At 44.2% G+C, this 72,089-nt stretch overlaps 1 protein-coding gene across 4 annotated transcripts; it reads right to left on the reverse strand.

Annotated features, from left to right (window-relative positions):
• Positions 1–12,227: 12,227 nt before the first annotated feature.
• Positions 12,228–58,399, reverse strand: LOC120986443 (TLC domain-containing protein 4-A-like). Of its 4 annotated transcripts, XM_040415022.1 has the most exons (8): positions 58,261–58,355; positions 37,664–37,722; positions 31,504–31,957; positions 30,171–30,260; positions 18,369–18,427; positions 15,317–15,411; positions 14,693–14,766; positions 12,228–13,467 (listed from the first exon to the last, which is right to left on the reverse strand). In XM_040415022.1, exons 3-8 carry the CDS (start codon positions 31,674–31,676, stop codon positions 13,161–13,163), a joined length of 798 nt encoding a protein of 265 aa, XP_040270956.1. In that variant the 5' UTR covers positions 31,677–31,957; positions 37,664–37,722; positions 58,261–58,355; the 3' UTR covers positions 12,228–13,160. The 4 variants fall into 4 exon arrangements, with proteins under 4 accessions (XP_040270956.1, XP_040270953.1, XP_040270957.1 ...); XM_040415019.1 differs by lacking the exon at positions 37,664–37,722 and having other exon boundaries at positions 58,261–58,399; XM_040415023.1 differs by lacking the exons at positions 37,664–37,722; positions 58,261–58,355 and adding an exon at positions 57,774–57,891.
• Positions 58,400–72,089: the final 13,690 nt, after the last annotated feature.

The raw sequence follows: 72,089 nt of genomic DNA on the forward strand, positions 1-72,089 counted from the left end.
CATTAAATTGAATGCTCAATTTTTTTTTGATTCACTCCCATTTCTTCTTGTTGCATGTTTAAGCTCTACTTGGAACCTTGTTAAGATCCAGCCATGCTAAATATGATTTTTTGCCATTTTTCAAGTGGTCTTAAACTTTTGATCAGGACTGTATGTAAAAAGGTCAGAAACCTATGGTTGTGACCTATGATCTCTACACTTGAGGTTGGCGCAGTGACTCACACAGAGACAGCAAAGTTTCTCTTGAATGGAAGTTTCTAAAATTGAGGCACCGAATATATGATTACAATATTCCAGAGAGTGCTCAAACTTGATGGTTACATACAGTAGAGGCACAGAGCTTGGCAGTTACACACACAGCATTGTGAGGCATGGGGTTTGTTGGTTACTAATAGCAATCAAACAGGCTCTTGGTGCAGTATACTAGTAACTTACTGCCATTTGCCACCAGTAGCAGAGAAGTCTCCATACTCCTCAAATGGATGGCACTGGACCGTGTTTAGATGCCACAAGTAGTAGGACATATCCCACAGGCAGCTGCTGTTCAGCAGGACACTTGCACTAGACTTCTCAGGTGGGCCTCCCCTACTAGCCGAAGGACATTTGTTTTTTTAGGCCACAGCACGTCTCAAGGTGCGCATGTTGTACCTCAACTTAAAGTTTTTGATACGGCAGTAGGGCGCAATGGCTGGCAGAGTGGCAATATTAGGTCCTTCTCCCTCCATAGTCTCTGGCTCGGGTCTACCATATTGTAGTCTCTATCCAGAAGTAGACCACAACCACATGCGTTACTCAAGGCAGTTTCTTCACCAGGGTGAGCACTCACATAAGCAACCCAGTGAGTGGTAGCAGTCCACAGCAGGTCCATGGTGTGGACAGCAGTCCTTTACCACACCATTGGATGTCAGTATTTCTACCACTCTCAGCAGACCCATCTCCAATTACAAGAGCTGGGCACTAAATACCAGCTAGTGTACCAAGACTCAGCAGCATGCTGCCATACACACTAGGTGACTGACCATAACATGCTCTGGCATCTTCTTTTATAACCTAACACCACCTAGGACACTCCAGTGTTGGGACATGTGAACCGTGAACTCCCCAAACTGGGAGCACACCGCTACAGTCTTAAAGGTACAATGCAATATAGTCACAGCTCTCGCTAATAAACACGTTAGGCTTCAATTTCCCTGCCTAGAAGACATTCTGGCCAACATAACAATGGGTCAGTCACCAGTTACCTCACTGAAGGATACGGTTCAAGGATACGGTTGTGCTGGAGGGTTTGGTGAGTGCTCCGACAGCTCACATTAGGGCACCCCCTTACACACATACTCATGATACACATATATCAATAGCATACATAGTTATTACATAGTTGGTTGAAAAAAGACCTATGTCATCAAGTTCAACTGTCTAAACCTCTGATCGGTTTTATATGGATCGATGACCAAAACTTGACTCAAGATGGGGTTACAACAGTACTCTATAAGGGGGTAGAATAATATTTTATTTTCTAGAGGCCATTCCTTTCCTGATACACGACAATATCTTGGTGCCTTTTGGTGCCCCTGACTGGCATTAAGGACTACAATTTATTTTATCAACAACTACACCCAAATCCATTCAGAATATAAATAGCAGTTATTTTTGCCCGCAATATGTACACATTTACCAACGTTGCTGCCCATTTGGACAGTTTATCCAGGTCACCCTGTAGGGAATGGACCTTCCGTGCTGTATCAACAACAGTACAGATCTTTGTGTCATGAAATCCAACTTCTGCATCATTTATAAACAGGCTAAACAGTAAAGGTCCCAGTACAGACACTTGGGGGACACTGCTTACAGGGGTGGACTGGCCATAGACCCTACCAAAAACATTCCCAGTGGGCCGAGTTCCAGGGAGCTGCCTGAGCCCTTCTAAAACCGGCTACCCTAGTACATAACAACCTGACGATGCTCCCAATATTAATTTAACATCACATACTTATGTATCTGGCTGGGGGCCTTGTGAATTCAACTGTATAGCTATCCTTAGGACAGTGATACAGTTGAATACTGTGGCAGGGAAGAGAAGCCATTGCTACTGTGGACATGGGTGAGCACAGTGGGCACAGTACTGGAAGTGGCAGCACGATGACACTGTCGGGTCACCAGGGTAGGGAGTTTGTGTTGAGAAGGGGAGGATGGTGAAAAAGTGAGGAATGTCTCTGATTGTAAACTGTACAAAGATGTGGCTGAAAGTGATAGTCCGATCCAATTGAAGATGAGGAAAGAGAACATGTACACCAGAGGAGATGTCACCAGATGGAATAGGTATTTAGCACTGTAGTGCTCCTCTGAATCTTCATTGCAGAAAACTGGAGGAGGAGGAGGAGAAGGACAGTATGTGACCATCACAGAGGGCAGCTTCTGGGAGGTATTTCGTGCTGCACTGTGGTACTGTGGTATTTGGTTCTGCTGGGGTGGTATTTTGTGCTGCACTATTGTATTGCTGGCCTCAACTACTTGTGTTGGCCCTGCTTTCTGTCAATTTAAACCCATTTCTGACACTGACAGAAAAAATAAGAAGTTGTGCAAATGGGATGAAGCTTTCTATGTATAACTGTAATGATGATATATGTAAGTGATTTACAATATCAGAGCGAAAGGAGAAGTTTATGGTGGAAACATGGTGTCTTAGTGGTTAGTACTGGTGCCTAGCAGATCTGGGGACCTGGGTTTGAATCTGAACAAGGCCAACATCTGAAGTTCTTATGTTCTCCCTGTATTTGCACAATTAGTGTCCCTCATATTACTGCTAGGGGTAACCAACTATCATATGCAATGGCTCCCCAGATCATCACACCAACAGCTGGGTCAGTGTGTGTCGCTCTACAGCAAAGGCAGGATTGAAGCTCTCTCCATGAGGCCTTCAAACCCAACCTGAACTGGGACTCATCACTAAAGCCGATACGGTTCCAGTCCATAGCAGTCTAGGTTTCTCGTTTATGACACTACTGCAAATGAAGGGGACAGTGGCAGGCTGTCAATGGCAGGAGACATATCGGGCACTGTGACACCAAATTTCCTTCTACTAAGCACTTGGAAATGGCCCGGTAAGAGACAAGGGTGTTTAATGAAGGTGCAACCTGTGTCTGGATGGTGGACAGTGAAACTGTGGGAGCTGCTAGTGCTTGTTATTGGATCAAACAATCCTGTCTACTGGTGGTCTGTCTGGGCCATCAGGAACCTGTTGAGCATGTGTGTGTACTCACATGACTACTGCTCCCAACATCTCCTAACAACTAGGTCAGAACGACTTAGATGTCAGGCAGTTAATAAAAACAACCATCCTGCTTCTCTCAGTCTAGAGATACGCCCCCTCTCAAAATCTGTCAACTGGGCAAAATGTCTTCAAGTGTGTCATACAGGCATGTTTAGAAGTCAATAATCTCTCACCAAGAGGTACACTACCCAAAAGTAACCTCTTAGAGCCTTTTTATAGAGCAGCGGGGGAAGCATCCTTACGCCTTTCTGTGGCAAGACCCAGTGACTACACCTGTAATCATTTACTTATCTGCCCGAGACCTAACTGCATGACGTGTTTTGCAGCAATCCGACATTGCTATCTGGATGCATTTTTTTTGTCAATCAGTGTATTAGACCAGGTTGAATCTAAGCCATTTTTTTACTACTCTTTGAAGATGGTATTTTAGTCAATTTTTAGCCAAAGTTGTACTATGTAAACCAAAGGACCTTAATACCGCAATAAGGGCATGTGAGGGACATTATGAAATGCTTTAGAAAAATTCAAGTATATTACATCCACTGGAAAGAAAAATAAGCAAAATAGTTTGATAAAGCCACGCTGATTACGGGTAAGTATAGCAAACTTTGCCATAGCAAAAGTACAGCATACAGTATATGCATATAATACTAGGCATACAGTAGACAACTACTATATACACTCACCTAAAGAATTATTAGGAACACCTGTTCTATTTCTCATTAATGCAATTATCTAGTCAACCAATCACATGGCAGTTTCTTCATTTAGGGGGGTGGTCCTGGTCAAGACAATCTCCTGAACCGCAAACTGAATGTCAGAATGGGAAAGAAAGGTGATTTAAGCAATTTTGAGCGTGGCATGGTTGTTGGTGCCAGATGGGCCGGTCTGAGTATTTCACAATCTGCTCAGTTACTGGGATTTTCACGCACAACCATTTCTAGGGTTTACAAAGAATGGTGTGAAAAGGGAAAAACATCCAGTATGCGGCAGTCCTGTGGGCAACAATGCCTTGTGGATGCTAGAGGTCAGAGGAGAATGGGCCGACTGATTCAAGCTGATAGAAGAGCAACGTTGACTGAAATAACCACTCGTTACAACCGAGGTATGCAGCAAAGCATTTGTGAAGCCACAACACTCACAACCTTGAGGCGGATAGGCTACAACAGCAGAAGACCCCACCGGGTACCACTCATCTCCACTACAAATGGGAAAAAGAGGCTACAATTTGCACGAGCTCACCAAAATTGGACTGTTGAAGACTGGAAAAATGTTGCCTGGTCTGATGAGTCTCCATTTCTGTTGAGACATTCAAATGGTAGAGTCCGAATTTGGCGGAAACAGAATGAGAACATGTATCCATCCTCTGATGGCTACTTCCAGCAGGATAATGCACCATGTCACAAAGCTCGAATCATTTCAAATTGGTTTCTTGAACATCACAATGAGTTCACTGTATTAAAATGGCCCCCACAGTCACCAGATCTCAACCCAATAGAGCATCTTTGGGATGTGGTGGAACGGGAGCTTCGTGCCCTGGATGTGCATCCCTCAAATCTCCATCAACTGCAAGATGCTATCCTATCAATATGGGCCAACATTTCTAAAGAATGCTATCAGCACCTTGTGGAATCAATGCCACGTAGAATTAAGGCAGTTCTGAAGGCAAAAGGGGGTCCAACACCGTATTAGTATGGTGTTCCTAATAATTCTTTAGGTGAGTGTAGAGTTATCACATCACCCTAATAATTAGGTATACCCATACGGTATGGCAGTAAAGGTGTTAGTGTCAGTATCCCTGGTGATCTAGGGCAGTGAAAGGCTTAAGGTTAGGCTCCCTACTAGTTTATGGCAGTTAAATAGTAAACTTTAAGATCCCTGATGGAGGGCAGTGGAAGAGTTAATTGTGTATACCTAGGGTCCAGCGGTTACTCACCTCTCCAGGCTTCAGTGTTGGTGTTACTGATCATGGAGATGAGTCCAGGGATGTGTTAGAGAGGACAATAACTGCATCTGCACAGTTCTCTCTATGATCAGGCAGAGAAATTCAGCAGCACTCTGCCCGCTAATTAAGGGAAAATTGAGCATGTGATGAGAGTGGCCTGGGGGCAGCCGAAACGCCAAAATCCATGTCTCTGATCATATGATCCCGGACTACATCACCTTGGAATACACGATTTTTGATAACATTCTACTTGACTACATAACCCCTGACTACACGACCTCTGTTTGACTTCTGACTACATGATACCTGACCTCTAACTGTATGACCTCTGACTACATAACTTCTAACTGTATGACCTCTGACTACATAACTTCTAACTGTATGACCTCTGACTACATGACTTAACTGTATGATCTCTGACTACATGACCTCTAACTGTATGATCTCTGACTACATGACCTCTAACTGTATGACCTCTGACTACATAACTTCTAACTGTGTGACCTCTGACTACATGACATCTAACTATATGATCTCTCTGACTACATAATCGCAGATCACATGATCACTGGCTACATGACCCCTGACGACATGACTTCTGACTATATGATACATGACTACTTGACCTCTGACTACATGATCTTAGCCCTTCCTTTTAGCTAGGGCAGACCTATATCTCTACTTTAAGAATACTTATTTGTTTTTGTACTAAATAAATTGCCCTTTCAGACTGTGTTCACATCTCCATTCACCAGATGGAGGCCTAAAGAGTGTCCTTTTTGCCACCATCGAGCTTGAATGCCTTTTATTTATTGTAGACTGTGCTTTTTATGCACTGGGCCATGGCAATAAAAAAAAAAAAGAAAAAAAAAGAAGAGTAGGCAAGTTTTGTTTTTTGGGGGGTCTACTGGTGATATACCGTAAGCCTCTGTATGCCTACACATGACTTATATCTCCTAGGATGAGACATGATGGCCTAAAGCCTTAAAAGGGTTTTCCAAGATGGGATAGGTCTGTGATGGCTAACCTCCGGCACTCCAGCTTTGGTAAACTACAACTCCCAAGAAATACAATTGCTTGGCTGTTCTCAGAACTCCATGGAAATGAATGGAGCATGCCGAGAGTTGTAGTTTCACCACAGTTCGAGTGTTGGAGGTTAGAAATCACTGGGATAGGTCATCAGTATCTAATCGGTGGGGGCTGACACCTGGCAACCCCACCGATCAGCTGTTTGAGAAGGCACTGATGCTCCCAGTAGCTCCACAACCTTCGCTCAGCTCACCAAGCACAGCGCCATACATTGTATAGTGGCTGTGTTTGGTATCGCACTCTGTCCCATTCACTTCTATGAGGCAGAGCTGTGCCTAGACCACGTGACGTCACATGGCCTAGGAGAAGCTGTGAGAAGGTCACGGTGCTAGTGTGAGCGCCAGTGCCTTCTCAAACAGCTGATCGGTGGGGGTCCCACTGTCGGATCCCCCACGGATCCAGAAGATAGGTCATCAGTAAAAATATCTCATGACTTATATCTCCTAGGATGAGACATGATGGCCATTTCAAGGCTTAAAATGTTTTTTTGAGATAGGATAAGTCATCAGTATCTAATCACCATTAAGTAGCTGACCGACTCTAAACACCAATTGATGTTATGCAGTATATGGGAAAGCTCATAAGCTTTGGTGCCTCTATTTAGACTGCGACATCTTACTTATGGTCTCCTAGAGGGGGTAGAATAGGTAGAAACGTGAGAAAATTCTGCCATTCATCAATGGCTCATATTTCAGTATTCCCTTGTCTGGGCAATTTCCTTGATGCTGACATTTCTTATGTTAAGAGGAGCAGGGTTCTCCATGTTCGAGATCAGGTCTTGGGGTTGATCTAATAGAGATGTAGTTTATACTATAAGGCCCCTTTCACACGGGCGAGATTTCCGCGCGGGTGCAATGCATAAGGTGAACACATTGCACCCGCACTGAATCTGGACCCATTCATTTCTATGGGGCTGTGCACATGAACGGTGATTTTCACGCATCACTTGTGCGTTTGCGTGAAAATCACAGCATGCTCCTCTTTGTGCGTATTCCACGCAACGCAGGCCCCATAGAAGTGAATAGCGCTGCGTGAAAATCACAAGCATCCGCAAGCAAGTGCGGATGCGGTGCGATTTTCATGCACGGTTGCTAGGAGACAATCGGTATGGGGACACGATCATTATTATTTTCCATTATAACATGGTTATAAGGGAAAATAATAGCATTCGTAATACAGAATGCTTACTACAATAGGGCTGGATGGGTTAAAAAATAAATAAATAATAATTTAACTCACCTTAATCCACTTGATCGCGCAGCCTGGCTTCTCTTCTGTCTTCATCTTTGCTGTGCACAGGAAAAGGACCTGTGGGGACATCACTATGGTCATCACATGGTCCATCACCATGGTGATGGATCATGTGATGGACCATGTGATTAGCGCAGTGACGTCATCAAAGGTCCTATTCCTCAAAGAAGACAGAAGAGAAGCCGGGCTGCGCGATCAAGTGGATTAAGGCGAGTTAATTTTTATTTTATATTTTTTTTAACCCCTCCAGCCCTATTGTACTATGCATTCTGTATTAAGAATGCTATTATTTTCCCTTATAACCATGTTATAAGGGAAAATAATAAAATCTACACAACACCCAACCCAAACTCAAACTTCTGTGAAGAAGTCCGGGTTCGGGTCTGGGTACCAAACATGCCGATTTTTCACACGCGCGTGAAAAACGCATTACAATGTTTTGCACTCACGTGGAAAAATCTAGCATTTTCTCGCAACGCACCTGCATCTTATCCGGGGCAAAAACATGACGCCTGTGTGAAAGAGGCCTAAGAGTTCTAGGAAAGGTTTTGTTGCACCTGATTAGGGCCTATAGACCTCATAAAAGGTGGGTTACACAGTTGAGACCCCCTTTATTTACGTAGCGTAGATCTTTTGCAAAGAGTGTCTCCTGCTGTCGTAACCTTGGTATGACTGTGTATCGCTCGATGTGCGTCCGCCTACCATCTTAATCAGAGATGACACTTAGATGAGATCTGAGCAGTCATTTTCCATGTGCGGTAGAGAGCACCTCTGCTTGGTTGAGGAGGAGGCGACCCCTACAGTCTGGAATGTGCCTCTACTATTAAGAACCTCAAAAACATTCCTTCTCAGCGTTGTCTTCTTCTATAAAACTGAGGAAATAAAATCTTTATGAGCAGGAACGCTCTGAACAATGTCATAGCGGTCATGAAGGACATAAAACACTTTGTCCAGCCCAGCCTGCTGCCTACCGCAGAATGATCCTATGGATTCCTTAATAATCATGCCGGTTAGGAGTCGGACTGGGGCCGAACAGGATTTGTAGTTTTACATTCCACCTTTCAATCACACTGCAGCCCCAATTATACCAAGCTGCTCAGCAGTGTAAACAATGGGAGCAGTACAAAAGTATACACAAGTATAATGTGCTTACTATTCTGCACTCCAGCGTCTTCTGAGAGGCCTTACAGCACCACCGCAATAAATCTCGCAGCCATGCATGTACAGAGCACGTGGATGGCCAGCTAATATGAGCACAAGGCACCATATGTAAATGGGATTTATAGGTGTTTATCTCTTCTTTATCTTTACGCTTTTTGTTTTCTTGCTGTTGCTATTTGTATGCTGAACCTTTCATACTTATTTAGCTTTTTGACTCCTATTTACTATGCTGCATAGCCAGCTCTGTTTGACCTTGGTTTCCAAATACTCAGCTCATTTGGCTACTCCTCTGTATTTCCCCTGCTTAGGCCTGTTTCACACTTGTGTTGTGGCCTTCCGGTTTTGAGATCCAACAGAGGATTTCAAAACTGGAATTAAATGGATCTGTGCCATGTAATACATCTGGATGCATCTGTTTCATCCGGATCCGTTTGTATTAAATCTAAACGTAACAAACCGCTAGCAAAAAACTGGATCCGGCACCATTGAATTACATTGATTTTCATGCCAGATCCGGTTTTTTCATAGCTTGCAGCTGTTTTGTGTCCGGTCAAAAAAATAAATAAAAAAAAGCAACAAAACAGAATCAATTGCATCCTGATCAGTTTGGTCCCCATTGACAATGAATGGGGACAAAACTGATCAGTTTTGGTCCGGTCTTGAGATCCCCTGCCAGATCTCAAAACCGGAAAGCCACAACGCAAGTGTGAAACAGGCCTTACCACATATACTTCTCTACTCATCTTCTGTTACCAGTCCTTTGGCTTGTTGGACTACATTTACTTTTTGCCTAGGTACCACATACAGTCAGGTCCATAAATATTGGGACATGGACACAATTCTAACATTTCTGGCTCTATACACCACCACAATGGATTTGAAATGAAACGAACAAGATGTGCTTTACCTGCAGACTGTCAACTTTAATTTGAGGGTATTTACATCCAAATCAGGTGAACGGTGTAGGAATTACAACAGTTTGCATATGTGCCTCCCACTTGTTAAGGGACCAAAAGTAATGGGACAGAATAATAATCATAAATCAAACTTTCACTTTTTAATACTTGGTTGCAAATCCTTTGCAGTCAATTACAGCCTGAAGTCTGGAACGCATAGACCTCACCAGACGCTGGGTTTCATCCCTGGTGATGCTCTGCCAGGCCTCTACTGCAACTGTCTTCAGTTCCTGCTTGTTCTTGGGGCATTTTCCCTTCAGTTTTGTCTTCAGTAAGTGAAATGCATGCTCAATCGGATTCAGGTCAGGCGATTGACTTGGCCATTGCAGAACATTCCACTTCTTTCCCTTAAAAAACTCTGTGGTTGCTTTTGCAGTATGCTTTGGGTCATTGTCCATCTGCACTGTGAAGCGCCGTCCAATGAGTTCTGAAGCATTTGGCTGAATATGAGCAGATAATATTGCCCGAAACACTTCAGAATTCATCCTGCTGCTTTTGTCAGCAGTCACATCATCAATAAATACAAGAGAACCAGTTCCACTGGCAGCCATACATGCCCACGCCATGACAGTACCACCACCATGCTACACTGATGAGGTGGTATGCTTAGGATCATGAGCAGTTCCTTTCCTTCTCCATACTCTTCTCTTCCCATCACTCTGGTACAAGCTGATCTTGGTCTCATCTGTCCATAGGATGTTGTTCCAGAACTGTGAAGGCTTTTTTAGATGTCGTTTGGCAAACTCTAACCTGGCCTTCCTGTTTTTGAGGCTCACCAATGGTTTACATCTTGTGGTGAACCCTCTGTATTCACTCTGGTGAAGTCTTCTCTTGATTGTTGACTTTGACACACATACACCTACCTCCTGGAGAGTGTTCTTGATCTGACCAACTGTTGTGAAGGGTGTTTTCTTCACCAGGGAAAGAATTCTTCGCTCATCCACCACAGTTGTTTTCCGTGGTCTTCTGGTGTTGCTGAGCTCACTGGTGCGTTCCTTCTTTTTAAGAATGTTCCAAACAGTTGTTTTGGCCACGCCGAATGGTTTTGCTATCTCTCTGATGGGTTTGTTGTGTTTTTTCAGCCTAATGATGGCTTGCTTCACTGATGGTGACAGCTCTTTGGATCTCATCTTGAGAGTTGACAGCAACAGATTCCAAATGCAAATAGCAGACTGGAAATGAACTCTGGACCTTTCATCTGCTCATTGTAATTGGGATAATGAGGGAATAACACACACCTGGCCATGGAACAGCTGAGAAGCCAATTGTCCCATTACTTTTGGTTCCTTAACAAGTGGGAGGCACATATGCAAACTGTTGTAATTCCTGCACCGTTCACCTGATTTGGATGTAAATACCCTCAAATTAAAGCTGACCGTCTGCAGGTAAAGCACATCTTGTTCGTTTCGTTTCAAATCCATTGTGGTGGTGTATAGAGCCAACAATGTTAGAACTGTGTCCATGTCCCAATATTTATGGACCTAACTGTATCCGTACCTCCCTGATTTTCTTCCCAGACCTCTGGACTTTCCACCATGCTTCTCCTCTCCATGCCTTCATTATAAACGTCACAGTAATTCATGAGACTTTTAACTTTTAATGTTGTCATTGCACTTCTTGTATTTAATATTTTATTTTTTACTTCACTCCATTCCCAGCCATTCACCAATTACGGAGATAATAAATCTTCCTTTTCAAACCCTGTAGGCCAAGACGTAGGGCGGTGAGACGTCCTGTTCGCGTTATACTAATGCTTGTGCAGCCTTCTGCAGGGTTAGAAACAGGCAGCGAAACAAGCTGAACCTCCCACATGCTGAGAAAAGCAGCTGCAACGTCCAACATGGTCAGAACTAGCAGAATCCATTGTGAGAGTTACTGAGGACATCAGGCAGAAGAATAATGTAGGTGGACTGGGTTAATTTTTAAAAAAAGTACCTTTCATATTTCACATTTCAAAGATTGGAAATCAACTATTAACTGGATAAAATTAATAGAATTGTGAGTTTTTCTCTACAATCCTAGACTTGATTTCTGTAACATTAGTTATAGGGTGGCTACAGTCCTGTGGATGTTATTCCCTACCCCAGTAATAAATACAATACATACTAATTTGCAAATATTCATTAGACGACATGGTCAATTACAGACTAAAGCCTCATTCACACGTCCGTGTTCGTGCTCAAATCCGTGAGAAGGTGGTCAGTGATGCATCCGTGAAGCTGTCCGTGTGTCCGTTTTTTGCTGTCCATGTTGCACCGACACTGAACAGCTGCAAAATAATTTTCAAAGCATCTCTTCCTAATGATCCGTGAAACACGGATGAAAAACTGATGGCATCTGTAGTTTTCACGGACCCATAGACTATAATGGATGTGATGGATCCGTGAACTCAAAATAGAGCATGCATCCGTGCTAAAAAAAAACGGACCGTACTAAAACACTGATGTGTGATTACACACATTAAAAATTTTTTAATTTTTTTTTTATTCCTGTAGAAATGCTATATCCTTCTCCACAAAAAGGACAAGAATAGGACTTGTTCTATTTTTCTTTGCAGGCCAGTGGAACGGACATACGATGTGCTGCCCGCATCTTTTGCAGCCCCATTGAAATGAAAGCCGCAAAAAATGTGTACCAAAAATACGGTTGTGGCTCGGGGCTTAAACCATTGCAACCTCTTGTGCATAGAGGTTGCAGGCATACCCTAGTCCTGAGTTCTGATTTGGCAAAAAGACTCTAGATGAGGGCCCTTGGAATGGATTCTCAGGGTATCAGAATGGACTTTTTGTGGAATAGAGGGCTCATTTGGAATTCATCAATACGGTTTTGGAAAGGGGTCCTCTAATCAAAGAGCATCTCTCCTCTGGAGGACCCTCTAGGTCCATGCATTACACTGATTTCATTGGGCTCTATGTAATGCTTTACTTCTCCTGTGGTGGCGCTGCAGGGGAAATCAACACTTGCAGTCGAGTTCCCTCAAAGATCACGGCTGATCGCTGAGGGATTGAGCAGCGGGAGAACCTGTGATTAGCTTATCTTGCAAAAACTCTACTAGCAAAAATAAAAGTAGACAATCCCTTTAAAAGCTAAAGAATTATTGGGATGAGCTTCTATAAATGGCAGTGTTTTCTTCTCTTGGCATAACACCTATTTAAAAATGTTTTGGAATCTACATACTCCCCCAGTTGTAGATATTATAGCATTATTTACCCAAATAGTAATGTTTCACAATCATAGAGACATAGGGTTGGCTTATATAGATCTCGTGTCCTAGTTTTTCCAGGAAATTTACTAGAAAGTAAAATATCCTCCTCTCGATAATAAGACTTTTAGAAGGACAATAATAGGTTACATCAACAACCGTCTTTGTGTGTTATGGTCCACGTTTGGTATGGTCCACTGTGAGGTGCTACCATACATCAGTTTTCTTCTTGGATGTGGCCACCCCATCGTATGTGGATCGAACAATATGGTAGTTCCCATGGATTCAATCAGCATGGTTCCTTGTAGGTTTTCCTCCACGTCTGGATTTTACAACCCGATAAAATCCACATAAAATTTTATACATCCAGAACACATTGAGGATGTCCAAGATCACGCAGGACACAATCCATGCTACCTGTGGCCCAATGCCTAGACGGATATAACCCTCTGTGCCAAATGTGGCAAAGACTTGAGAGTAGTAGCTTGGTATCACAGCAATTCGTACAATGAAGAAGACAACAGCCATAGCTAACCCATTCAGCAAGACAGGTGTAGAGGATCGTGGTATGTTAACTGCATCAAAAAACCACCTGGAGAGGACAAGAAAGTAAAGAATATAATAAATTCTAAGAAACCAGTGAATATGGTTTAAGGAATACTCCCCCCCCCCTTCCCCCGCTGAATAATCAGAGTGTAATCAGTAATAACAACTGTAGTTGTCATTTATTAAACTGGTGTAAAGGAGAACTAGCTTAGTTGCCCATAGCAACCAATCGAATTCCTCCTTTCATTTTGGACAGCTCCTCTGGAAAATGAAAGGAGGAATCTGATTGGTTGCTATGGGCACCTAAGCAAGTTCTACTTTACACCAGTTTTATAAATGACCCCCTAGGTCTACCAAAATACTGCCACTTTGTACAAGAATATAACTACTATAATACCGCCTCCTATGTACAATAATATAACTACTATAATACTGCCTCCTATGTACAAGAATATAACTACTATAATACTGCTCCTATGTACAAGAATATAACTACTATAATACTGCCTCCTATGTACAAGGATATAACTACTATAATACTGCCTCCTATGTACAAGAATATAACTACTATAATACTGCCTCCTATGTACAAGTATATAACTACTATAATACTGCTCCTATGTACAAGAATATAACTACTATGGTACTGCTCCTATGTACAAGTATATAACTACTATAATACTGCTCCTATGTACAAGAATATAACTACTATAATACTGCTCCTATGTACAAGAATATAACTACTATAATACTGCCTCCTATGTATAAGAATATAACTACTATAATACTGCTCCTATGTACAAGAATATAACTACTATAATACTGCTCCTATGTACAAGACTATAACTGCTATAATACTGCTCCTATGTACAAGACTATAACTACTATAATACTGCCTCCTATGTACAAGAATATAACTACTATAATACTGCTCCTATGTACAAGAATATAACTACTATAATACTGCCTCCTATGTACAGGAATATAACTACTATAATACTGCTCCTATGTACAAGAATATAACTACTATAATACTGCTCCTATGTACAAGAATATAACTACTATAATACTGCTCCTATGTACAAGAATATAACTACTATAATACTGCCTCCTATGTACAAGGATATAACTACTATAATACTGCCTCCTATGTACAAGAATATAACTACTATAATACTGCTCCTATGTACAAGAATATAACTACTATAATACTGCTCCTATGTACGGTAACCTATGTGAGTGGAGTGAGTATGTAGCAGGGTTCCGCTTACCTCTGATTCACGAATGGTGTTGACAGTTCGGATATCAACCGAAAATTAGCAAAATATGGCAGCACGCCGCGATTCTGTGTAGAAATATTGAAATTAGGGAATGCATCAGATATATGGTAGACAGTGATAAGAGTAGACAAATGTGCTGTATTCATCATGGCCACAATAAGTATCATTTATCACAGTGTCCGATCCACCACCGAGGCCAAAATCCGGCCTATCTAGGAGAGTTCTGCAAAATACCTAGACTACAGAAACCATGTATAGTAATGTCACAGCGCCCTCTAGTGTGTATGTCCACCAATGCACTTAGTAGTTTGTTTTTTGGTTGAAATAGCTACCTATTTTTTTATTTATTTCTTTTTACGTCAAAAAAATGTACCTAAAGGAAGCTTAGACGCAAGGACCATTGGGTTATTATAGGAAAAGTGAGGTGGGTGTCCAAACGATGTCACCATACGAGGTCCACATATTTCAAATGGCATCAATAACGTGAATGGGGACAGGATCCCTACTGGTGAGATTTTTATGACCCTGATGTTCAATGTCGAAAGACATTGTCGGGACAAGTCCTTTAAGGCCTATGGTGCGGTATAAGGGGAAAGATTGCCAGTCGGTACATACCAGCACGTATCCATACGCGTAGATCACTGCAAAATGGTGGCAGACCATATAAGGGTCTCTCATTTCCTTCCAGAAACGGGCAAAAAGCAGCAGGTCTGCAAAAAGCATACAAAGCATTATACAAAATATTTTTCTTGGGTACACAAACTTATACAACAAAGTTGTGCCATCTTCTGTGCGTTCTCTTATAGTATGCATGGTTGGCCACCCAAACACCAATGCAGAATACTGGAGGCTGCCACATACCCCACTGTTTTCTGTATAAAGTTTTCTGCATATACAGTCAGGTCCATAAATATTGGGACATGGACACAATTCTAACATTGTTGGCTCTATACACCACCACAATGGATTTGAAATGAAACGAACTAGATGTGCTTTACCTGCAGACTGCCAGCTTTAATTTGAGGGTATTTACATCCAAATCAGGTGAACGGTGCAGGAATTACAACAGTTTGCATATGTGCCTCCTACTTGTTAAGGGACCAAAAGTAACGGGACAATTGGCTTCTCAGCTGTTCCATGGCCAGGTGTGTGTTATTCCCTCATTATCCCAATTACAATGAGCAGATAAAAGGTCCAGAGGTCATTTCCAGTCTGCTATTTGCATTTGGAATCTGTTGCTGTCAACTCTCAAGATGAGATCCAAAGAGCTGTCACTATCAGTGAAGCAAGCCATCATTAGGCTGAAAAAACACCACAAACCCATCAGAGAGATAGCAAAAACATTAGGCCTGGCCAAAACAACAGTTTGAAACATTCTTAAAAAGAAGGAACGCACAGGTGAGCTCAGCAACACCAAAAGACCTGGAAGACCACAGAAAACAACTGTGGTGGATGACCAAAGAATTCTTTCCCTAGTGAAGAAAACACCCTTCACATCAGTTGGCCAGATCAAGAACACTCTCCAGGAGGTAGGTGTATGTGTGTCAAAGTCAACAATCAGGAGAAGACTTCACCAGAGTGAATACAGAGGGTTCACCACAAGATGTAAACCATTGGTGAGCCTCAAAAACAGGAAGGCCAGATTAGAGTTTGCCAAACGACATCTAAAAAAGCCTTCACAGTTCTGGAACAACATCCTATGGACAGATGAGACCAAGATCAACTTGTACCAGAGTGATGGGAAGAGAAGAGTATGAAGAAGGAAAGGAACTGCTCATGATCCTAAGCATACCACCTCATCAGTGAAGCATGGTGGTGGTAGTGTCATGGCGTGGGCATGTATGGCTGCCAATGGAACTGGTTCTCTTGTATTTATTGATGATGTGACTGCTGACAAAAGCAGCAGGATGAATTCTGAAGTGTTTCGGGCAATATTATCTGCTCATATTCAGCCAAATGCTTCAGAACTCATTGGACGGCGCTTCACAGTGCAGATGGACAATGACCCAAAGCATACTGCAAAAGCAACCAAAGAGTTTATTAAGGGAAAGAAGTGGAATGTTCTGCAATGGCCGAGTCAATCACCTGACCTGAATTGAGCATGCATTTCACTTGCTGAAGACAAAACTGAAGGGAAAATGCCCCAAGAACAAGCAGGAACTGAAGACAGTTGCAGTAGAGGCCTGGCAGAGCATCACCAGGGATGAAACCCAGCGTCTGGTGATGTCTATGCGTTCCAGACTTCAGGCTGTAATTGACTGCAAAGGATTTGCAACCAAGTATTAAAAAGTGAAAGTTTGATTTATGATTATTATTCTGTCCCATTACTTTTGGTCCCTTAACAAGTGGGAGGCACATATGCAAACTGTTGTAATTCCTACACCGTTCACCTGATTTGGATGTAAATACCCCCAAATTAAAGCTGACAGTCTGCAGGTAAAGCACATCTTGTTCGTTTTATTTCAAATCCATTGTGGTGGTGTATAGAGCCAAAAATTGTGTCCATGTCCCAATATTTATGGACCTGACTGTAGCTACTACAGAAACATGTGTCTCCATGGTTACAGACTACAGACAAACCCTGTGTAGTCAGATGCTGCTGTCATGTGTTACTCCTCTCCTTCTTCTTCTTCTTCTAGAGTAAATTACTTATCAACTATACTGGACATGTGTGAAATCAATAACCAATATGGCCACCACTAAAAAAGGAGTCTTTTGAGTGGTAAATATTATCTAAATCATATGGTGGTTTTAGAAAGTTCTGAAAAGCCAGAGGTCCACTTTAAAGTGAATGTCCACCTTTTTACACTTTAAGATCTTAAATTCTGTGCTTATAGGGGCCTGGGCGCCATTGTTTTCTAACACAGAGCGAATCCCTGCAAAGACCCAGTGGTAAATGATAAAATCCTGGATAACAGTATGCGGTTAGCTCCTCAGCTCCCTCTAGTGGTGACTGTAGACAAACAGAACTTTATCATCTATCCCTTTACCTGTGCAGGGCTTGGAGCTCTGCCAACTAGAAAGATACATTAGGAAATTAACAAGCGCAGAGTGTTAGACCTAAACAGGGCATGATAACAAAAAGTGGCGATCCCCTTTAACCCCTTCCTGCCACAACCATTTTTTTTCAGTTTCCCGTATTCATCCATACCTTCTAAGAGCCATACATTTTTTTATATTTCCATCAACTTAGCATGTACTGAAAATGCAAAAAACTGTAAGCCCTGTCCCTTTGACCACCCAAGAAAAGGAGAATGCTCATTTTGGAGTGGGGCTTGTACAAACCACACCCCTTAGTGACAGATTTGCGGTATTGACGCACCAAAATCGTGATTGTTGACAATTATTTATGTCAATTATTTTTGGAAGTCCCATTGAAATGAATGGGAAGTGCACCGTGCAAGCGCAGGCACCGCTTCATTCACTTCTATGGGGATCAGCTACTTTCGCCACATGCCCTCCTGCACTTTGAGGGCTCCGTTCTAAGGATAGGTGCAGATCACAGAGGTGGAACCTGCACCTAGCAGACATTGGGGACATATCCCAGCGATATGCCCCAATGTCCAAGATGGGATATCCCCTTTGATGTCAATTCTCAAAATGGCTACCTCCCCTGTGTGTATGGTATTTGGGAGATAAGTGACATATTACATCTGTATGACTTTACCATAGACGAGGTAACCACAGGTGATGGCAACATTCATTTTCACCTGAAATGGGTCGCCCCTAGAATAAGAACATGAATATTAGAGTTTTTTCATAATGATTTCAGTCATGTTCACACTTTGCTGCTGCAAAACTAAATTCTATGTTAAATACATAGTTCTAGAAAATGCCCCCAAAATTGAAATTTTTTACTGCTGTATCCTTGGTGACAGAACGCAATGTAATGCATCGGATTGGGCAGCAAACCCTAGAAAATTCATAGAGGCAACATGACGTAAAGTGTGAACATGGCATGGCCTTAGACAATAATTTTTAGGAGTTTTTGGAAAAATCATACAGGAAGTGAGAACGGAGGTTGAATGAATCATATGGATAGATGAGCATCGTGAACAATATGGAGGATGCGTATAGACACAGGGAGCGGCGTCAATTCTATATGACAGTTTCTATCAGGGGTGGACATACCGCCTGTGCAGCTGGTGCGGCTGCACAGGGGCCCAGAGCAGGAGGGGGCCCATTCTTACCGGCAGCAGGGGAAGATGAGCGCTTCCATTGTGGAAGCGCTCATCTCTATTCATCTGTATCGCTGTCCTTAGGACAGCGATACAGATGGATGCTGCGGCGGGGCAGGGGAAAGGCGTCTCCCGTCTCCAGTCCTCTCATAGGTGGCAGGCCTAGTGCCTGTAGCCTATCAGAGGGCGGCACTCATGGGGGCATCTACTGGGGGCCCTATCATGTACTGGCACACATGGGGGGCCACTATGGAGGAGGAGGAGCACTATGGGGGCCCTATTTTAAATACTGACACACATGGGGGGCACTATGGGAGGGGGGGGGGGGAGTACTATTGGGGCCCTATTTTATATACTGGCACACATGGGGGGCACTATGGAGAAGGGGGGAGGAGCACTATGGGGTCATCTTCTGGGGCTCTATCTTATATACTGGCACACATGGGGGGCACTATGGAGAAGGGGGGAGGAGCACTATGGGGTCATCTTCTGGGGCTCTATCTTATATACTGGCACACATGGGGGGCACTATGGAGGGGGAGGAGAACTATGGGGGGCCCTATTTCAAATACTGACACACATGGGGGGCACTATGGAGGGGGGGGGGGGGGAGTACTATTGGGGCCCGTCTTTTATATACTGGCACACATGGGGGGCACTATGGAGTGGGAGGAGCACTATGGGGGCCCCTATTTTAAATACTGACACACATGGGGCACTATGGACGGGGGAGTACTATTGGGGGGCCCTATCTTAGTTACTGGCACACATGGGGGGGGGTACTATGGAGGGGGAGGAGCACTATGGGGACCTAATCTTATATATTGGCAGACATGGGGGGCACTATGGAGGGGGAGTAGCACTATGGGGGCCCTATCGTATATGCTAGCACACATTGGGGGCACTATGGAGAAGGGGGGAGCACTATGGGGGCATCTACTGGTGACCCTATCTTATATACTGGCACACATTATGGGGGCATTTTATACTGGCACATTGTTAGGCACCATGGGGACAAGGGGAGGCGCATGATATAGGAGTATTTTATACTGGCACAAATTATAGGGCACTATGGGGACCTTGGCTCAACTGGGGGAACTAAGAGGGTTTTTTGGGCACACAGTAGGGGGCATTGGCACACATTATGAGGCTACTATGGGGACATTGGCTCTACAGGGGGCACTTAGAGGAGGTGTTTTTTATACTGCCACACAACAGGGCACTTTTATGTACTGGCGCACATTATAAGGGGGCATTTTTCTACTGTTACACATTATAAACAGAATTATTACTACTGGGGGCATTATGGTGGGCTTTATTATAGTTGAGGGACTATGAGGAACGTGAATACTAGTATGAGCACTATGGGAGCATTATTACTTCTGGGACACAGTGGGGTCATTATTACTGTAGGGGCAATATTACTACTACATGTTGTCTGGTAGATAGTTATTTTTATTGGTGGGATTTTGGGGAGCACTGTTACTGTGGAGGGGGGGGGGGCACCCTGGCACGGTATCAGCTTAGCACAATTATTTTTGGGGAACATTATATTTACACTATTAGTGTCAGGGACTCTGTTTCCTGGGCACAGTTATTTTTTAGGACACTGTGTGCCAGTAATTATTTAAGGGGAACTATCTGTGTGTAACTTGTATAGGGAGCACAGCGGGCAGAGTATTAGAAGTATTAGAGGGGTGCTGATTAGGTGGGAGGATGATGGAAAACTAGGAAACTAAGATGTCTGTCTGTCAAACCCTGCAGAGAGAAGAGATGACTGAAAGAAATCATCATGGCGGTCTGGTCTGAAAGGAGAAGATGAGGACAGAGAACATCTACATCAGGGATCAGCAACCTTCGGCACTCCAGCTGTTGTGAAACTACAATTCCCAGCATGCTCCATTCATTTCTATGAGAGTTCTGAGAAGAGCAGAGCAAGTATGCATGCTGGGAGTTGTAGTTTCACAACACCTGGAGTGCCGGAGGTTGCCTACCCCTGATCTACATCAACGAAGACGTCCCTGGATGTAAGAGGTATGTGGACCTGTATTAGGCCACCTTCACATATGCGTTAGTGATTCTGGCAGAGAACAGCACTGCTGGATGCAGACAGAATGTCCGCCGGCCACATTAACTATAATGGGGTACGGCAGAGATCGGCCAGAATCTGGCAAAAATGCAGAGAATATGCGGGACACAAACCGCTGCATTCCTGAGTTTGTGTCCGGCCAATTCCATGCATTCTCTGCCAGATCAGGTGGCCGGAGCGTAGTGCCGCAGGTGTGAAAGTAGCCTTACCCTGTATGTTTTGTATTGCTATAAGTAATGTTCTTTGCACAGGGTCCCTCTGCTGTCTGTGTCCGCGCCTAGTTTCTATTACCCTCCTGAGCTATCCTCGTATTCTTCTTCATCTCACACACGTATGACATATTCACAGGACATGCCATGAATGCAGAGGTGTAACGTGAAGATCCTGGGCTCCAGTATGTAACAGGGCTCCCCACCCACCATGTCCTTTCTATAATACCAATGTTTTCTAACGTAGCAGAGGGGTTTTGGAGAACCCTTCAGCCTCCTCGCTAGCAAATGCTACCTCTCCACCCCCTATAGCTACACCTATAAATAAATGTCTGAATTGTGGTGAACATCTAGGATTCTGGGAACAATACCCAGACTGGGGACCTAACCAAGTGTGGCATGGAGCATGCATCCAGGCAGCAGCACTAGCACTGCAGTGTGAGGCCGGAAAAGGAGGGTGCAGTCACAGCAAGGAATCATTGACGTCTGGGTTCTCAGTTCCCTTGTCATGTAAAGTCTGAGGTCTGATTCCATTTTGAGGTATGTTGAAGGGGTTATGTGCTTCAATGGCATTATGTTGGGGCATGGTCTAAAGAAAAGAGTGGGGCGTAAAAACTTTTGGCTAAGGTGACCATATGTCCTCTGTTTTTCCAGGACAAGTCCTCTTTCTGCAATCTAAAAAAAATGTTCAGGCCTGGATTTATAAGTTACCAAAAATGTCCGGGTGGATGGACACTATATCAAAAGAGCACTTCCTGCCCCAAGTATCCTCCTTTTTGAAAACCAAAATATGGTCACCCTATACAGGGGTGCCACCTAGCTTTTCTGCTGCCCGAGACGAAAACTGGAACGGCATCCCCTCCTCCATGCCAATTTCTTAACCTAACCCCTTTGCCACAATGAAACGCTCATTGACCATGGCCCTTCCACTGTCCCCCCTCTTGCCCCTACCTGGCGCTGCCTTTTGCGATCGCCTCACCTGGCCTCATTGGTGGTGCACCCCTGACCCTATATTTGGACACCTGAACCTAAGAATCACAAAGAGGAGGTTGGCAACCTGGATTTACTCTTACCACTTTCGGCACTTTCTTAGAACCGGAAAGAGATTCTCGAAACACTTTAAGGAAGAAAATAATATGACGGCTTCTCTTAACAGGTCATTTTTTGGGTCCTAGGAGGAAACGCCCTTTAAATATACTTGGCCACTTTTGTTCTTTCCACTTTGGGAAAAAAGTTTGTCAGGTGCCCCTTTTGTGAGACATGCCCACATTACAGTGATGACACCCCCCTATTCTCATGCCACCATGACCTTTCACATTACACCACACCACACCCCCTCAATGGTTGGTTGCTGAGGCTGTGCAGTGGTCCACGCGGTGCGCAGTCCTGGTGGTCTCCCCTTTTTCCAGAAGCCGCCTGTACCTTTAAATCCTAGTAGGCAGCCATTTTATCTTGATCTCCGCTGCACAGGCTCCATGCGATAAACAGCAGACAAGCGGAGCTAATAGCGCTCTATGGAGTGTTTGTCATCAGATAACACTTCCTGTCACATGGAGCTCGGCAACGTCCCAGACTGTGAAACCAGTGTGTGAAGGAGAGGGAAGGGGGAAGAAGGGATGGATGTGGAGTGATAGAAAATAATATGCAGGATTACAGATGAAAAATCTACGCATTTTGGAGAAGACCGCTATTTTCCTGCGGCGGTCACACATCCCGGCCATGTATCTGAAGTTATTACATGTTGGTGGCAAGGGGCGGATGAGCCATAGACCTTACAGGAAAATTTCCCGGAGGGCCGATGCCCAAGGGACAACCTGAGCCCTCCTCACCACCGGCCAATGGAGGTTTTTGGGCATGTATTTTATGATGAACTGTGGTATTTTGCGCCGTTGGGGCGGTATAATTTGGACCCGACTACAAAACGAGGCCACTTTTAGTACTTTTTCCAGGGCCACTTTAGGTTCCCAGTCCGCCCCTGTCGGTGGCTGGTCACACTGGCTTATAGGCATGTTTGTGCCCTAAGGTCACAGCAGAGACTGGTGATTTATCGTTTTGTTTTCCACGATGATGACCTCCAGGGCACTGAAGGGGCACCATGATGCATTGGGGGACACTTGATGGTCCCCAATGCATGGGCAAAATCAGTGCGGCTGCCGCGACGGATCCAGACCCATTCAACTTGATCCGTCCACACCGTGAAAAAAATAGAACATGTAGTGCTTCCGTAGGGTTCTGTGCCTCCGTTCCGCACCGATCTTCCGGATTGTGGACCCATTCAAGTAAATAGGTCCGCATCCGCGTCGAGGGGTGCACGCGGCTGGTGCCCGTATATTGCAGACCCGCAATACAGGCCACGGCCGGCTGTGTGCACGAGCTCTTAGGCTGTGATTGTACCGCACCCATTAAACCGCTAAACTGCTTACAGGTCACTGAGGGGGCATCGTGCTGGGTGGGGTGGGGGGACACTTAGGCTAACTTTACGGCAGGCTGTTCCGGCAGAGAAGAGCCTGCCAGTGTTCTCCAGAACCGGCATTGCCCGCAGGACCCCATTGACTATAATTGGACTTGGTCACATGAAAATCACTGTCCGTTAGCGTGCTGCCCTTTAATGCCTCCAAATGTAATACTGACTGATAGTCAATGGGGTCCGGCGGGCACTCGGCACTGTCTGGTCATGCCGGATCCGGAGCCTGCCAGATAATTTAGCTGCAGGTGTGAAGTTAGCCTAAGGGGGTATCATAATATGTATCATCATGCTGCACAATGCTTCATGGGGTTACTAAGGTGGCATAATACAGCGTGGGCAGCCTCTAAGGGAGCATTATAATGTATGGGGCGTATTACAGCATGAGGAGACACTAAGGGGGCATCACGCTGTATAAGGGACACAAGGGGGGCAGTAAGGGGCACAATATTTCATGGGCATCATATTGTGTGTAGGGACTAAAAGGGCATCATCACCATCAAAGGGGCACTAACAGAGCGTTGTTAGTGTCTGCAGGCACCTTTACTGTGTGGTGGACTCTAGGAGGCGCCATTACTGTGTTGGAATACAGAGGGGACTGGATGTGATTGGGTGTTTTTGGATAGGAGTTGGGCAGGGTTAGACATCTATTGTGATGCGCTGCTGCTGCCCTTATTTGTATTTTTATTAAAGTTAGCATTTGCTGTACCTCCCAACTATAGACAAGCCCAAGGAGGGACAACTGCAGCTGCAAATGTATTTTTACACTGTCATGCCCAATCCTGCACAGTCCCCTTACTGCCCCACACAGTAGTTATGCCCCCTTACTGCCCCCACACAGTAGTTATGCCCCCTCAGTGCCTTGACAGTAGTTATGCGTCCTTACTGCCCCCACACAGTAGTTATGCCCCCTTAGTGCCCCCACACAGTAGTTATGCCCCCTTAGTGCCCCCATACAGTAATTATGCCCTTTAAGTGCCCCCAACGCAGTTGTTATGCCCCCACACAGTAAATATGCCCCCTTAGTGCCCCCACACATTAGTTATTCCCTTCTTAGTGCCCCCACACAGTAGTTATGCCCCCTTACTGCCCCCACACAGTAGTTATGCCCCCTCAGTGCCTTCACAGTAGTTATGCGTCCTTACTGCCCCCACACAGTAGTTATGCCCCCTTAGTGCCCCCACACAGTAGTTATGCCCCCTTAGTGCCCCCATACAGTAATTATGCCCTTTAAGTGCCCCCAAAGCAGTTGTTATGCCCCCACACAGTAAATATGCCCCCTTAGTGCCCCCACACAGTAGTTATTCCCTTCTTAGTGCCCCCACACCGTAGTTATGCCCCCTTAGTGCCCCTGCACAATAGTTATGCCCCCATAGTGCCCCACACAGTAATTATGCCTCCTTACTGCCCCCACACAGTAGAATGCCCCCTTAGTGCCCCTACACCGTAGTTATGCCCCCATAGTGCCCCACACGGTAATTATGCCTCCTTACTGCCCCCACACACAGTAGAATGCCCCCTTAGTGCCCCTGCACAATAGTTATGCACCCTTAGTGCCCCTACACAGTAGTTCTCCCCCCTTAGTATAATGTTACCCCCCTAGTGTTAATAAAATAAAAAAAGTAATATTTACCTAGCTTTGTTCCCCTGATGAACAGAGCACATCATCCTCTCCCCAGGAGCAGGCGCGATGCTGAGCTGACTAGGGGGGGCGCTCCTGTGTCCCTGGACGCTCTCCTGCACAATGACATCACTGCATCGCCACACAATAATAGAGCGCGGCAATTATTGCTTAGTCCATCTTCTTTAGCAAATAGTATAAAATTACAGAAATGATCGCACCTGTTGCAGGGGGGAGAGCACTGGACAGGGAATAGTGGAGGAGGGAGCTGACGTCTCCCCGCTCCACCATTGGATTACATCCGCATCCTCAGGATCTGGTTATATCCCAGCATCCCGGGACCATGGGACAGATCCCAGAAATCCAGGACTATCCTGCCGGATCCAGGACGGTTGGGAGGTATACCCATTGTTAGACTCACACTTCAATCAGAACAACTTGGGTGCCTGCTTGTTGATGGTTTCCAGGCAGCAACAAGAAGATTTATTACACAGATACTAAACTTTACATATACTGACTAAGGAAGCAATGCTAATTAAAGTGAAACTCCACGTTAGGAGCCACTTTAAAGATTATAAAAGCGAACCGCAAAAATAGCAACGCCCCAACTCAATGCTATATAATCCCTAATGCTAGATTCTCTCCTTCCCTGCTGTTATAGCAGCTTCCTGCCACCAGAGGGAGCCAACCTAATATACAGCTGCCACTGAATGCCATGCTAGCTGTATACATTACTATATACAGGCGGCTGATAATCAGAATTTGCATATATATATATATATATATATGAAGTATTCCTCTCCATTCACATCCAGAGCTGCTTTCAAAGTTCAGCTGGTGGCCTCTGAAAATATACCGTGATTAATCTCCACCCTACTGGACATGTGAGCCATCAGCTTAGTTCTAGTTGTTTCCAAAGAATGGGGTGACAGAATATTAAATGCATCTCTGGGTGCGATTGGAGTAGAAGAGCAGCAAACTCAGTAACAGAAAAGTAAAGCAAAGTTTTTGCAATATATATATGCTTCCAGAAGTTTATCAGAGGCTCTGGGACCCCAGGGTAAAATCTATACCAGGGGCCCCCTTCTGCTACAGGGGGAATGGAGTCCTCGAATGTGCCAGAAAAGCTCTTAGGCCCCTAAAGCATCAGGGGCCACTTGCAACTGCTACTCCTGCACCCACTATACCTGCACAATAGCGGCTGAGGAGTATGGTAAGTTAATGAAGTGTGCCAAGTCCGTTCTTCTCCATTCACATCCAGAGCTGCTTTCAAAATTCTGCTCTTGAAAGCAGACCTCAATTAAATTTTAAGACCACCTCTCGGTCACACTGTCTAGCAGCTTTAACGGTACCACTAAGCGTCTACCATACATTGCAATCTGGTAAATGGTATCTATGCAGCTTTGGATGGGAATGGAGTAGAAAGTGCAAGGCATTTGCTGTAGAATTATTGATAGGAAGTAGATGCAATTTCTTGTGAGTTGTAAAGCCATCAATGAATGTCCACTGAGCGTCTAAACTGGAGGGGATAATGGTAGATGTGAAGGGGTTAAGTGGTAGATCTGAGCGCCGTGACCACATCAGGCCAGATTAACCCACTTCACATGACAAAAGGCTGCATTATCTCCCACATAACAGAGGCTTTGTGCGCCATCCGATGGGGAACCGTGTTTGGGTTTAGCAGAGGAAAGGGGCTGCCAGAGAGTTTGCAAGGAGCAGCAGAGCTGTGTGTGTGGGAATAGTGCAGAAGAAGTGGTGGGCCACGGCCAGATGCAGAGTCCAGGAAGGAAGGGTCTCCAACCTGTGGCTCTAAGGGCAACCAGTATTACAACTCCCAGGTGTGCTCGGAGGGAGGAGTTGTAGTTTTGCAAGGGATTCAGATCCAAGAAAAAGTCATGCTGGAGGCAGTAGCACTGCAAGAGCTGGAGAGGAACCGTTTGGGGACCACTATTATATAGCAACTGACATGCTGGGAGTTGTAGTTCTGAAATGTCTGGAGAGCAACAGATTTATAGGATGGCTACAAAAGAGGAATTGGCATGCTGGGAGTTGTAGTTGTGCAATAGCTGGAGAGCAATAGATCGGTGGCCATTATTATAAAGGAACTGGCATGCTGGGAGTTGCAGTTAGGCTACGGCTGGAGCGCAGTAGATTGGGAATCACTGTTTTACAGTAACTGGCATGCTGGGAGTTGTAGTTTCGCAACAGGCCAGAGAGCGATGCCAAATGTTAATAAAAGTCATGTAATTCATTGTTTGAAGGGCATCTGTCACCACATTAATTGGCATTAACCCAATGTCATAGAAGATAGGGGGCAGAGCCTCTGGGTGCCGTGAGGTGCAATGGCACGCCCTCGTAGCACCAAGGCGCTCATTTACATATAAAACAGCAATTTTCTACAGATTGCAGCCACCTAAGGAGATAGGACCAACAGCAGTATCCACATCTCTCACATGCCGTCTGGATTAATGCTGATAAATCGGGTGACGGATCCATTTCAAAAGAATGTGCACATACGGAATCTATACAAGAAGATAAGCAGCTCCTTGGCTGTACTATTTTTGCACTGATTTGTAATTATCTCATGTGGTTTCCTCCATTGCCTTCAAAATTCCGCTGGTTGCTATGGGAAACTGACAGCAGCTTATCCCCGCCCCCACAGTCAGACATGTGACCCCACAGCTGAGCCCCCACAGTCAGACATGTGACCCCACAGTCAGACATGTGACCCAACAGCTGAGCCCCCACAGTCAGACATGTGACCCAACAGCTGAGCCCCCACAGTCAGACATGTGACCCAACAGCTGAGCCCCCACAGTCAGACATGTGACCCAACAGCTGAGCCCCCACAGTCAGACATGTGACCCAACAGCTGAGCCCCCACAGTCAGACATGTGACCCAACAGCTGAGCCCCCACAGTCAGACATGTGACCCAACAGCTGAGCCCCCACAGTCAGACATGTGACCCAACAGCTGAGCCCCCACAGTCAGACATGTGACCCAACAGCTGAGCCCCCACAGTCAGACATGTGACCCCACAGCTGAGCCCCCACAGTCAGACATGTGACCCCACAGTCAGACATGTGACCCAACAGCTGAGCCCCCACAGTCAGACATGTGACCCAACAGCTGAGCCCCCACAGTCAGACATGTGACCCAACAGCTGAGCCCCCACAGTCAGACATGTGACCCAACAGCTGAGCCCCCACAGTCAGACATGTGACCCAACAGCTGAGCCCCCACAGTCAGACATGTGACCCAACAGCTGAGCCCCCACAGTCAGACATGTGACCTATCAGCTGAGCCCCCACAGTCAGACATGTGACCTATCAGCTGAGCCCCCACAGTCAGACATGTGACCCAACAGCTGAGCCCCCACAGTCAGACATGTGACCTAACAGCTGAGCCCCCACAGTCAGACATGTGACCTATCAGCTGAGCCCCCACAGTCAGACATGTGACCCAACAGCTGAGCCCCCACAATTCACTGCTCTTTGACAACAGGATACCAGCAGAATTCTGAATTCTAGCTTTAGACTTGAATGGAGAAGATTGAAAGTGTCATAGTCCTGCCCCCAGAGTATTTATATACTTGTTTAAAGGGGTTATCCCATGATTAATGTAAGAATTTAAATCAGACATCATATAGAACATGACAGTCTCTTTCTAACAAAGCTAGAACCAGCCCCGTACCCCCCTCCCCCCATTTATTGCTCTAATTGAACTGCTAGATTCATTTTAAACTGGCAGCTCGGCAAGTGTGTCCTTTCTGCTGCAGCTCTTTCCCCATCACTGCTCAGGGTTGTGTCCTTTCTGCTACAGTTCTATTCCTATCAAACCTCAGGGGTACGTCTTTTCTGCTACAACTCTCCCCCTTGCAGAGCTCAGGGGGGTGTTCTTTCTGCTGAAGCTCTCTCACTATTACAACTCAGGGTGTGTGTCCTTTCCTGCTCTTTTCCTATTACAGCTCTGGGGGGGGGGGGGGGGTCCTTTCTGCTGCTGCAGCTCTCTCCCTATAACAGCTCAGAGGTCGAGTCCTTTTTGCTACAGCTCTCTCCCTATCACAGCTCAGGGTTGTGTCCTTTCTGCTACAACTCTCCCCATGTAATTATAACAGCTTCTACCAGCAGATATGGCTGGTGACAGGTGAAGGATGTAACTGAGCACGTGTGTCCACCTCAGTGATGTTACTGAGCTGCACAGAGCAATAAAGAAATGAACAAACAGCAGGTGGCGCTATACAGATACATTTTATCAAATAACTCAGTGGCTATACTAAATGTTTAATTACATGCAATTACAAAAGTATTCAGATCCAGGGGCTGGTTGGACAAATGTAAAAATAAATATTCTTGGGACAACCTGTTTAGGAAGAAACACTGCTTTAATTATTGATAATTCCAGTGTAATCCTTTAATTAGAGTCAACCTACATACGCTAGCTGTATAATCTACAGGCCATTATAATCTATATAATTGATAGTTTTCTAGACATAGTTTTAACTGCCTGACTGTAAGCTCTTAAGTGAAGGAATACAGACAAGAGCAAATCTTAGATTATGTTTCTTTATAGTGGTGGGGTCTTTACAAATCACATGCCGCCATATAAAATATAAATACAACACAATATAAAAAAGGATAATGGGGTTGATTGGAATTGCTGAGGCCAGTGATTGGCTGCAGCAGTCACATGTCAATGTGATATCAGTCCTGCAGTACACAGTGGTACAGGAACGCTAAAGGATCCAATAGATTAATAATGCTTTTTTACTAGTTTATAAAATTTCATTCCATTTACACACTTTTAATTGATCCAAGATTAGAATGTAACGAGCAAAGAAAAGAATAGAGACAGGATAAAGACGGAGCAGAGGAGTCAGCAGTGAAGATATAAGATCATATATTTACCATATGGGGTCTGCATTCACTGCATCATCATACACCAAAATATAGAGGCAGAAAGATCCTACAATCAGTGCGTGCACCGTTGAAACAATCCTACAAGAAAGAGAAAAAAACTGTTAGACTTTACTGATTACTACACAAATATAATAAGCATAATAATAAGAGGATCAGGAGCAGGGTTATTGTAATAAGATGTTACAGGGTAATAAGAGGATCAGGAGCCGGGTTACTGTAATAAGATGTTACAGGGTAATAAGAGGATAAGGAGCCGGGTTACTATAATAAGATGTTACAGGGTAATAAGAGGATCAGGAGCCGGGTTACTGTAATAAGATGTTACAGGGTAATAAGAGGGTCAGGATCCAGGTTACTGTAATAAGATGTTACAGGGTAATAAGAGGATAAGGAGCCGGGTTACTATAATAAGATGTTACAGGGTAATAAGAGGATCAGGAGCCAAGTTACTGTAATAAGATGTTACAGGGTAATAAGAGGATCAGGAGCCGGGTTACTGTAATAAGATATTACAGGGGTAATAAGAGGATCAGGAGCCGGGTTACTGTAATAAGATGTTACAGGGTAATAAGAGGATCAGGAGCCAGGTTATTGTAATAAGATGTTACAGGGTAATAAGAGGATCAGGAGCCGGGTTATTGTAATAAGATGTTACAGGGTAATAAGAGGATAAGGAGCCGGGTTACTGTAATAAGATGTTACAGGGTAATAAGAGGATCATGAGCCGGGTTACTGTAATAAGATGTTACAGGGTAATAAGAGGATCAGGAGCCGGGTTATTGTAATAAGATGTTACAGGGGTAATAAGAGGATCAGGAGCCGGTTACTGTAATAAGATGTTACAGGGTAATAAGAGGATCAGGAGCCGGGTTACTGTAATAAGATGTTACAGGGTAATAAGAGGATCAGGAGCCGGGTTATTGTAATAAGATGTTACAGGGTAATAAGAGGATAAGGAGCCGGGTTACTGTAATAAGATGTTACAGGGTAATAAGAGGATCAGGAGCCAGGTTACTGTAATAAGATGTTACAGGGTAATAAGAGGATCAGGAGCCGGGTTATTGTAATAAGATGTTACAGGGTAATAAGAGGATCAGGAGCCGGGTTATTGTAATAAGATGTTACAGGGTAATAAGAGGATAAGGAGCCGGGTTACTATAATAAGATGTTACAGGGTAATAAGAGGATCAGGAGCCGGGTTACTGTAATAAGATGTTACAGGGGTAATAAGAGGATCAGGAGCCGGGTTACTGTAAAACGAAGATGTTACAGGGGTAATAAGAGGGTCAGGAGCCGGGTTACTGTAAAACGAAGATGTTACCTGGAGTCCCATTCACATTGCTTTCCATGGCTGAGCTTTTTGTAGATGTTAGACACTTTTGCCGATATTCTAGGACTGACGACCGAAAAGAGAAGCTGGAAAAACAAGAAACTACCAGCAACTACACAGTAACACATGAGTACATTGTCCTCCATCTTTGCTCCAGTCACCATAAGGACAGAATAGTGGAGTCATCTGCACATAGTGAAGAAGGAATTGTTCTAGTTGTCAGTGGAGGTAAATTCAACAATTCTTCTGTGTAGTCCTATGGTAGGAAATTCCAGGAAATTATGATCTGGAGCTGGTAAGAAGTTGCTGGGTCTATGTAAGAAATGCCAGTGATTCTAGAAGGTGCTCCACAGGCCTGAAAGGCTAAAATGGATGACAATTCACATCTTTGAGGTTATCAGAATGTATATAGCTGCTGGTGTCAGAGCAGGCACATGCAGGAGGTCTGTGAGAGAGAAAATAAGGGTTAATTATTACCTAAATAAAAAAGGCAATGACAGATTATATCATCAACAAGACATAACAGTCTAATGAGACATCATATATAAAGAGGAGAACCTCTTATCAATACAAACCAAAGTAACAGAACAGTGATTGATGGATCTTTAGCTGCGACGTTAACCGACTGATCATGTACACGTGGCCGTGCTGTACTTTCAGCCGTAACTTCTACTATCTGATCCACCTCCAGCCTGACCTATGTACACTGATTGATCACAGCCAGAAAAAGCAAGGATTCAGTAAAACTCCACAGATACCTGTAACCTGGCTCCTGATCCTCTTATTTACCCTGTAACATCTTATTACAGTAACCCGGCTCCTGATCCTCTTATTACCCTGTAACATCTTATTACAGTAACCCGGCTCCTGATCCTCTTATTACAGTAACACGGCTCCTGATCCTCTTATTACAGTAACACGGCTCCTGATCCTCTTATTACCCCTGTAACATCTTATTACAGTAACCCGGCTCCTGATCCTCCTATTACCCTGTAACATCTTATTACAGTAACCCGGCTCCTGATCCTCTTATTACCCTGTAACATCTTATTACAGTAACCCGGCTCCTGATCCTCTTATTACCCCTGTAACATCTTATTACAGTAACCCGGCTCCTGATCCTCTTATTACCCTGTAACATCTTATTACAGTAACCCTGATCCTCTTATTACCCTGTAACATCTTATTACAGTAACCCGGCTCCTGATCCTCTTATTACCCCTGTAACATCTTATTACAGTAACCCGGCTCCTGATCCTCTTATTACCCCTGTAACATCTTATTACAGTAACCTGGATCCTGATCCTCTTATTACCCCTGTAACATCTTATTACAGTAACCTGGCTCCTGATCCTCTTATTACCCCTGTAATATCTTATTACAGTAACCCGGCTCCTGATCCTCTTATTACCCCTGTAATATCTTATTACAGTAACCCGGCTCCTGATCCTCTTATTACCCCTGTAACATCTTATTACAGTAACCTGGCTCCTGATCCTCTTATTACCCCTGTAACATCTTATTACAGTAACCCGGCTCCTGATCCTCTTATTACCCTGTAACATCTTATTACAGTAACCCGGCTCCTGATCCTCTTATTACCCCTGTAACATCTTATTACAGTAACACGGCTCCTGCTCCTCTTATTACCCCAGTAACATCTTATTACAGTAACCCGGCTCCTGATCCTCTTATTACCCTGTAACATCTTATTATAGTAACCCGGCTCCTGATCTTCTTATTACCCTGTAACATCTTATTACAGTAACCCGGCTCCTGATCCTCTTATTACCCCTGTAACATCTTATTACAGTAACCTGGCTCCTGATCCTCTTATTACCCTATAACATCTTATTACAGTAACCCGGCTCCTGATCCTCTTATTACAGTAACCCGGCTCCTGATCCTCTTATTACCCATGTAACATCTTATTACAGTAACCCGGCTCCTGATCCTCTTATTACCCTGTAACATCTTATTACAGTAACCCGGCTCCTGATCCTCTTATTACCCTGTAACATCTTATTACAGTAACCCGGCTCCTGATCCTCTTATTACCCCTGTAACATCTTATTACAGTAACCCGGCTCCTGATCCTCTTATTACCCCTGTAACATCTTATTACATTAACCTGGCTACTAATCAATCTTATTGAAGCATTACATGGTTCTAATTGAAATTAATGTTCTGTCCATAAATTAGTTGGACAGGCTAGGTCTTCCAGTGAGAGAGACCCTCTTCTTCATATCCACTCAATAGCCACACAACTGACATAAATACATTGATAAATTCTCCAGCTTTAGAAAGCTGTCTGCCTTCGACCACCACTAGAAGGAGCTCAGTGCATAGGGGTTCATACAGTGCAATGGAAGCTGTAATGCTTATGCACTGTCCTCCCCCTAGTGGCTGCTGCATGAAAATGTATTATTTTCATCCCTGAGCTGAAGAAGGAGGGGAACTCAGTGCCGGTCCCCTCTACCCCCAGGATTATAGCGCTCGTGCCTTTATTGAAGTTACGCCACTGCTGGTCATTGATGTCATTATAGACACGGACATGAATGAGGCCTAATACTTATGTATGGAGATTTTTACCAGGATCACATCATTCTGAATGGAGGACAGAGGGAGCTCCCAAACTATTTCTTAACACCTCAAAGGAGTTTTCTGAAATTTTTGAACTTTTAAACTATCCTATCCTATGGATAGATTATCGGTATCTAATCGGTGGGGGGCCGACACCTGGGACCTCCTTTGATCAGCTATAATAAAAACACACGTGCTGCTTTTGATTTGAATTATTGATGCCAATAACCGCCCTGGTTTGCTGGACTCACAGAAGTATTTCTGACCAGAGAAGAAGACTCGGTGTTGCGCCTTGTTAGTAAGATAGGCTCTATACTCCTTCTTAGCCATACATAACTGATGTTGGGTTTCCAGGTTATTATTCTTAATGATATCTGCCTCCAGTGCCCTCAAGTTGCTTCTCAGTATGTGCAAATATTGCTTTAGCTTTCTTTATTTTACTCTTCTATAATCCCTGGAGGAAAGCCTTTAAGGAATCCCAGACAAAGTGAATATGGGTCGACCCAACGTTTCGAATCCAATATTCTTTGATATCATCAGCAATTAAATCATGTTCTTTAACAAGTACAATCCAATGCGGATTCAATCAGAAATTACAGATTTTCCAAGCAGGTTCCCTCTCTTTAAATGCAAGAAAAATAGGTGAATGGTCAGATACACTATGAGCTTCGTACTTCATAGAAGATATAACGTCTACAAAGTCCGGGCTAGAAAGTGCCAGGTCTATTCTTGACATAGCCCCATAGGAACGGCTGTAACAGGAGAATGTAACTTTATCCCCATAAATATGACGCCAAATATCTATTAATGCCATCTCCTGACATACTCTATCAAGAAGAGTAGAGGAACCGCCTGTTACCTTCCGCTCCGATGAGGTAGAGAATCTATCCTTCTCCATATCCATAACGTTATTAAAATCGGACATTTGTCCTTACTATCCACGAACTCAGTGAGGCTAGACATCACATAAAGTGAAAAAGGAGGGGTGATATATATATATATATATATATACACACACACACACACACACACACACACAGTACAGACCAAAAGTTTGGACACACCTTCTCATTCAAAGAATTTCTTTATTTTCATGACTATGAAGGCATCAAAACTATGAATTAACACATGTGGAATTATATACATAACAAACAAGTGTGAAACAACTGAAAATATGTCATATTCTAGGTTCTTCAAAGTAGCCACCTTTTGCTTTGATTGCTGCTTTGCACACTCTTGGCATTCTCTTGATGAGCTTCAAGAGGTAGTCCCCTGAAATGGTCTTCCAACAGTCTTGAAGGAGTTCCCAGAGATGCTTAGCACTTGTTGGCCCTTTTGCCTTCACTCTGCGGTCCAGCTTACCCCAAACCATCTCGACTGGGTTCAGGTCCGGTGACTGTGGAGGCCAGGTCCTCTGGCGCAGCACCCCATCACTCTCCTTCATGGTCAAATAGCCCTTACTTTCAAAGTTTTCCCAATTTTTCGGGCTGACTGACTGACCTTCATTTCTTAAAGTAATGATGGCCACTCGTTTTTCTTTACTTAGCTGCTTTTTTCTTGCCATAATACAAATTCTAACAGTCTATTCAGTAGGACTATCAGCTGTGTATCCACCTGACTTCTCCTCAACGCAACTGATGGTCCCAACCCCATTTATAAGGCAAGAAATCCCACTTATTAAACCTGACAGGGCACACCTGTGAAGTGAAAACCATTTCAGGGGACTACCTCTTGAAGCTCATCAAGAGAATGCCAAGAGTGTGCAAAGCAGTAATCAAAGCAAAAGGTGGCTACTTTGAAGAACCTAGAATATGACATATTTTCAGTTGTTTCACACTTGTTTGTTATGTATATAATTCCACATGTGTTAATTCATAGTTTTGATGCCTTCAGCGTGAATCTACAATTTTCATAGTCATGAAAATAAAGAAAACTCTTTGAATGAGAAGGTGTGTCCAAACTTTTGGTCTGTACTGTGTGTATGTATATATATATATATATATATATATATATATATACACACACACACACACACACACACACACACATACATACATACATACACTCACCTAAAAGAATTATTAGGAACACCATACTAATACGGTATTGGATCCCCTTTTGCCTTCAGAACTGCCTTAATTCTACGTGGCATTGATTCAACAAGGTGCTGATGGCATTCTTTAGAAATGTTGGCCCATATTGATAGGATAGCATCTTGCAGTTGATGGAGATTTGAGGGATGCACATCCAGGGCACGAAGCTCCCGTTCCACCGAATCCCAAAGATGCTCTATTGGGTTGAGATCTGGTGACTGTGGGGGCCATTTTAGTACAGTAAACTCATTGTCATGTTCAAGAAACCAATTTGAAATGATTAGAGCTTTGTGACATGGTGCATTATCCTGCTGGAAGTAGCCATCAGAGGATGGGTACATGGTGGTCATGAAGGGGTGGACATGGTCAGAAACAATGCTCAGGTAGCCCGTGGCATTTAAACAATGCCCAATTGGCACTAAGGGGCCTAAAGAGTGCCCATAAAACATCCCCCACACCATTACACCACCACCAGCCTGCACAGTGCTAACAAGGCATGATGGATACATGTTCTCCTTCTGTTTACGCCAAATTCGGACTCTACCATTTGAATGTCTCAACAGAAATCGAGACTCATCAGACCAGGCAACATTTTTCCAGTCTTCAACAGTCCAATTTTGGTGAGCTCGTGCAAATTGTAGCCTCTTTTTCCTATTTGTAGTGGAGATGAGTGGTACCCGGTGGGGTCTTCTGCTGTTGTAGCCCATCCGCCTCAAGGTTGTGCGTGTTGTGGCTTCACAAATGCTTTGCTGCAGACCTCGGTTGTAACGAGTGGTTATTTCAGTCAACGTTGCTCTTCTATCAGCTTGAATCAGTCGGCCCATTCTCCTCTGACCTCTAGCATCCACAAGGCATTTTCGCCCACAGGACTGCCGCATACTGGATGTTTTTCCCTTTTCACACCATTCTTTGAAAACCCTAGAAATGGTTGTGCGTGAAAATCCCAGTAACTGAGCAGATTGTGAAATACTCAGACCGGCCCGTCTGGCACCAACAACCATGCCACGCTCAAAATTGCTTAAATCACCTTTCTTTCCCATTCTGACATTCAGTTTGGAGTTCAGGAGATTGTCTTGACCAGGACCACCCCCTAAATGCATTGAAGCAACTGCCATGTGATTGGTTGACTAGATAATTGCATTAATGAGAAATAGAACAGGTGTTCCTAATAATTCTTTGAGTATATATATATATATATATATATATATATATATATATATATATAGGCAAGAATGCAAGTCACCCCGTTCCAGCGGGCATATAGAAAAACGAATCTACTATTCCCGTCTCTCAACCGGCTCAGTGGTACAAAATCTACCTTGTTATGAATATATACACGTACTCCACGTGAGTAAGTTGAGAGACAGGAATGGTATCCATATTATGCCCATCTCTTTTTCACCATATCCAACCTCTCAGCTGTCAGATGAGTTTCAACAAGGCAAACGATCGCAGGAAGGTCAAAAATAATACACCTTTTTATTCTTTCGGCCAGCCCACGGACATTCCAGACTAAAACTCGGTGCATTTAGTCCTAAAGAAAAGAAATAGATAAGAATAAGGCCCTGTAACTACCGGTCTCCACACAACTTATAATTAGGGTTAGGGTAGGGTAAATCACTGCAAAAGGTGCACCACAATGATATGCAACTGACAACACTGGCCAAACCCTCAGGCTGATGTTAAGAACTGAGACTTTAGCCAATGTATTCCAGTCAGGAACACAACGGAGCCCTTTTGCACCACCGTCGTCAAGGTATCTCAGTGTGGCATAGGTCCTACCACCATAAAATCACTTGTATAAGAATGAGAAATGGCAAAATATCACACGACCCTAAGGACATTAAAAATTAGTTCTTAGCCTATTTTTTTAGTTTATAAATCTGAGGTGGTGGAGAATGAAGCGGATTTAGATTTATTTTTAAAGGACACTGCTATCCCCGCATTATCAGAGAGTGAAAGCGCTACGCTTAACGCTCCAATCCAAATGCGTGAGCTACAGGAGGCTTTAAAGGGGTTCTGCAGGTTTTTTCAAACTGATGATCTATCCTCTGGGTCAGACACCCCTGCCGATCAGCTGTTTGAGAAGGCAGCGGCGCTGGCAGTAGTGCTGCGGCCTCCTCACTGTTTGCCGCAGGCCCAGTGTAGTCACGACTAGTATCACGGGCCTGGGAGCGGCTAAGCTCCATTTGAGTGAACAGAGCTTATCCCCGCCCAGGCCATTGATACAGCGAGAAGGCCACGGCGCTACGGCCTTCTCAAACAGCTGATCGGCGGGGGTCCTGGGTGTCAGACCCCCGCCGGTCAGATGCTGATGGCCTATCCAAAGGATAGATCATCAGTTTGAAAAAACTGCAGAGCCCCTTTAAGATCAATCCAAGGGAACTCTGCCCCTGGCTCTGATGGGCTCCCATTTGAAATTTATAGGCGCTATGGGGATGAGTTACTCCCTTGTCTACTTCAAGTTTTTAATGAGTCATGCGTCTCGGAAAGTCTATCCCGGTCTCAGCTAGAGGCTGTTATTACACTAATATTAAAAAAGGGAAGAACGAAAGAGAGAGACAGGATCTTATCGACCAATATCATTATTTAATACAGATTTTAAAATATATGCGAAAATATTGGCAAATAGACCCAAAGGTATTATAGATAGGCTGATCCATCCCGATCAGACCGGGTTTATCCCCAAGCTGCAAGCCCAATTGAATATACGAAGAGTTATGGTCAATATCCATGTGGGGGAGGTGGAGGACCGCTCCATCCTGTCATTAGATGCCACTAAAGCATTTGACAGGGTGGAGTGGCCCTTCCTATGGAAGATAATGGCCAATTTGGGAGATAACTTCATTAAATGGGTGCAGCTATTATATACACTGCGTGCAGAATTATTAGGCAAATGAGTATTTTGACCACATCATCCTCTTTATGCATGTTGTCTTACTCCAAGCTGTATAGGCTCGAAAGCCTACTACCAATTAAGCATATTAGGTGATGTGCATCTCTGTAATGAGAAGGGGTGTGGTCTAATGACATCAACACCCTATATCAGGTGTGCATAATTATTAGGCAACTTCCTTTCCTTTGGCAAAATGGGTCAAAAGAAGGACTTGACAGGCTCAGAAAAGTCAAAAATAGTGAGATATCTTGCAGAGGGATGCAGCCAGGGCCGGTACAAGGCAGGGGCCGAAGGAGCGGGTGCCCTGGGCGCTACCATTTGCGGACAGGAGGGGGGCGCAGGTGAAGTGCCAGCCACGGCCCCCCCTACATCATGCTGTGCCCCCACATGTGCCCCCCCAACTAAAATGACCCCCCCCCCCCCAAGTGAGCAGCCGCCCCGGGCACAGGGAGATGAGCGCTTCCATTGCGCTCATCTCCATTGTAAACTGTCTGTGCCAGCGGAGGTGCAGGGGAGGGAGAGGCGTGTCCCTTCCCTTTCCTCTGATAGGCTGCAGGCAGGCACCGAAGTGGAGGAGAGGCCCCGCCCCCTAATTACTCCTGTTTACCTTTCTAAAGCTAAAGGACCTTTGATGATGTCATCACAGGTCCTGTAAGGGAACTGCACAGTGTAAAGTGTAGTTCCCAGGTTAGAACAGTGCATCTGCCAGGACCTGTGATGACATCATCTTCAACATCACAGGTCCTGCAGAATCTAGCAAAGGAACTGCACCAAAAATGGTGTAGTTCCTAGGTTTCAAAGGTACATCTGCCAGGACCTGTGATGACATCATCACAGGTCCTTCAACCCCTAACAGCAAGTATTAAAAGTTCACAAGCAGCTCTGTATTGATCCATACAGACTGGAATGGAGAGGTAAGAGGAGGTCCTCCACTTTTCATCATTTACCCCCCCCCCCCCCTCCATGCCCTGTTTTTACTCATTGCTCACTCATGTATACTACTTCAGACAGTTACCACTACCTCATGTACCTCACAGTGACTATAATGCATAACTGACCACATATTTCTATAAACACTGCATCTACAGTATTATACCTTCTATGTGTCACATCAATACACTGCTCTGTATATATATATATATATATATACATACATACACACACATACATGCACACACACTGCATATATTACACAGTATTATACATGCAATATGTACAGATATATAGTATATACCGCAGTGCACTGATATGTGAGGTATGAGGTATAATAGATGCTGTGTGTACAGATATCAGTACACTTCTGTATATACTATATATGTGAGGTACGAGGTATAATAGATGCAGTGTGTACAGATATATAGTATATACAGCAGTGTACTGATATGTGAGGTACGAGGTGTCAATACACTGCTGTATTTACTATATACCTGTACACACTGCATCTATTATACCTTGTACCTCACATATTACACTACTGTATATACTGTATACACTGCAGATATTATACCCCGTACCTCACATATCAGTACACTGCTGTATATACTATATACCTGTACACACTGCATCTATTATACCCTGTACCTCACATATCAGAACACTAGGGAATATACTATATACCTGTACACACTGCATCTATTATACCGCGTACCTCACATAACTGTACACTGCTGTATATAATATACATCTGCATCTATTATACCTCTTTTGTGTGCCAGGGCTGTTTTGTAATCCCATTCCGGCCCTGATGGCATAAATTATAAAACGCAGCAGCAAGAATAGTTCATGGAACAAAGGGAGGGGCTATAAAAGGGGAATGGGGGCCCAATTTAGATTCCTGCTATGGGGCCCAGTGATTTTTATGTACGCCCCTGGCTGCAGGCACTAGGCCGGCAGCCTATCAGAGGCCGGCGCAATGACGTCATCGTGCCGCCTGAGCCTTACATTACAGCGTGGGACACAGGAAGAGGCTGCATCGCATCGCTGACACTTAGGTAAGTATAAGTGGTTTTTTTTTGTTTTTTTTTACAATAGTGTTACTGGCACATTGGGGGGGCTTATTACAAAACTGGCACATGATGATGGGGGGGACTTTATACTGGCACATGATGATGGGGGGGAACTTTATAGTGTCTGTGACTTTCAAAGTCCCACAGTCCTTTGTTCTATTGCTTTAAGTATATTCTTGTTTTGAAACAACATTGATTCTTTCTTAAAAACGGGGGGGGGGGGGGGGGGGGGGGGGGGGGCGCAGTTTGCCATCTTCGCCCTGGGCACCAAATGGCCTTGTCCCAGCCCTGGATGCAGCACTCTTAAAATTGCAAAGCTTCTGAAGCGTGATCATCGAACAATCAAGCGTTTCATTCAAAATAGTCAACAGGGTCGCAAGAAGCGTGTGGAAAAACCAAGGCGCAAAATAACTGCCCATGAACTGAGAAAAGTCAAGCGTGCAGCTGCCAAGATGCCACTTGCCACCAGTTGGCCATATTTCAGAGCTGTAACATCACTGGAGTGCCCAAAAGCACAAGGTGTGCAATACTCAGAGACATGGCCAAGGTAAGAAAGGCTGAAAGACGACCACCACTGAACAAGACACACAAGCTGAAACGTCAAGACTGGGCCAAGAAATATCTCAAGACTGATTTTTCTAAGGTTTTATGGACTGATGAAATGAGAGTGAGTCTTGATGGGCCAGATGGATGGGCCCGTGGCTGGATTGGTAAAGGGCAGAGAGCTCCAGTCCGACTCAGACGCCAGCAAGGTGGAGGTGGAGTACTGGTTTGGGCTGGTATCATCAAAGATGAGCTTGTGGGGCCTTTTCGGGTTGAGGATGAAGTCAAGCTCAACTCCCAGTCCTACTGCCAGTTTCTGGAAGACACCTTCTTCAAGCAGTGGTACAGGAAGAAGTCTGCATCCTTCAAGAAAAACATGATTTTCATGCAGGACAATGCTCCATCACACGCGTCCAAGTACTCAACAGCGTGGCTGGCAAGAAAGGGTATAAAAGAAGAAAATCTAATGACATGGCCTCCTTGTTCACCTGATCTGAACCCCATTGAGAACCTGTGGTCCATCATCAAATGTGAGATTTACAAGGAGGGAAAACAGTACACCTCTCTGAACAGTGTCTGGGAGGCTGTGGTTGCTGCTGCACGCAATGTTGATGGTGAACAGATCAAAACACTGACAGAATCCATGGATGGCAGGCTTTTGAGTGTCCTTGCAAAGAAAGGTGGCTATATTGGTCACTGATTTGTTTTTGTTTTGTTTTTGAATGTCAGAAATGTATATTTGTGAATGTTGAGATGTTATATTGGTTTCACTGGTAAAAATAAATAATTGAAATGGGTATATATTTGTTTTTTGTTAAGTTGCCTAATAATTATGCACAGTAATAGTCACCTGCACACACAGATATCCCCCTAAAATAGCTAAAAATAAAAACAAACTAATAACTACTTCCAAAAATATTCAGCTTTGATATTAATGAGTTTTTTGGGTTCATTGAGAACATGGTTGTTGTTCAATAATAAAATTAATCCTCAAAAATACAACTTGCCTAATAATTCTGCACTCCCTGTAGCTCCCCGACAGCAAGAATCCGCATTAATGGAGCATGCTCGGAACCTCTTAGATTATCACGGGGTACTAGGCAGGGATGTCCCCTCTCTCCCTTACTGTTTGCAATTTTTCTGGAACCTCTAGATTGTATAATTAGGTCGAATGAGAGGATAGAGGGATTTGGGGGCAATGGGACCCACAATAAAATAATTACAAAAAACAAGATGGCTGCACACCGTTATATATACAAACAATAGAGCTAAGAAATGGGGGTCATTCTAGATAAAAGTGGTACAATACCGACTATAAATGAATAATGGAAGCTCTTAGCGCACATACGTGTCGGGCCTCAGGCTTCAAGGTGGCTTCCGCAATATACTGCCTCACTTTGGACTTACTTAAGCCTACAATATTCAGGGCAGTGTAGGAACCAGCTACAAACGTACGCTTATCTTTTTGAAGTCTGGAAACACAATCTTACCATATGTCATGAAGGTGATAAACGACTTTTGTCTGTTATCTAACTTTGAGGTTAATTGGGCAAAGTCGGTATTACTTCCTTTAAATCGCCCGGTTATTAATCTGGCCGTAAATGTTAATATACTGAATCCTACAGATCATTTTGAGTACTTGGGGATCCAGATTAGTTCTGTGCTGCTGGACTTTATAAAGTTAAATTTATCTCCATTGACCGATAGGATCAGGGATAGGATGAGAGTGTGGCAAAAACCTCAGATGGGACAGAAAAGAACTTGTGATGATGTGGCTGGAGGTACATTAGGCGGTCACTGGATAAAAATTTTACTGTAGGCCACTAGAGTAGAGGCCCCAAAAATTAGGCATTCACCTAAGGCCTCATGCACACGACCGTTGTTGTGTTCCGTTCCGCAAAATGGGGTTCCGTTGTTCCGTGATCCGTTTTTGTTTCCGTGTGTCTTCCTTGATTTTTGGAGGATCACCAGACATGAAGGAAAGTAAAAAAAGTCTAAGTCAAGTTTGCAATACAAATTATAGGACAAAAACAGACGCGGATGACAATCTTGTGTGCCTCCGCGTTTTTTCACGGTCCCATTGACTTGAATGGGTCCGCGAACCGTTTTCCGTGAAAAAAATAGGACAGGTTATATTTTTTTGACGGACTGGAACCACGGATCACGGACGACAAACGGTGCATTAGCCGAGTTTTCAACGGACCCATTGAAAGTCAATGGGTCCGCAGAAAATTCACGAAAAACGGAACAACGGACACGGAATAAAACAACGGTCGTGTGCATGAGGCCTTACAGAAAAGGCCTTTTATGCCGCTGTATATACATAAGACAAGGACCATTCTTTGTTCTTGTGGTGGCGGATATGTGTGGGCTGGCATGAGGAAATTTAATTACACATGGTCGTCACAGGTGTTGAATTCCGAGATCCATGTCTCATTAATTTTTAAAAATGTGAGGTAGTCCACACTGTCGTGAGCTAGGCGAGTGCGCTTGTCGGTCAAAATATCCCCTGCTGCGCTGAACGTCCTTTCGGACAGTACACTCGACGAGGGGCAAACCAAGAGTTCCATGGCAAATTGTGCCAGCTCTGGCCACAGGTCAAGGCTGCACACCCAGTATTCCAGGGGTTCCTCGCTTCTCAGAGCGTCCACATCAGCCGTTAACCCGATTTAGTCGGACACCTGTCGGTCTAGGCGTTCCCTGAAGCGGAATCTGGGAGGGCGGCTGTCGATGGGTTGGCTGCAAGAATGATCTCATATCTGAAGTGACCAACACATCTTCAAATCGCCCTCTTATTGCAGGCGCGGTAGAATTGTTACCCGCACCTGTTTCGCTGTGGGTGGAAATTCCTCTGCCAGTGCCCGCAACAGCAGAATGCAGCATTTCTCAAAGCAAGGCCTGGAAATGCTTCATTCTGACAGCCCTCTGTGATGCTGGTAACATCTCTGCTATTTTGTGTTTGTACCGGGGGTCTAAGTACGTTGCCACCCAGTACTGGTCCTTGCCCTTTATGCTTTTTATACGGAGGTCACTCTACAAAACACTGGAGCATGAAGGCCCTTATTTGCACTAAATTGGAAGCAGTGGAGCGGCCTGGCTCCTGCTCATTGCCCAGGAGAATGTTGTCCTCGGTCTCCTCCCCCCATCCACGGACAACACCAGGGATCCCTGAAAATTTTAAAGCCTGCTCTTCTTGCTCCTCCTCCCCCCAGGCACCATCCTCCTCTGAGTCCTCTTCAGACTTCTGTTGACTTGTCTCAGATGGAGTAGCCCCCCCCCTTGGAATTCATTCAGCATTGCGACTTCCTGATCTTCCCGCTCTTGCTCCTAGACGGCTTGAACAATGACACGATGCAAAGCACACTCCAGATAGAAGGCATAAGGTGCGATGTCACTGATGGTGCCCTGGCTGCGACTGACCAGTTTGGTGATCTCATCAAATGGCCGCAGAAGTCTGCATGCGTCGCGCATGAGCAGCCACTGGCGCGGTGAAAAGAAACCAAGCTCCCCAGAACCTGTCCTGCTGCAGAGTTGGTACAGGTAGTCGTTAATGGCACGTTGCTGCTGGAGCAGCCTATCAAGCATATACAAGGTGGAGTTCCAGCACGTCGGGCTGTCACAAATCAGATGTCTGACGGGCATGTGGTGTAGCCGCTGAACGTCAGCAAGGCGAGCCATGGCCATGTAAGATCTAAAATGGGCAGAGATTTTCCTGGCCTGCCGCAAGACGTCCTGGACCCCGGGGTATTTGGCAACGAATCGCTGTACGACTAAGTTCAGGACGTGTGCCATGCACGGCACGTGTGTCATTTTTCCCTGTTTCAGCGCGCTCAGCAGATTGGCACTGTTGTCGCACACCACTTTACCAAATTGAGCGGGGTTAGACACGGATCGGCCTGTGACCGCAGAGCTGAAAGCAGTGCAGGACAGGTGTGTCTCTTGGCTTCCAGGCACAACAGCCGCAGCATAGCATGGCAACGTCTCACCTGGCACGTCGAATAGGTTGAGCTTGGGGGGTGCAGCGGAAGAGGAGGTAGCAGTGGAAAAGGAGGAGTCAGCCGAGGAGGAGATGGAGGATGGAATAGGAGAAGAAGAGGCAGGCCTGCATGCAATCCATGGCGGTAATACCAAATCCACATGAGTGCCACGGGTTACATGCTTGACGGCCGTCAGAAGGTTCACCCAGTGGGCAGTAAAAGTTATGTACCTTCCCTGCCAGTGTTTGCTAGACCACGTGTCTGTGGTCAGATGTATCTTGGCACCGACACTGTGTGCCAGAGATATATTAAATTGCCGCTGAATGTGGCCATATAGCTCTGGGATGCCCTTCTGGGAGAAATATTTCCTTTCGGGGTCCTTCCATTGCAGTGTGCCAATGGCCACAAATTTTGTAAAGGCCTCCGGGTCCACAAGTTTATATGGCAGAAGTTGGCGGGCTAGCAGTTTCGACAAGCCAGAGGTCAGCCGTTGGGCAAGAGGGTTAACCGGCGTCATCAACTTTTTACGTTCGAACATTTAGGCCACGGAAGCCTGCCTTCTGCCAGATGAACGCGATGAGGCACGGTGGAAGGTGGAGTGGAGGACAAATGCGAGGAGAGAGGAGAAGAGGCAGGACGTGGAGCGCCAGGAGTGTGGCTTTGTGGGTTCTGACGGCGTTGCTCCCACTGGGCTCGGTAATGGGAGGCCAGGTGCCTTCTTAAGGCGGTCGTCCCTAGGTGAGTGTTGGGCTTACCGCGACCTATGCGTTGACAGCACAGGCTGCAGATGGCAACACTATTGTCAGCAGCTGACACGTTAAAAAAAAAGCCCACACTGTGGAGCCATGCGCCGGCGTCCTGGGAGCGCCAGAAGTGACTGTGCATGATGGATGGCTCGCTCCAGATACGTTAGCAGGCAGCTTTTTGCCTCCTGTGCCCTGCTAGCTCTGCCTGCTTCTCCTCCCTCTCTGCTGCTCCATCACTCCCTCTGAACTCCCCTCCTCTTCCTCTCTTGTGGTCACCTACGTGACGTCCATCAACACGTCATCATTGTCACCTTCACCACCACTGACATTAGAGATGTCAGAGTAGGCAGCAACAGCGAGGACCACCCTCCTTGGGCTGATCTGGGTACTGTCGTCAGACCGCTGGGTGGCGGCCATTGCTACCTCCTCTTTCTCATTCGATGCCAAGAATGGCTGCGCATCGGTAAGGTCTGGGAATGAATGGGAAAATAATTCCCCTGACTCAAGTGGAGGGGCTATGGTGTTGGTGGTGTCTTTGGTGGTACACACAGCAGAAAGTGAGGAGGGTGCAGGTACTGAGGATGAGGAGGGTGCAGAAGGCTAAGTGTGTCACTCAACCAACTCTGGTGCGTCCTTTGACCTAATCGCACGCACCTTCTCCAACTCCGCACTTAGGCTCGGGGCTGGTGCACCTGCCCGACCCCTATCACCCCTGCGGAATGGCCTGCCTCTTCCTCTGCTTGTCATTTTCAAAATGACCCTGTGCCAAAGTCCATAGAGAAGAGCAGTATTTGTGGAAGCAGGTATATCGCAGGCTTCAATCAGTATTTGGTGGAAGTAGGTATATAGAACCCCTTAATCAGTATTTTGTAGAAGCAGGTATATAGAACACCTGAATCAATATTTGGTGGAAGCAGGTATATCGCACCCCTCAATCTGTATTTTGTGGATGCAGGTATATCAAACCCCTTAATCAGTATTTTTTGGAATCAGGTATATAGAACCCCTTAATCATATTTTGTAGAAGCAGGTATATCGCACCCTTCAAATCAGTATTTTGTGGAAACAGGTATATAGAATCCCTGAATCAGTATTTTGTGGAAGCAGGTATATCACACCCCTCAATCAGTTTTTTTTTTGGGGCAACAGGTATATCACACCCGTTGCCAGGCGAACCGCAAGGCCATCTCTAATCACGCACTATTTTAGAGATCGACGCATTACTTCTTGGCAGTGGATCACGAATTGACGGATTTTTGCTTTAAATGTTTTGGAACCAGAGTCTCAATAGCACAAATATATAAAATAATTAGGACTGGGTTGGCGAAGGTCACAAAATTTAAGTGTGAGAGTAAATGGTCACAGGAGCTTGGGAGCGATTTTACTCCTAACTGGGAATCTGTTTATAAGAATGTAAAAAGAGCCTCAATTTCTAGAAATCATAGAATAATTCAATTTAAGATAGTTCACCGTTTATATTACACCCCTTATTTTTATCTAAAATATATAAAGATCTAGATTACAGATGTTTGAAATGTCAAGGCGAGCAAACAGATCTACTACATCTGCTATGGAGTTGCCCGATTATACAGATATATTGGAATAAAATCTTTGCGGAAATTAACAGGGTGTCCGCTATTAGTTCTGTACCCGGGATCGAAGCTGCAATCTTTGGCCTTCCCCCTCCAGACAATATCAGCAAGAAGGATGAAGCAATATGGCTTAAAGGATTAATGCTTGCTAGAGTCATTATAGTTAGAAAATGGGGATCTGAAAGTGGAAGAGTTTGATGACCAAGATAATGTATTATGAAAGGGTTCATGCTTGTGAAAAGCAACAGCTAAAACAATGGCACCAGATATGGGCTAAATGGATTTAGTCGTTTGAGAGTAGATATGAAGCCTATGGATAGGTACACAATTACTTTTTCGACCAAGTATTCAATACTGTGTCCGCAAATAAAGAGTATCATTAAGAACAACTGGAAAACACTGCGTAATGAACCCCTATTAGGCCAGATACTCCCCGCAAACCCAGCGTTTATATTCAAGAAGGCACCGACTATTAGGGATAAAGTGGTACATAGCTGTTTGCGCAAAGAGGTAGATGTACCGGATGGAGCGGTTTTTGTGCCGCGTGCAAAATTAGATCAAGGGAAGAGAAAACACAAATGTGGGAGAAAAAGGGTTCATATTTCATGTGAAAATGCAGGAGTGATTTATGTTCTCGAGTGCCCGTGCCATTTACAGTACGTGGGCAGGACTTTGAGAAAGTTCAAAGTATGGATTGGGGAACATATTAGAAATATAAAGGAAGGGTTGGAAACCCACAGTGTGTCAGCCCTTTTTAAAAAAACATCATCAACGGAACCCTGCAGGACTTAAGTTCATGGGAGTTGAACTTGTACATACTAGATGGCGGCGAGGAGATCCGGTGGAACACGTTAACAAGAGGGAAGCAGAGTGGATATAAGAAATCCGGACATTACAACCTAACGGTATGAACATCGAATGGCATGTGAAATCAGTGACTAAGGAGGTTGAAGGAGTAGTACCGGGGATAGCTAGGAGCAGCACAAGGGAATATATGATCTACATTTTGGTATTGTAACTACAGTCGTGGCCAAAAGTTTAGAGAATTACATAAATATTGGAAATTGGAAAAGATGCTGCTTAAGTTTTTATAATAGCAATTTGCATATACTCCAGAATGTTATGAAGAGTGATCAGATGAATTGCATTGTCCTTCTTTGCCATGAAAATTAACTTAATCCCAAAAAAACCTTTCCACTGCATTTCATTGCTGTCATTAAAGGACCTGCTGAGATCATTTCAGTAATCGTCTTGTTAACTCAGGTGAGAATGTTGACGAGCACAGGGCTGGAGATCATTATGTCAGGCTGATTGGATTAAAATGGCAGACTTGACATGTTAAAAGGAGGGTGATGCTTGAAATCATTGTTCTTCCATTGTTAACCATGGTGACCTGCAAAGAAACGCGTGCAGCCATCATTGCGTTGCATAAAAATGGCTTCACAGGCAAGGATATTGTGGCTACTAAGATTGCACCTCAATCAACAATTTATAGGATCATCAAGAACTTCAAGGAAAGAGGTTCAATTCTTGTTAAGAAGGCTTCAGGGCGTCCAAGAAAGTCCAGCAAGCACCAGGATCGTCTCCTAAAGAGGATTCATCTGCGGGATCGGAGTGCCACCAGTGCAGAGCTTGCTCAGGAATGGCAGCAGGCAGGTGTGAGCGCATCTGCACGCACAGTGAGGCGAAGACTTTTGGAAGATGGCCTGGTGTCAAGAAGGGCAGCAAAGAAGCCACTTCTCTCCAAAAAAACCATCAGGGACAGATTGATCTTCTGCAGAAAGTATGGTGAATGGACTGCTGAGGACTGGGGCAAAGTCATATTCTCCGATGAAGCCACTTTCCGATTGCTTGGGGCATCTGGAAAAAGGCTTGTCCGGAGAAGAAAATGTGAGCGCTACCATCAGTCCTGTGTCATGCCAACAGTAAAGCATCCTGAGACCATTCATGTGTGGGGTTGCTTCTCATCCAAGGGAGTGAGCTCACTCACAATTTTGGCCAAAAACACAGCCATGAATAAAGAATGGCACCAAAACACCCTCCAACAGCAACTTCAGTTTGGTGAAGAACAATGCATTTTCCAGCACGATGGAGCACCGTGCCATAAGGCAAAAGTGATAACTAAGTGGCTCGGGGACCAAAACATTGACATTTTGGGTCCATGGCCTGGAAACTCCCCAGATCTTAATCCCATTGAGAACTTGTGGTCAATCCTCAAGAGGCGGGTGGACAAACAAAAACCCACTAATTCTGACAAACTCCAAGAAGTGATTATGAAAGTATGGGTTGCTATCAGTCAGGAATTGGCCCAGAAGTTGATTGAGAGCATGCCCTGTCGAATTGCAGAGGTCCTGAAAAAGAAGGGCCAACACTGCAAATACTGACTCTTTGCATAAATGTCATGTAATTGTCGATAAAAGCCTTTGAAACGTATAAAGTGCGTGTAATTATATTTCACTACATCACAGAAACAACTGAAACAAAGATCTAAAAGCAGTTTAGCAGCAAACTTTGTGAAAACTAATATTTGTGTCATTCTCAAAACTTTTGGCCACGACTGTAGGTATAAGGAAGGTGGAATGGAACGAGTTAGGAATTACTCCTGGTTAGTTACGATGATGCTGGGTCGATAGTAGGAAGAAAGGATATATGATGTTTTTGTTGCGATATGAGAATAAGTCATTTAATATTATTTTAGTATTTTTAAAGATGTTCTATTGAAGAAGATATAATTTGCATGTTTTGTACACGGATATGACGTATGCAAACAAGGAGGGTTGAAAAAGAACCTATAGCCGGAAAAAGAACTGCGGCACGCCCCTGACGAAGCAAGGCGAAACCCGGGTCGGGCAATGTGTTTTAAGGTACTTTCACGCTTTTTCTTTTCCGGCATAGATTTACGTCCTAGGGGGTCAATATCGGAAAAGAACTGATCAGTTATATCCCCATGCATTCTAAATTGGAGAGTAATCCGTTCAGGATGCATCAGGATGTCTTCAGACCAGTCTTTTTGACTGATCAGGCAGAAGATAAAACCGCAGCATGCTACGGTTTTATCTCCGGCCAAAAAAACTGAAGACATGCCTGAATGCCAGATCCGGCATTTTTTTCCATAGGAATGTATTAGTGCCGGATGCGGCATTAAAAATACCAGAATGTTGGATCCGTCCTTTTTGCGGACAATGCACGGACCCGTTCATTTCTATGGGTCCGCCAAAAATTGCGGAATGCCTTTCATTGTCATCCGTGTGCTGTCCGTTCCGTGTGTCCGTCGCTTTTATTTTAGAACATGTCCTATACCAGGGCTGGCCAACCTGCGGCTCTCCAGCTGTTGCAAAACTACAACTCCCAGCATGCCCAGTCTGCCGACAGCTATCAGCCTACAGCAGGGAATGGTGGGAGTTGTAGTTTTACAACAGCTGGAGAGCCGCAGGTTGGCCAGCCCTGTCCTATACCGTGGCCCCATAGAAAGTCATTGGGTCCGTAAAAAACGGTATTAAACTCTGACCAGGAGTGGAAAGGGTTAGTCAATGAGGGGGTTAAATGTGTGGCCCGCTTTTCTGTTCAGGGAGTGGAAAGGGTTACTCTTCCTTCCCATCAGGGCGCATGCACATGACAGTATGGCTTTTTCAGTGTTTTGCGGTCCGTTTTTTACGGATCTGTTGTTCCGTTTCCGTTTTTTTCCATTCCGTTTTTCCATATGCCGTATACAGTAATTACATATAAAAAATTGGGCTGGGCATAACATTTTCAATAGATGGTTCAGCAAAAACGGAACGGATATGGAAGACATAGGGATGCATTTTTTTGCGGACCCATTGACTTGAATGGAGCCAAGCACCGCGATTTGCGGCCAAGAATAGGTCATGTTCTATCTTTTCACGGTACGGAAATACTGAAACGGAATGCACACGGAGACACTTCAGTATTTTTTGCTGAACCATTGAAATGAACGGTTCAGTATATGTACCGCATACTGAACTCAAAAAACGGCCAGTATACTGAACGCAAAATACTGTCGTGGCACATGAGCCCTCCGAGGAAGAGATCACAAACTCCTCAGCCGTGAGGCACATTGGATGTTTGAATTGGGAAGTTCTCACAGGTCTGAACAGAAAACATGATCTGATTTTACAGTATCGTTAAAAGAACGATCTTTATAGTTTTTCAGCACTATATACATGTTGTATTTTTAGTTTTATGCATTGGGTGTTGGTTTTTGGTGTCTGACCAGTGCCGAAGTCTTGATTACCTGGTGCACCACATGTTTAACCCTTTAAGGACCCACGACGTAGCTGTACGTCATGGGTACAATCCCTAAACATGGCGCCCGCTCGCACGTGCAGCGGGCGCCTTAGCCGCGGAGTTTCTGCCATAAGGCTGATCGCATACATCTCAACCTTTAGATGGCGTGGTCAAATGTGAACACGGCATCTGCGCAGACCGGAACCGGAAGTCGCGCACTTCCGGTCCGGTAACAGCGTTCCCCGGCTGAGATCGGGGAACCTGTTACCTTGCGCTAATTAGATGTATATATCAATACAGGCCACTAGGTGGCAGCCTTGTATTGATATAGTGCAAATTAAGTCTTCAATGATGGCTATTTAGCCACCACTGAATACTATGGGCAATCGAATGATTGCCAGTTATTGTCACCCAAGGTAACTTAAAAAAGTTTCAAAAATTTTTTTTTTTTAAGTTTTAGCAAATATTATATTTTTTAAAAACAACCAAAAGTTCAAATCACCCCCCTTTCTTTAAAATAAAAATAAAAACCATGGGCATTGCCGCGTACAAAAATGCCCATACTATTAAAATATTATATTATTAATGGCATACGGCAAATGGCGTAGCGGGAAAAAAAGAAAAACAGCCAATTTGCCATTTTTTGTCACTTCAACTACCCAATAATTTTTTTTTTTTTTAAAAGTGATCAAAAAGTTGCACACTTAAAATTGGTATCACTAAAAAGAACAGATCATCCCGCAAAAAATTAGCCCTCACACCCTTAGGCCTCATGCACACGATCGTTGTTGTGTTCCGTGTCCGTTGTTCCGTTTTCCGTGATTTTCTGCGGACCCATTGACTTTCAATGGGTCCGTTGAAAACTCGGATAATGCACCGTTTGTCATCCGCGTCCGTGATCCGTATTTCCAGTCAGTCAAAAAAATATGACCTGTCCTATTTTTTTCACGGACAACGGTTCGCGGACCCATTCAAGTCAATGGGTCCGTGAAAAAACACGGAGGCACACAAGATTGTCATCCGCGTCCACTTTTTTCCTATCATTTGCAAGGCAAACTTGACTTAGATATTTTTTTCACTTTTCATGTCTGGTGATCCTCCAAAAATCAAGGAAGACACAAGGAAATGAAACAACGGAACAGCTTTTTGCGGACCGCAAAAAAATACTGTCGTGTGCATGAGGCCTTATGGGGGTCAGAATATGGTTATGAAAAAAAAATAATTTCCCTCAATTTTTTAAAATTAATTTCAGTATTAAAACACAAGAAACATTACACAAGTGTGGTATCATTGGAACCGTACTGACCTGGAGAATGAAGATAACAGGTCAATTTTACCGCATAGTGTACAGTGTAAAAATAAATAAATAAAAACCTTTATCAGAATTGTGTTTTTTCTCTCAATTCTACCCCATTTGGATTTTTTTTCCCGCTTCCTACTACATGGTATGCAACCGTAAATGATACTATTAGAAATTACAACTTGTCCCGCAAAAAAATAGGCCCTCATAAGGCTATGTAAATGGAAAAATAAAAAAGTTAGGACTATGGGAAGGCGGGGAGTGAAAAACGAAAAACGCAAAAATGGAAAATCCCGGGGTCCTGAAGGGGTTAAAGAGAGGTGAGCATTCACTTTTCTGTATGTCATGAGTAAGGACTGAGATTGCGGAGTCCGAAACGCGTAGACATCGTGGATCTTGTATGAGATTTGTGTTTGGATAACAGTTTTTTATTGTTATTAATAAAGCTGCAAGTTTTTTGGGAAGCTGGACCACAAGTTTTTTCTTTCGATTACATTTGTATACGGGACTGGGCCGAGCTTCCGTGAAAGCAACAAAGGTGAGAGCTGTCTTATATATATTTGGAGCTTTGGTGAACACTGTGCATATATCCTTTTTCAAGGTTCTGGCATTGGAACAGTGAGCGGCCCGTAGGCTGGTAGATACCAACGCAGAGCACCGATACACACCGTGCCGGCATACCAGCAGTGAATGGCCCGTAGGCTGGTAGATACCAACGCAGAGTACCGATACACACCGTGCCGGCATACCAGCAGTGAATGGCCCGAGGGTGGTGAGATACCAACGCAGAGTACCGATACACAGCGTGCCGGCATACCAGCAGTGAATGGCCCGTGGGTGGTGAGATACCAACGCAGAGCACCGATACACACCGTGCCGGCATACCAGCAGTGAATGGCCCGTAGGCTGGTAGATACCAACGCAGAGCACCGATACACACCGTGCCGGCATACCAGCAGTGAAAGGCCCGTAGGCTGGTAGATACCAACGCAGAGCACCGATACACACCGTGCCGGCATACCAGCAGTGAGCGGCCCGTAGGCTGGTAGATACCAACGCAGAGCACCGATACACACCGTGCCGGCATACCAGCAGTGAATGGCCCGTAGGCTGGTAGATACCAACGCAGAGCACCGATACACACCGTGCCGGCATACCAGCAGTGAATGGCCCGTGGGTGGTGAGATACCAACGCAGAGTACCGATACACACCGTGCCGGCATACCAGCAGTGAATGGCCCGTGGGTGGTGAGATACCAACGCAGAGTACCGATACACACCGTGCCGGCATACCAGCAGTGAATGGCCCGTGGGTGGTGAGATACCAACGCAGAGTACCGATACACACCGTGCCGGCATACCAGCAGTGAATGGCCCGTAGGCTGGTAGATACCAACGCAGAGCACCGATACACACCGTGCCGGCATACCAGCAGTGAATGGCCCGAGGGTGGTAGATACCAACGCAGAGTACCGATACACACCGTGCCGGCATACCAGCAGTGAATGGCCCGTGGGTGGTAGATACCAACGCAGAGCACCGATACACACCGTGCCGGCATACCAGCAGTGAATGGCCCGAGGGTGGTAGATACCAACGCAGAGTACCGATACACACCGTGCCGGCATACCAGCAGTGAATGGCCCGTGGGTGGTGAGATACAACAAGTTGGTACATTTAACGAGTGCTGGAACCACGTGTGTTTTTATAATTTCTGGGACTGCTCCATTTTAGGATCCTGCTGCAATCCAGTGACACGTGTTGTAAGATTCCTAAGCAACTGCATAAATTCCACTAGTCAGCTGTTTGAGAAAGCAACAGCGCTCGAAGTAGGGCCGCAGGCTTCTCACAGCTTACCCCAGGCCACATGGCATAGGCTTAGCTCAGCCGCCTCGAAGTGAATGGGGCTGACTTGCAATACCAAGCACGGCCACTATACAATGTACGTCGCTGTGCTTGGTGAGCTGACAGGAGGCCGCGGCGTCACTGCGAGCATTGGTGCCTTCTCGAACAGCAGATTGGCGGGGGTCCTGGGTGCAGACTCCCACCGATCAGATACTCATAAGTCTCGGAAAACTTTTTTTCAACGAACCGCGTGTCTGCGGCAGGACACTCACTGCATACCCTATTTTTGTGGACCAGGGGTATTCCAATCTGGATATTTGTGGCTTATCCATAATGTCTAATAGGAGCAGGACCAACACGTATTGTGAGAACAGGGCCCCAGCTCACACCACTGGGAATGGAGAGGTGTCTGCGCATGCGCTGCTTTCTCCATTCACTTCTGTGAGGGTTTTTATGGCGATACTCAAGGAAGCACGCTTGGCTATTTCCGGAAGTTCCATAAAAGCGATTGGAGAGAGACGTAAATGCGCAGACACCTCTCTATTCCCAGTGGCGCAAAACAGACCCCTGTTTTCGAGATTGGAGCAGGGCCCCCACCTGTCGGACATTTACGGCATTTTCTGTGGCTATACCGTAAACGTCCAGATGGGATTACTTTTAAAATCTCTGGGAGTGTAAAGGCGGACTACGCATGGACATCAACCGTGTTCCATCCAGTTTTCATTGAAACAAGGCAACGGACTCCTCCCAATTTATTTTAAAACGGATGAAAAAACGGACGCACAAAACCTACACAAACGTTTTTGTTAATAAGTTAGCAACCTCCAGCTGTTGCGAATCTACAACTCCCAGCATGTTCCATTTATTTCTATGGTGTGTGTGCATGCTGGGAATGGTAGTTTCACCACAGCTGGAGTGGCGGAGAGCGCTGACCCCTGCCATAGACATTCAGCTACATCCGGAGGTGGCAATTTCACTGCATAAAAACACAACAAAAACAGCAGAAAAAAACACTAAAGTGCAGAAAACCCACCATTGAGAACCTGTGTGAACGCAGCCCTATTTTCCCTTTCTCTTTGGCCTCATGCACACGACCGTTGTTCTGGTCCGCATCCGATCCGCAGTTTTTGGGGCTCGGGTGCGGACCTATTCACTTCAATGGGGCCGCAAAAGATGCGGACAGCACTCCGTGTGCTGTCTGCATCCATTGCTCCGTTCCGTGTCCTATTCTTGTCCGTTTTGCGGATAAGAATAGGCATTTCTACAATGGGCCGCCCGTTCCGTTCCGCAAATTACGGAAGGCACAAGGGCGGCTTCAGTTTTTTTGCGGACCGCAAAAAAACGGAACGGTCGTGTGCATGAGGCCTTTCTCTTCTTTTTGGATTTCTCCTCCATTCTCCCTCACAGCACAGAGTCTGTACCTTCCCAGCCACTTTCTTATTACCGTGTCCTAACTTAGGGCTCATGCACACAACCATATGTATTTTGCAGTCCGCAAAACACGGATCCGCCAAAAAAAAACAAAAAAAACTGATGACATCCGTTTTGCGGATTCATTGTAACAATGCCTGTCCTTGTCCGCAAAATGGACAAAAATAAGACAAGTTCTATTTTTTTTTTTTTTTTGCGGAATGGACATGTGGACATACAGACGCAAGGAGTAATTTCAGTTTTTTTGTTTTTTTTTAAGCCCCATTGAAGTGAATGGTTCCGCATATGGACCTGTAAAAAAACAGAGCGGAAACAGGGGAAAAAATACGTTAAGGCTACATTCACACGACCGTATGTGTTTTGCGGTCCGCAAAAAAAAACTAAAAACTGTGACATCCGTATGCCATCCATTTTTTTTTTGCGGATCCATTGTAACAACACCTAAAACGGACAAGAATAGGACATGTTCTATTTTTATTTTTTTTGCGGGGCTACGGAACGGACATACTGATGCGGACAGCACACGGTGTGCTGTCCGCATTTTTTGCGGACCCATTGAAATGAATGGGTCCGCATCCTATCCGCAAAAAAAAACAAAAACGGAACGGACATGTAAAAACAAGCAACGTTCGGGTGCATGTAACCTAATGTGCATGAGACCTTACACCCCCAGGCTAAAATCCTGTAGCGACACAGGGCTCTGTTCACGCTAGCGTCACCGCTCCACAATGCTCTGCCAATCCATCATATGAAACAGCAATTGCCCTATAATACCACTCTATGGTCGCCCTCAAAATTGACAAAATTTCCCCCCGAAAACTTAGGGTTCTGATCGGCAATGTGAACAGAGCCCCATATGTCTCGGTGTGTCGGCCACAAGCTAGGTAGGTACATCCTGCAACTGTAACAAACTTTAAGCTGTGAGAAGTACCAGGTCTACCCAGGGAATGTTTCCATTCACTGACAGCAAGCAGAGATCTTTAAACTGTATATACGCTACATACACCTTTAGTAAATTCGGATCCCTCCGGAGCACAGTCCATACTACATCCGGTACCATACGTGCAGATGTTTATGTATGTTAGTTACGCGCACACATGTGGAGGCACAAGGGTCACACACACACCTGTGGAGGCACAAGGGTCACACACACACACACACACACACACACACACACACACACACCTGTGGAGGCACAAGGGTCACACACACACACCTGTGGAGGCACAAGGGTCACACACACACACCTGTGGAGGCACAAGGGTCACACACACACACACCTGTGGAGGCACAAGGGTCACACACACACACACCTGTGGAGGCACAAGGGTCACACACACACACACACCTGTGGAGGCACAAGGGTCACACACACACACACACACACACCTGTGGAGGCACAAGGGTCACACACACACACACACACACCTGTGGAGGCACAAGGGTCACACACACACACACCTGTGGAGGCACAAGGCTGTATGGTCTTACCGGTAGCAGAGCTGTGACTCTGGAGCCGCCAGGCTGCACACTGGACCACCTCCCCTCCCCTTCTCACCCCTCTCTACTGGGACAAGAACTTGTGCACAGTCCCTGCTGCACTTTCTACACGTCAACAAGCTGCCTGCACCACACCCCCAGCATTCAGCATAACCCCGCCTACTTCTAGTTGCTTATTTGCATACTCATGCCCATTATGTAGAGAGCACGCCTCCACTAGAATTAACCCCTTCTGGTGTGTGGTAGATTAACCCTATGCTCTCCACTGCCTGCACTGAGATTTGTGCATTGGACTGAAATTTGTTGCCATAACTTTTTTATTTTTCACGCCCCGGATGCTGAATGAGTTGACTTTTTCAGTGGTATTTCTTTGCTGCCAAATATTATACATATTTCTGACATCTTTTTTTTTTTTTTTTTATAATGTAACTTTTAAATATTAAAAACAAAAATTTTTTACTTTTATTTTACAGATAATTTAGAATAACAATGCATTGGAATATCTCAGTGAACATCACTTCTTCACACCGCCATTTTTCCGGAATTTTTTTACCTGCCTTTTTGGAGACTTTTTTTTCATTGTGGCAATATTTGGCATTCTGTATTGTATTGAAGACTATGGAGGGAGACTCTTACAAAACGCCATATTTTGATAAAAACACTACTGACCCCCCCCCCCCCTTCCTCCCCAAACAAAAAAAATACAATGACAGTAAACCGCCACGAATCAAAATGTTTCTGTACACTCAGACTTTTAGCTAATACGTGGCCGCAGTGTGTTAACTTAAAAAGTGTTTATAAAAACGCAGCGACAGACACCACCAAAGTGGCCTAAAAGCAGCAGGAACCTATTAGGCCCTTCCTAAGGCAGGGATTAATAGGAGCTAGACCTGGGAGCTTCCCAAGGTGCCCAGACACATAAGATGGGGTGTCCCATGGACAAAAGGATAGGGCACGATGGACTGCAGGACTATTATTCTTGTTTATTTCGAAAGTCTAAAAACCGGCATAGTCCTAAAACTTCTAAAAGCTGAAGGTCTGTTACAGTCGCATCCATCCTAGAAAGTCCTCTGTAATCTGTACTACAGGGTAATACATTGTATCTACACGCATACACTGTAACAAATGATCAGAACAGAAGAGAGGTTTGCAGGTTTTGTTACATTTAGTGGATACAACTATAACAAACCCTCAGCTGTCAGAAGTATTACTGTATTATAGTATTCCTGGTACTTTTACTGACAGCAAGCAAAGATCCTGAAAATGGTAAGGAATTAAAACAAACACTTCCAGATCTGGCTAGAAAGGAGCTCTTAGGATTCAATCTTGATGGCTGTTGGAATTCTGCAGGTTCTCCTGCAGGAGTTGACCTCTGAACCCTCCAGTATATACGTGATAAAGTTAGAGACAATAGACTTTGGTCTGTAGTACAGTCCCACCTACCCCGGAGCGAAGGTCTGGCACATCAACATAGAGGTGTCCTCAGAAAAGGTCAAACATCACCTTCCTCTTGCAAAATTCCTCAGATATCTGCTGCTGGTGGCTTATTAAATAGCAGTCATTGTCCTGTAACTGGTGGTCAGTGGTATAGTCATGGTCCTGTAACTAATGGCCAGTGCTGTAGTCATGGTCCTGTAACTGGTGGTCAGTGGTATAGTCATAGTCCTGTAACTAATGGTCGGTGGTATAGTCATGGTCCTGTAACTGGTGGTCAGTGGTATAGTCATAGTCCTGTAACTAATGGTCGGTGGTATAGTCATGGTCCTGTAACTGGTGGCCAGTGGTATAGTCATCGTCTTGTAACTGGTGGTCAGTGGTATAGTCATGGTCCTGTAACTAGTGGTCGGTGGTATAGTCATGGTCCTGTAACTGGTGGCCAGTGGTATAGTCATGGTCCTGTAACTGGTAGTCGGTAGTATAGTCATAGTCCTGTAACAGGTGGCCAGTGGTATAGTCATGGTCATGTAACTGGTGGTCGGTGGTATTGTCATCGTCTTTTAACTGGTGGTCGGTGGTATAGTCATGGTCATGTAACTGGTGGCCAGTGGTATAGTCATGGTCCTGTAACTGGTGGTTAGTGGTATTGTCATCATCTTGTAACTCGTGGCCAGTGGTTTTGCCATGGTCCTGTAACTGGTGGTTGGTGGTATAGACATGGTCCTGTAACTGGTGGCCAGTGGTATAGTCATGATCCTGTAACTGGTGGTTGGTGGTATTGTCATCGTCTTGTAACTGGTGGTCAGTGGTATAATCATGGTCATGTAACTGGTGATCGGTGGTATTGTCATCGTCTTGTAACTGGTGGTCAGTGGTATATTCATGATCCTGTAACTGGTGGTCGGTGGTATAGACATGGTCCTGTAACTGGTGGCCAGTGGTATAGTCATGATCCTGTAACTGGTGGTTGGTGGTGTTGTCATCGTCTTGTAACTGGTGATCAGTGGTATAGTCATGGTCCTGTAACTGGTGGCCAGTGGTATAGTCATGGTCATGTAACTGGTGGTCGGTGGTATTGTCATCATCTTGTAACTTGTGGTCAGTGGTATAGTCATGGTCATGTAACTGGTGATCGGTGGTATTGTCATCGTCTTGTAACTGGTGGTCAGTGGTATAGTCATGATCCTGTAACTGGTGGTCGGTGGTATAGACATGGTCCTGTAACTGATGGCCAGTGGTATAGTCATGATCCTGTAACTAGTGGTTGGTGGTATTGTCATCGTCTTGTAACTGGTGGTCAGTGGTATAGTCATGGTCATGTAACTGGTGATCGGTGGTATTGTCATCGTCTTGTAACTGGTGGTCAGTGGTATAGTCATGATCCTGTAACTGGTGGTCGGTGGTATAGACATGGTCCTGTAACTGGTGGCCAGTGGTATAGTCATGATCCTGTAACTGGTGGTTGGTGGTGTTGTCATCGTCTTGTAACTGGTGGTCAGTGGTATAGTCATGGTCCTGTAACTGGTGGCCAGTGGTATAGTCATGGTCATGTAACTGGTGGTCGGTGGTATTGTCATCGTCTTGTAACTTGTGGTCAGTGGTATAGTCATGGTCATGTAACTGGTGATCGGTGGTATTGTCGTCGTCTTGTAACTGGTGGTCAGTGGTATAGTCATGATCCTGTAACTGGTGGTCGGTGGTATAGACATGGTCCTGTAACTGATGGCCAGTGGTATAGTCATGATCCTGTAACTGGTGGTTGGTGGTATTGTCATCGTCTTGTAACTGGTGGTCAGTGGTATAGTCATGGTCCTGTAACTGGTGGTTAGTGGTATTGTCATCATCTTGTAACTAGTGGCCAGTGGTTTTGTCATGGTCCTGTAACTGGTGGTTGGTGGTATAGACATGGTCCTGTAACTGGTGGTTGGTGGTATGTCATCGTCTTGTAACTGGTGGTCGGTGGTATAGTCATGGTCCTGTATATGGTGGCCAGTGGTATAGTCATCGTCCTGTAACTGGTGGTTGGTGGTATAGTCATGGTCCTGTAACTGGTGGCCAGTGGTATAGTCATTGTCCTGTAACTGGTGGTCATTGTGCACTCTACCTTCTCAATATAAGGTATCAGGTTCTTCCTATGGATATGAAAGATGGCACTTTGTATGTATGTGCCCTTGTGTCTTGCTCATGCTGGGTACGAGTTGGGCACTGCTGGGACGGGTTCAGACACGTGAGCGCCATATAAATAGACTACTTATGTGTAGTGTTGTTGATCAGGATTTTCTTATCATATACACAGATGATCAAGATAAAAATACCTCATACATACGCCCATGTGTGGCACTAATACTGTGGAGGAGACCTCATCTAAATAGGTCCAAATATTTCATGTGCATATAGGATATTTTGTGTGTAAAGCCTAAAACGTAACTTTTAATACACATAACTAATATAAGGTATCACTGAAAATATATAATACAAAACACATTACATAGAGATTGTAGTAGGAAAGAAGTGGTGCACGGCGGCACCTATGGATAACCAATTGTCCTACCACAACCCGGAAGGTTCCAGAGCTCCACGATCCCAGGAAGGAAGCTAAGTAGAAAATAAAGGCTACCCCTGGGTACAATGACGTGGTGATGTTGAATTGACAGGGAAGGGAGATATCCCTAATTTCGCCCTAAGCAGGGGGTTCTGCTCTGGCCCTAATAACTAGATGTATATATCAGCCTAACAGCAGAGCACCCGCCCTGATAAGGGCAACCCTGTCAGGAACCTTGCCCTAAAATAGAAAGCCCTATTACGCCCTGCTCCTATCTATCCCTACATGCACGTTTCACCTTCAGAAGAAGGACTCATCAGGGGAAACATAAGCTTATCATCGCCTGCGCTTACTAGGCCCCTAGTCAGGGTGGTTTATGGCTAGCATCACATGCCACAACACCGCCCCCATCTTGCTTTTTTGAGCTGACTCCTCATCCAGACTCAGCTCTAATACCATTTGGGATCTGACGGTTTGGGGCCGTTACATTACGGCCGACACCACGGATCCCAATTATATTTGTGCTCAGCTCCCCATGTTTCCCCTGATGAGTCCTTCTTCTGAAGGTGAAACGTGCATGTAGGGATATTATGTATTATATATTCTCAGGGATACCTTATATTAGTTATGTGTACTGAAAGTTACGTTTTAGGCTTTACACACTCCATATGATCGCCTTCCCAGGCTTGTTTTGATAAATAATAGGTGATCCTTAAATTCTCACATATAGGATATCTGTCACACAATAGTGATGCCTCCCTAGTGCCCCTTCACAATAATAATGCCTCCTTAGTGCCCCTTCACCATAGTGATGCCTCCCACGTTATCCCTCACAATAGTGATGCCTCCTTAGTGCCCCTTCACAATAGTGATGCCTCCATTATACCCCTTCAGAATAATGATGCCTCTTTAGTGCCCCTTCAAAATAATAATTCCTCCTTAGTACCCCTTCACAATAGTGATGCCTCCCTAGTGCCCCTTCACAATAGTGATGCCTCCCTAGTGCCTCTTCACCATAGTGATGCTTCCCAGGTTACCCCTCACAATAGAGATGCCTCCTTAGTGCCCCTTCTCAATAGTGATTCTTCCCTAGTACCCTTTCCGAATAAATATGCCTCCTTAGTGCCCCGTCATGATGTGATGCCTCCTTAGTGACCCCTCACAACAGTAAAGCCTCATTAGTGCCCCTTCTTAACAGTAATGCCTCCTTAGTGCCCCCTCACAACAGTAATGCCTCCTTAGTGCCCCCTCAAAACAGTAATGCCTCCTTAGTGCCCCTTCATAACAGTAATGCCTCCTTAGTGCCCCCTCAAAACAGTAATGCCTCCTTAGTGCCCCTTCATAACAGTAATGCCTCCTTAGTGCCCCCTCAAAACAGTAATGCCTCCTTAGTGCCCCTTCATAACAGTAATGCCTCCATAGTACCCCTTCACAACAGTGATGTCTCCTTAGTACCCGTTCACAACAGAGATTCCTCCTTAGTGCCCCCTCTCAATAGTGATGCCTCCTTAGTGCCCCCTCACAAAAGAGATGCCTCTTTAGTGCCTCCTCACAATAGAGATGTCTCCTTAGTACCCGTCACGATAGAGAGGCTTCTTTAGTGCTCCTCACAATAGTGATGCCTCCCCAGCGGCCCTCATGGTAGTGATGCCTCCTTAGTGCCCCCTCACAATAGTGATGCACTCTTAGTGCCCCCCACACAGTAATGATGTCCCTTATTTTCCCACCATAATAAGGATGTTGCCACAGTGCCCCCGACATAATAGTGATGCCTCCTTAGTGCCACCTGGCATAGAAATAATGCAAAATAACAAAATGAACACCTATGCAAAGCAGCACAACAACATCCCTGCATCCATCACACATGCCTGTGCCAATCCGGCAACGCAGGGGTCACAGGGTCAATAGTGGGGAGGACAAGTGGCAAGCCAGCGCACTGTTCATGAATGCAGCCGGCAGACCTCATTGTGCCTTTTGCATTACAGTCATGGACAGACCACTGATTGCAATGGACACTGTGTAATACTTTAATTCTCCAGTGGGAGCGCTGCAGAGAACTTAAACAATTGTTGCCAAATTTCAACATGGATTATCGCTTATCAGGGGGCAACTTTTTTTCACTTTTGCGTGAATGTAGCCTACCACAGGATTTATGTGAAATCCGCCCGAAAACCCACACGCAATGTAGCCTAAGAGTGCAGCCATGCGTACAGGGAGCCATCACCTGCATCTTCTGTTGTTTGTACTTTAGTTATTAGAATACATTAAGTCATAGCTCAGGGGAAAGAAGAGCAAAATATGTCACACGTGTGAGGAGGCGGCACACTGAGCGAACAGGCGGAGGACACGTCTCATTAAACACCAGTGACTTTCTTTATTTGCTGTATACACCAGACACTCAATCGCTTCCATCTTATGTAATGTTTACTTCTTCTACATCTCCTTAAAGGGTTTCTGTTACCCTGCAAAACTCATTTTTTTTTTTTTGGATAGTTAGATTCCTCATAGTGCGATATAGGAGAATATAATGCTCTTACTTACTTTCATGCGGCCGATTCTTTATAAAACTAACTTTTATAATATGTAAATGAGGGCTCTACCAGCAAGTAGGGCGTCTACTTGCTGGTAGCCGCAGCAGAAAACCGCCCCCTCGCCGTGTTGATTGACAGGGCCAGCCGTGATCTCCTCCTCCGGCTGGCCCTGTCAGTAATTCAAAAATCGCGCGCCTCGCGTCATTCGGCGCAGGCGCTCTGAGATGAGGAGGCTCGTATCCTCAGCACTCCCTCAGTGCGCCTGCGCCGATGACATCACCGAAAGAGAAGACGTCATCGGCGCAGGCGCACTGAGGGAGTGCTGAGGATACGAGCCTCCTCGTCTCAGAGCGCCTGCGCCGAATGACGCGAGGCGCGCGATTTTTGAATTACTGACAGGGCCAGCCGGAGGAGGAGATCACGGCTGGCCCTGTCAATCAACACGGCGAGGGGGCGGATTTCTGCAGCAGCTACCAGCAAGTAGACGCACTACTTGCTGGTAGAGCCCTGATTTACATATTATAAAAGTTCGTTTTATAAAGAATCGGCCGCATGAAAGTAAGTAAGAGCATTATATTCTGCTATATCGCACTATGAGGAATCTAACTATCCAAAAAAAAAAAAATTAGTTTTGCGGGGTGACAGAAACCCTTTAAGGAAACATGCATGTCATAATCAGGTCATGTTTAACATTCTGACCCACACAGGTCCTAACAAGTCATCATGTGTCCCAACATAACAGAGACAAGGAGCTCAACATTCACAACATGCCTACATGTCATTCTACAGAAGGCAGTATTATAGTAGTTATATTCTTGTACATAGGAGCAGTATTATAGTAGTTATATTCTTGTACATAGGAGCAGTATTATAGTAGTTATATTCTTGTACATAGGAGGCAGTATTATAGTAGTTATATTCTTGTACATAGGAGGTAGTATTATAGTAGTTATATTCTTGTACATAGGAGCAGTATTATAGTAGTTATATTCTTGTACATAGGAGCAGTATTATAGTAGTTATATTATTGTACATAGGAGGCAGTATTATAGTAGTTATATTCTTGTACATAGGAGGCAGTATTATAGTAGTTATATTCTTGTACATAGGAGCAGTATTATAGTAGTTATATACTTGTACATAGGAGGCAGTATTATAGTAGTTATATACTTGTACATAGGAGGCAGTATTATAGTAGTTATATTCTTGTACATAGGAGCAGTATTATAGTAGTTATATTCTTGTACATAGGAGCAGTATTATAGTAGTTATATTCTTGTACATAGGAGCAGTATTATAGTAGTTATATTCTTGTACATAGGAGCAGTATTATAGTAGTTATATTCTTGTACATAGGAGCAGTATTATAGTAGTTATATTCTTGTACATAGGAGCAGTATTATAGTAGTTATATTCTTGTACATAGGAGGCAGTATTATAGTAGTTATATTCTTGTACATAGGAGGTAGTATTATAGTAGTTATATTCTTGTACATAGGAGCAGTATTATAGTAGTTATATTCTTGTACATAGGAGCAGTATTATAGTAGTTATATTATTGTACATAGGAGGCAGTATTATAGTAGTTATATTCTTGTACATAGGAGGCAGTATTATAGTAGTTATATTCTTGTACATAGGAGCAGTATTATAGTAGTTATATACTTGTACATAGGAGGCAGTATTATAGTAGTTATATACTTGTACATAGGAGGCAGTATTATAGTAGTTATATTCTTGTACATAGGAGCAGTATTATAGTAGTTATATTCTTGTACATAGGAGCAGTATTATAGTAGTTATATTCTTGTACATAGGAGCAGTATTATAGTAGTTATATTCTTGCACATAGGAGGCAGTATTATAGTAGTTATATTCCTGTACATAGGAGGCAGTATTATAGTAGTTATATTCTTGTACATAGGAGCAGTATTATAGTAGTTATATTCTTGTACATAGGAGCAGTATTATAGTAGTTATATTCTTGTACATAGGAGACAGTATTATAGTAGTTATATTCTTGTACATAGGAGCAGTATTATAGTAGTTATATTCTTGCACATAGGAGGCAGTATTATAGTAGTTATATTCTTGCACATAGGAGGCAGTATTATAGTAGTTATATTCTTGTACATAGGAGGCAGTATTATAGTAGTTATATTCTTGTACATAGGAGCAGTATTATAGTAGTTATATTCTTGTACATAGGAGCAGTATTATAGTAGTTATATTCTTGCACATAGGAGGCAGTATTATAGTAGTTATATTCCTGTACATAGGAGGCAGTATTATAGTAGTTATATTCTTGTACATAGGAGCAGTATTATAGTAGTTATATTCTTGTACATAGGAGCAGTATTATAGTAGTTATATTCTTGTACATAGGAGCAGTATTATAGTAGTTATATTCTTGTACATAGGAGCAGTATTATAGTAGTTATATTCTTGTACATAGGAGCAGTATTATAGTAGTTATATTCTTGTACATAGGAGGCAGTATTATAGTAGTTATATTCCTGTACATAGGAGGCAGTATTATAGTAGTTATATTCTTGTACATAGGAGCAGTATTATAGTAGTTATATTCTTGTACATAGGAGGCAGTATTATAGTAGTTATATTCCTGTACATAGGAGCAGTATTATAGTAGTTATATTCTTGTACATAGGAGCAGTATTATAGTAGTTATATTCCTGTACATAGGAGGCAGTATTATAGTAGTTATATTCCTGTACATAGGAGCAGTATTATAGTAGTTATATTCTTGCACATAGGAGGCAGTATTATAGTAGTTATATTCTTGTACATGGGAGGCAGTATTATAGTAGTTATATTCTTGTACATGGGAGGCAGTATTATAGTAGTTATATTCTTGTACATAGGAGCAGTATTATAGTAGTTATATTCTTGTACATAGGAGGCAGTATTATAGTAGTTATATTCTTGTATATAGGAGGCAGTATTATAGTAGTTATATTCTTGTACATAGGAGCAGTATTATAGTAGTTATATTCTTGTACATAGGAGCAGTATTATAGTAGTTATATTCTTGTACATAGGAGGCAGTATTATAGTAGTTATATTCTTGTACATAGGAGGCAGTATTATAGTAGTTATATTCTTGTATATAGGAGGCAGTATTATAGTAGTTATATTCTTGTACATAGGAGCAGTATTATAGTAGTTATATTCTTGTACATAGGAGCAGTATTATAGTAGTTATATTCTTGTACATAGGAGGCAGTATTATAGTAGTTATATTCCTGTACATTGGAGCAGTATTATAGTAGTTATATTCTTGTACATAGGAGCAGTATTATAGTAGTTATATTCCTGTACATAGGAGGCAGTATTATAGTAGTTATATTCCTGTACATAGGAGCAGTATTATAGTAGTTATATTCTTGCACATAGGAGGCAGTATTATAGTAGTTATATTCTTGTACATGGGAGGCAGTATTATAGTAGTTATATTCTTGTACATGGGAGGCAGTATTATAGTAGTTATATTCTTGTACATAGGAGCAGTATTATAGTAGTTATATTCTTGTACATAGGAGGCAGTATTATAGTAGTTATATTCTTGTACATAGGTGCAGTATTATAGTAGTTATATTCTTGTATATAGGAGGCAGTATTATAGTAGTTATATTCTTGTACATAGGAGCAGTATTATAGTAGTTATATTCTTGTACATAGGAGCCAGTATTATAGTAGTTATATTCTTGTACATAGGAGCAGTATTATAGTAGTTATATTCTTGTACATAGGAGCAGTATTATAGTAGTTATATTCTTGTACATAGGAGCAGTATTATAGTAGTTATATTCTTGTACATAGGAGCAGTATTATAGTAGTTATATTCTTGTACAAAGGATGCAGTATTATAGTAGTTATATTCTTGTACATAGGAGACAGTATTATAGTAGTTATATTCTTGCACATAGGAGCAGTATTATAGTAGTTATATTCTTGCACATAGGAGGCAGTATTATAGTAGTTATATTCTTGCACATAGGAGGCAGTATTATAGTAGTTATATTCTTGTACATAGGAGGCAGTATTATAGTAGTTATATTCCTGTACATAGGAGCAGTATTATAGTAGTTATATTCTTGTACATAGGAGGCAGTATTATAGTAGTTATATTCTTGTACATAGGAGACAGTATTATAGTAGTTATATTCTTGTACATAGGAGCAGTATTATAGTAGTTATATTCTTGTATATAGGAGGCAGTATTATAGTAGTTATATTCTTGTACATAGGAGCAGTATTATAGTAGTTATATTCCTGTACATTTGATGACAGTGATTATTAGATACATGGTCCCCCGGTCGATGTTATTGACATGAGACGTGACCTCATAAAGGATTTCTGGATATTTTAGGGACTGTAATGATGGGTTTTTTGGCTTGGCGGCTATGTCATGCCAGATTTTCCGTCCACCCCAGCACTCCGAGATAAAATGAAGCATAGTCTCCTCCTGCTGACAACCTAAGGGACACATGTGATCTGACACACTGAGGAATTTTAGATTCCCCCAGACAGTTTTCCCTGCAATCAGAGCCAGGCGATATCACAGAACTTAGGGGGCAGCCTCGGTCCATTAAGAAACCTCAGACTATCCTGTAAGTTTGTGGTTGGACAGTCAGTAAGTGCTAGTTGTAAACAGTAAAAAGTCCTACATACTCTGGAGTATAGATCTTTCCTGGTTTTACTCTCAATGAAAGACTTGTCTATAGCCCATTTCTTTAGACATCTTATGCCATAGTCCTGATACTGGGGGAGATAGTCACGAGTCAATCGGCCCCTCTTGAGACTGCCGCCTCGCATCCAAGATTCTGCAAAAGGCAATATCCAATCCCTGATACTATTCATCCACAGGGGACTGGTGTTTGAGTCCAGGTCACCAAAATTAACTTTAAGAAACATGAAGTCAAAGAAAACCCTTGGATTTAACATATCCAGCCCTCCTCTCTCCTCTGTAGGTAGGTGATCCCTGTTTTTACTGGGTTCAACCTGTTCCCCCATAACAGCTGAAAGGACAGGCTAAAGATTCTAGCCGAGAAAGATTCTGGCAAAGGAAAGATGACAGAGATGTACAAGAAGACAGGAACCAGGTAAGTCTTCAACATAGTAACCCTTTCTTTATAGGTCAGCCTCCAGTTCTTCCATCGCTGAACCTGTACATTTCCGACATCCAACTTTTCCTCCCAATTTAGTTTGGCATTATCTTCTCTAGCAAATTTAACCCCAAGGATTTTAATATACAGTACAGACCAAAAGTTTGGACACACCTTCTCATTCAAAGAGCTTTCTTTATTTTCATGACTATGAAAATTGTAGATTTACACTGAAGGCATCAAAACTATGAATTAACACATGTGGAATTATATACATAACAAATAAGTGTGAAACAACTGAAAATATGTCATATTCTAGGTTCTTAAAAGTAGCCACCTTTTGCTTTGATTACTGCTTTGCACACTCTTGGCATTCTCTTGATGAGCTTCAAGAGGTAGTCCCCTGAAATGGTTTTCCCTTCACAGGTGTGCCCTGTCAGGTTTAATAAGTGGGATTTCTTGCCTTATAAATGGGGCTGGGACCATCAGTTGCGTTGAGAAGTCAGGTGGATACACAGCTGATAGTCCTACTGAATAGACTGTTAGAATTTGTATTATGCCAAGAAAAAAGCAGTTAAGTAAAGAAAAAACGAGTGGCCATCATTACTTTAAGAAATGAAGGACAGTCAGTCAGCCGAAAAATTGGGAAAACTTTGAAAGTAAGGGCTATTTGCCCATGAAGAAGAGTGATGGGGTGCTGCGCCAGATGACCTGGCCTCCACAGTCACCGGACCTGAACCCAATCGAGATGGTTTGGGGTGAGCTGGACCGCAGAGTGAAGGCAAAAGGGCCAACAAGTGCTAAGCATCTCTGGGAACTCCTTCAAGACTGTTGGAAGACCATTTCAGGGGACTACCTCTTGAAGCTCATCAAGAGAATGCCAAGAGTGTGCAAAGCAGTAATCGAAGCAAAAGGTGGCTACTTTGAAGAACCTATAATATTACATATTTTCAGTTGTTTCACACTTGTTGATCATGAGGAAGGATCTGTAATATATGTTGATCCGAAACATGTTGATGAAATGAGCCTGATGTTTGGTTTTTAAGCACGTTTCCTAATAAAACACGCACTGCGAGGTGAAGCTGGACAATCTATTTTTTTCCACACTTGTTTGTTATGAATATAATTCCACATGTGTTAATTCATAGTTTTGATGCCTTCATAGTCATAAAAATAAAGAAAACTCTTTGAATGAGAAGGTGTGTCCAAACTTTTGGTCTGTACTCAGGGGCGTAGCTAAAGGCTCACTGGCCCTGGTGCAAGAGTTCAGCTTGGGCCCCCATTCCCTTAGTGCTTGCTGGCAAGGGGCAGGGTAGCACGTAGCCTTCCTGCTGCCAGAGGCAAACATTAAAAGGGCACCCCCTCATGCCAAATTCTTGACCTAACCCCCTCCCTCCAGCCAGAGGTGTAAATAGACCAGCATGCACTTTCTATAATGCCAGTGTCTTATGTGGCACAAGGGTTTTTGGGCCCCCTCAGGCTCCTGGGCCCGGTAGCGACTTCTACCTCAGGCTCCTGGGCCCGGTAGCGACTGCTATAGCTGCACCCCCTATAGCTACGCCCCTGTCTGTACTGTAGGTGGAGGCCTTCGCAAACTGCGGCAAATCAAAATCAGGGTCAGTATCCAATGTCCAGAAAACTTGACTCTTCTCAAGGTTGACCAGAGACCCTGAGGCCTCAGAGTAACTTCTGATGGCAGCAGATAACATCTCCACCTCACGAGGTTCAGTTATCACCACCGTCACATCATCCGCGTAGGCAACAACATCCAGGGGCAACCTGTACCCCCTGAAAATCACATTGCTGCAGTGACCTCAGGAACGGGTCTAAGGCAAACACATACAGCAGAGGACTCAATGGGCAACCCTGTCTTACCCCTGTCTCAACCCTGAATGTGTCACCCTGCCAACCATTGACCAGAGGAAAGCTCTCCACCTCTCTATACAAAGTTTTCAGCCAATCTACAAATTGTCCTGGAATACCGTACTTTGATAAAGTGGCCCGTAGATACTTGTGGTCTTCTCTGTCAAAGGCTTTAGCCTGGTCCAGACCTACAAAATATCTCCCACAACTCAGAGCTTTAAATCTATTAAACATTTCCCTTATCAAGATGACTGCTCCAGAGATGTTCCGCCCTTTTAACTGTGCCGAACTGACAGCCTGCCAACAGTGCCCGGGACAAAC

Source organism: Bufo bufo, chromosome 1 (genome assembly GCF_905171765.1).
Source record: "Bufo bufo chromosome 1, aBufBuf1.1, whole genome shotgun sequence".
NCBI classification, from domain to species: Eukaryota; Metazoa; Chordata; class Amphibia; order Anura; family Bufonidae; genus Bufo; species Bufo bufo.

Excerpts from the sequence above, each read along its gene's own strand:
- LOC120986443 (XM_040415019.1), bottom strand. The coding sequence starts at position 31,676 with ATGGTGACTGGAGCAAAGATGGAGGACAATGTACTCATGTGTTACTGT. Across the intron at positions 14,767-15,316 it reads ACGCGTATGGATACGTGCTG|AATCGCGGCGTGCTGCCATA; the intron begins GTATGTACCGAC and ends ATTTCTACACAG. Across the intron at positions 13,468-14,692 it reads ACACCATTCGTGAATCAGAG|GTGGTTTTTTGATGCAGTTA; the intron begins GTAAGCGGAACC and ends TGTCCTCTCCAG.